Raw genomic sequence first — 69,110 nt, 5'->3', positions numbered from 1 at the left:
TCTCGCCTCTGCCCATCCATCCAGCCCAATGTCTTGATGCTGGTGAAAGAGAAGCCACCTGGCATGGTGCCCTGCAGAGAGCTGAGGCTGCTCTTACAGCTGAGCAGTGATTTGTAATCGCAGCAGAGAGAACTTGCATGTCCCTCTCCTGTGTTTCACATTTAGGACACCTTCTGTCATAGTATTCAGAAAATCTAGAGGCAGAAATAAAGCTGAAGTAAGTAATTACACAGCAGTAGCTTATTGTTAAATGCATCTGCATTTGCTTAGCTTTTCAAAGTTCCTGCTTTTGTCAATTGCTTGCTGGTGAGTTCAGTGGCTGGTCTGAAACACATTACAGAGCATCTTGATCCCCCGTAGACTGTGTGTGGAATGAACTTGTAGACTCAGTGAGGTAAGTGATGTGAACTCCACACCACTTGCAAACATACCCAGGTAAATGCCAGTTCTTAAAGAGCATCTTCAGATACTTCTTAAATTTTTCCCCCATGAAGAAGTAGATGACTGGATTGAGGCAACAGTGAAAAAGGCCAAGGATTTCTGTTACCTGGAAAGCATAGTCCAGATTCGTGCTCACTTGACAGTCTCTAACGACTCCCGTAGTTTCCAGCAGTTGTAAAAAAATAATGATGTTGTAAGGGGTCCAAAAACAGAAAAACACAATCATGACAGCAAAGATCATCTTCACAGCCTTATTCTTTTTCTCATTTCTACAGTGAACTAATGTTTTAATGATCATGGAGTAGCAAAATGTCATAACTATAAAAGGGATTAGGAGCCCTAAAATGTTGATTTCCAAAGTGGAAAAAAGTTTCCATGTTGTGAAATTGCCTGGATATCTCAGCTTGCAGGTAGTATAATTATGTTCATTAAAAGACTCTCTAAATACAAGCTCAGGAACAGAGGCCAAAAAAGCTACGAGCCATATGACAAGGCTAGTAATCAAGCCATGGAAGGCAGTCCTTGCTTTCAAGGAAAACACTGCACGAACAATTGCCAGGTATCTGTCTATGCTCATAAGCATAATAAAAAATATACCACTGTAAAACCCGACCAGGTAGATCCACGAAATGATTTTACACCAGGGAGTTCCAAAAACCCATTGGTCTAGCATGAAATAAGACCAGAACGGCAAGGATAAAACAAAGAGCAAATCTGAGATGGCGAGGTTTAGCAGGTACACATCAGTCATGCTCTTCAGCCTCTTGTATTTGAAGAGGACCACAACGACCAGAATGTTTCCAGTGAGCCCGACCAGGAATACTAGGCTATACAGAACCGGTAGGAAGGAGGCTGAAAACCTCCTGACGCTTTCCTTACTGCATGGCTTTGGAGCATCGTTATAGTTATCATAATATTCATAGAAGGTTGAGAGATCAGGGGACTCTGTACTTGCAGAACTCATGCTTTTTCCCCAGTTCCTGAGAAGGAAAGAATATGAAAATGTCAGTGACTTTCAGTGCGTCAAGACTGTATGGTTACTCCACAGCCCTGAATCATGAGCAGTGACTGACTTACAGTTCCCATGCATGTCTCATTACAGGTTCTCAGACATTATGTAAGCATTATGGGATGCATGTGCATGCTTGCAGAATGTACTGTCCTCGACATGCATGTGCTTAGTCCTTGCGGCACTGTGCAACTTGGATGTCAAGCACACAACGCGACACTGGATGAGAGGAAAGCAAATGGGAATGAAAGACCACAGATATCAAATCAGAGAGGGTTTAAGTCCTATGTGGAGTAAAGTAAAAAGCAAAGCCACTGTTGATAGCAGTTCAGGATTTCACCCACCTTTCCCACGAGGCAAACATCACCGTAAGAAGAAAGTAATAAAAATGCATCAGACTTTTCCAATGAAATTATACTTACTGAAAGCTGAAATGAGTTTTGTGCTGTCTTCAGTAGCTAAATGACTAACAGGAATTTGTCATATGTATGCACTTTTCTAATAGGCGGATACAGAGTTTTAAGTGATGTTACTTTGAGGTAACTTGCACACCATACGAATTTATTGTTGATGTATCACTGTGTGTGTTATTCACATCACAGCAAGTGTCATTCTTTTAGCCTGACATATGAGAACTCTAAGCCTGAGCTATGTTCTTCCCCTTTGTCCTTATTTTTATGAATAGAAAGCAGAAGAAAAGTGAGTTTCACTGCTTTACTTGTCTTTACTTTGTACATTGCTGCAACATAACAGCAAACATTGACTATCCTTAACCTGACCCATCCTGTGTAGTCCCAAGCATGACAACTTTGCAGCCTACAACTCTGTTCTATTATACACAGTAAGAACTGAATCTGACTTAAAAGGACAAAATCATTTGACACCAATGGTCTAGAGATGACAGCTTTGCAACAACTGTTCCCAGACATACCTGAATCTAATCTAGGTTCAGTATAATATACTCAAATATTTAAAACTGAAAAACCTATGATCACAGAATTCACATATACCCACTTCTGATGATGCAAGAATTCTTAAAAGTGCTTTAAAAATTACCCGAGCAGCTAAAAAAGGTAAATGAAAAAGCATTACATTCACACACATCATGAGTGTACATGATACACAACTGTTTCAAAATTGCATTTTATGAATTTTACCTTTTCTCCTCCTTTCTTCTCAGATTATGTAAAGAAGCTTCTTTGCTGTAAGGGTGCAGAATCACTTGCTTCTCACCAGGTAGCTCTGCCAGGGAGGTGTTACCCACACAGCAATATCCAGCAGCTGCAAAAAGCAGATGTCACTAGGTAGCTGTGTCTCATAGCGGAAGCTTCCGACTTCCTTACAGATTGTATCACAAGTGCTTCTTTCCTCAGTGCTCATCAGAGATAGTCCCTTTAAGTCAGAAAGAGAATTAAACACATAATGTTTAAGAAAATGCAGATTCCAGCGAGGGCCTGATTACTGAGTTAAAACAGCTTCATCTTATCCAATAATCATTAAAATAGATGTCACTAAAAGCAGCTCTCATTTAACAGAAACCTTGTTCTTTCTTACGGGTTGTAAAGTGCATCTTAGAAAAAAATAATCAAAGGATCGTTTGTAGTGAGCAGAGGGGAGGCAGGCACTTGGTGGGTGTGTGGGAGGTGTGTTTCTAGTTCTTCTCTGACAGATAACTAATTTTGCAAGTTGCACTATGTAATTGTATAAGAAAAAAGCTGTATAGATACAGTGTAGGGAAGGCTCCTTTTAATCACTGTTGTTTGATCTTCCTAACCCCTACTTATCTTACTAAGAAAAGAAACAAAGGCATGTTAATTCATGCTGCCTTTTTGCTTGATGTTTCCTGTAGTGGGTTTTATATACAGCAAATCTGCCTCCTACCACTGACCTGTACACACTGTAGCAGCAGTCAGAATATCAGATAAGAAGTAGGATGTGCGCATGCGCACGTGTGGTCTGAGGGCAGAGGGTGCTGAGGTTTACTGTGGTTCTTTGTCACAGCAGAAAGCTCAGCAGCTTCTATGAATTTCTGCTGAGAGTGTGGTGGGCCCTTATTTGTCTTTTGGGGGATCCTGGGAAGGGAGAAGAGACCACAGAGAACATGTGTTAGTCAAACGGGATGGTTTTGAGTTCTGCCAGCAGACCAGCTGTGCTAGTAGCTGGCAGGTGCTGTTCTGCTCTGTATCCCAGAAAAGGCCAGCCAAGCAGAAGTGTAAGCCATTTCTCAACAGGGGAGCCTGCTTTCTTTTTAGCAGGAGAAACTGAAGACACACAATGAGAAATAGAAACACGAAAGCTACAGGAGGTAGTTGGGAGGGTAGGAAGAATCAGAGAGAGATCTCAGTCCAGAAGAGACTACATGTTTTCTAGTTCATTCTCTGGTGTTATTCCAGATACAGGTATAGCTTTTGCTCAGTTATGCTATTTGCTGCTACCTCATATACCTCTGACACTGCTACTCTGCCCAACAACTTACATTTGGCTGAAGAGTTTCTTCCAGAAAAGCTTGCTGTGAAGACAGCATGTGATGTGAAGACAGCATGTCATCTACTAGTTTCACATTTTGCCAGAATAAAACAATTGTATGGGAAGGAGCTTCTCAATCATCTTTCAAAATTTCCGTATGTGGAGATTTTTAAATTGGTCTCTGAGAGACGTTCCTCCAGTGCAGGTTATTGCTCTGCAGATCGTGTACGTTTTCTCTTCAGTTTACTAGCAGTCCTTTAAATATGTGGACATCAGATAAGCAGGCAACATGGTGGTACCAGTTTCATCAGCTCTCCTCACAGAAACTAGAAGCCGTTCCTCTTGCTGCTCTTTTGTCTGCGTAAGGACCTAATTAATCTCTTGTTGCACTAGGGCCACAAGTTCAGCTCTTCACCCACAATAACAATGACATAAAATCTTTCTTTAAGCACCTGCTTTTCAGGAACAAAACCACCTCTTGCTCTGTAGGCATTGTTCTTTTCTAGTTTTGGCTGTAGTGTTTTTGCCTCAATAAACCACCATGCATGAGCATGCTTATCTTGTCCCACTCATTGTTTTCAACTCTATCAAACTAGGTATCTTCTTTGAATTTCATCAGTGGTAATTTTTCTTGATTTCCAGATAAAGTAGTGAATAGAACTGAATTCAGATATAATCTCTCTTCAACCTTGTAAGAACCCTGCTTGGTTAAGGAAATATTTCCCAGCATCAACAACCTTTTGAGATCTGTTGACCTGTCCTTAGCATTCAAACCACACTTCAGATGTGCTCCTTATCTTCCAGTCGCACCGTTAGCTGGGAACAAGTCTGCAGCCTTATGAATGCCAGTTTAGTATGATCCATATGGCACTGGCCTGAAGAAAGTACCTTCCTGCCATGTTGCCTTTTGACCAGCCCTTTGGAAGACTTTCAAGTCTTTCAAGCAAGTACTTCCTAAGCAGCTTTTTGTATCCACTTGCCACCTGAGGTGCAAGGTTGGGCTGATACGACCAGAGCATCAGGGCAGCAAAGATTCCTTGTCAGGGTGTGTTTGTGTGACTGTGGTGGGATGGAGGGGAATGGCTGGACCACAGTGTCTTGTAAAGCAGCTGTTATGTTGCAGACACCAGTGCATTTCATGCTGCATCAGCAAATGGGAAAGTCTGTCTCTGTAAGGAGACTGAGCAAAAGCATCTCTGCAGAAAGAGGAATGCTCGGCCACAAAAAGAGATTAATAGTTGCAGCTACAGATGATGAAAATCTGTGAACTCCAGAAAATGAAGATTAAAAAAAATGTCAGTTCACGAAAATCAAGAGGATAAGAATGAATCTGGAAACATCTTCTGATGCCCTACCCATGAAAAGAGTCCCTGGGAGACCCTGCAAGGAAAACTGCAGAGAAGACAGAAAAAATTAAAAGAAATGTCTGAGCAAATGAGACTGCAGAAAATAGAGGAAAGGTGTTGTGAGTGCAGGTCCTGCAATGGCTTGGAGAGAAAGAAGAGTGAAAGGGACTGAATATAACTATAGTTTCTAGCAGGGGAGCTCTGAGGTCCCCTTCTAACATGGCAGCCTGTCTTTTCCAGGTCCTTCATGGAGAACCTGGCGAAGACTAACAGAAAGAGAATGGCAGGAGATGGCAAGAGTAAGAGGAAAGGAGGAAGGGTTCTCAGTGATGCTGCTGTAAAACTAACATGTCTGCAGGGGAAAGGGAGAAGTAAGTTGTCTTACCTCTTTACTAGATGGTGTCAGGTATGTGGCACTGACCAAATAAATAACAAGAGTGCAGAGAGGTGAACCAAACCTGATTAGCCTGACTGGGAGGAGATTAACCTTTCATATGGGTTGGTGAGGTGGGGGGTGGGGGGCACCATTAAATCCAACAGGAAGGAACTTAATAAAAGCAAAATGCAGAACCACCCACACCATGAAAACATTGCTTCTCATCCAAAGATTATTTCAGTCATTCCCATCATTTGTGGGAACTCTTATCATTAATTTGCCATTTTACAGGACACATAAGATTCTTTCCCAAGGAGGGACTGGAGATAGACATTTATCTAACCCACTAGCTAGGCTGTGAGATACTCACCACTGATATAAAAGTGCACTACCCATTCCCTCTGATCTCAGTGTTGGCCATGGATAGACAATTTAGAGTGTGTTTATTTGACAAGCCCTCATTCAGAAGGGGCTGCCCCAGAAGAGAAGCAGATGACAGTAAACAAAGACAGATGACTGTTGCAAAATCAGTATTTTGACTGCTTGTGTGGATCAGTGCAGGATCCAGGCTGCCAGTCACAGATGGACAATTATTACCTTTCTCAAAAAACCATCCTCTCCATCAGGTGGCCAACTCCTTAGTGTGTGGTCAGGCCCTGTGCAGTTCTTTTGCAATTCAAGTGATTTTGGATCACAGTTTGCACATCTGTGTCTCCCATCCTTGCTTGTTAGCAAAACGTTTGTGCCACCTGTTCCTTGTACAGTTTGTTTCCTTGTAATTTTCAATGTATTCCAGATTTCCTATTCATGAATAAAACTGCAGCACTCTTGACAGAGGACTAAAAAAGGGAGGCAAATAAATTTCCTAGTCTTAGAGACAACCACTGTGTACACTGGTTCCCAGGTGATTCACTCATAAACAGTCTGAATGCATGAATCCCCTTTGGCTAAGATAGCTGTTTGCGCTGACAAGCAAAAGATTTAAGTTCCAAACATCTTTTCCTTGCTCAAAACGAAGCTGCAATTTTCCTAATCTTTTTTTCTTTCAGTGGTGCAGTCCTGTGCATTCTTCTGTTTGTATCCACTGGTGATTCTCTGAATGGTATCAGCCATCCTTTTCCTCAGCCTAATTTGCTTTCTTTCCATATGCTGTGCTTGCAAAGCTGCTAGATTCAGAACCCTTCATTAAAAAAAAGAACTGAAACTTCTTACCTCAAACATGACAGAAACAGTAATTTGTATGCTGAGTTTTACTTAAAATAACAATCACTGATAAAAAAAACATGAATTGTATTCCTCCTAAATGTGAAATGGCACAGGGAGGAGCTTTCTTTGTCTTGTTCAGTGATCTGTCAAATGTTCCCAAGCTGTTTTGGCTGTTTTGACTCTGAGGAGCTGTTGATATTTGAGATTTAATTTTTCTTTTTTTTTTTTTTTTTTTTTTTTTTTAAATGTCCCAGCCATCACCTAACCATCACTATAAGTCCCCACTAAAGTCTGGTCTTTCCAAAGAAAAAAAGGCAGTGGTGAATAGCAGAGATGTTCTCAGGCCAGTTTGTTTGATGTTTATTGTGATAAGTTTAGATACAAGGGAATGATGACTTTCTGGCGTAAAGGCTTTGTTTTCTGTGTGCTCTGTGCTAGTGCCCCCAAGTCTCATGCATTTCAGTTTCTGGTAGTCTTAATAAAAGCTGATTAAATGACTGACCTTATCCTACACATCTACACAACAAATATTTTCGAAGTCTCTTCTGCCATGTTCCTCAGGTGGCAGTTGTAACATAAGGAATCTAGTTAGAAAAACCAAAATATTTGCAGAGGATCAAGACTGAGAAAAAACTAATACTTGCTCTTACTCATTACTAGTCTTTTTATCTTTGCTAAGACCCAGGCACTCTGCCATCACATGGAAAGGCTGTTTCACTGCAAGTCTTCAAGACAAGCTGTACAGCCAACTTACGTTAATATTCAGTTCACTTTTAGTAGCAGGGAAAACCAGTCAGGGCACCAAAATAAAGCTGTGACAGCAATAATAATAGGTTTTCATTGGAACATCTCGTTCTTCTTTGTGATTCGCAGGATATTCTGTTGTGTTTTGTGAATTGTTGGTGAAACTGCTCGTAATTAATTTAACATCCACGGGCTTTCATTTGTTCAATAGCAAGCGAATAAAGAAAACCTAAAAAAAAAATTATGTTTCTTCCAGCAGCAGAATGTAGTTTTGTCTTATTTTTATATTTTTTGCACTTGGTACTTGTTCATCAGTGACTCCACTTTGCTAGACTGAGGTGTCCTCCTTTACCATGAATGACTTTTAAGTCCAATAGAGTTTAATAATGCCACCCTCTGGTGGAAAGGCAAAGAAAGCATTGACACTAAAGATGGGCAGAAGGCTCAGTGGAGTAAGCTTAGGACAGGGGGTCCTACATGAGCAAAGGTTAATGCAGGGATAGTGAATTGGTATGGTGACCCTGGAAATACTTGGCTTCAGGTGCTGTCAGACTTGTGTAAAAAGACATATGCCACTGTCTGCAGCTGCCCTTTCGGAATCTGACTTGATCTGTAAACCCTGGCCCATGCATTCTGTGTTGCCTTTATGATAACATGTATTTTGTCCATTCCTTGCACTGTAGCCTCCTGGAACCTGAGCTATTAGGAGGATTCGGAGAGTAAGGATCAGCAATGGGACCAAGAGAAAGTAAAGGAACAAGAGATCAAGTGATGGGGAGCCTAAATGATTCAAATGAAGGCTCCCTTGGGGAAAACAAACAAACAAACAAACAAAAACAACCCACCAAAACTGATCACAGTATGAGGATACCTATTTCCTAAGATAGGACCAATCCCAAGGGGAAGACAGGCTACAATAAAGCCAAGACTCCTTGGAGAGGGGCTCTGAAGCCACTTGGGGGTCATGATCTAGGAAATTTTAGTCAGCTCTAATACTGCTATTCACAAAACAGGCAGATCCAGCTTTGAACCTCTTTATACATCTTCCTTCCAGGGCAAAGAAAATATCCTGTTGAAGGTCCTTCGTCCCTACCAGGAGGTCTAGCATGATGTCCCTAGGAAGTGCTGAAAAAGCAATTCCTGTGCCTGCTTATCCATTCCCCATCCCTGAGTAGTTATAGGCCATTAACACTGTTGGTTGAGGCCCTTTGAGTGGGAAATTCTCCCCATTGCTGTGTGCTCCTGCTATGGTCAAGTTGGGGTCTGTGTTATCAGCAATTGCCAGGGGCAAAAGGGAGTGCAACGACCTGCTCTAGGTGCCTCACAGACCATTTCATTCTAGTTTGCTCCTACCTGGTTGAAGATGCGAAAAATAATTGAAGCTGCAGCTCAGGGTTTCAAGCAGTTCTTAAATGTAAGGAAGCGTCCTGGTACAGCGCATAGGAAATTACACATAGAAATAGGAGATCCCGTCTGTCACTAGGGGGAACTGTCTCGTCAGCAGATGCACGAAGCCATCGGCTGCTCTGCTTCCTTAGCTTCGTTGGTGTCCTCCAATGTGCCCTGCAAGTCTTGGCCATTGCAATTTGTGCTGCCGTTTCTTTGTCTCTCGGTGCTGCTGGCTCTAGTTTTAATGTAGCAAATGTAGCATTTATGGGCTAAATGCAAACTTCTCATGGGAGAAATGCAGCTTCTCAGTTGCCTGTATTATCCTGGCATATGAACCTGTATGTAGTGGGACTGTTGCGCTGCAGCTGAATGTGGAGCAGTGACAAATCCACACAATTAATTGAGACTTAAATTCTGAGTGGGGTGGAAAAAAACAGACTGTTCCAGTGATAGCTGCAGTTGGAAAGGACATAATAACTGCTGAAAAGTGAAACAGCTGTCCCAGTCCTTGCTTGCATTCTCTATCCCACTGATGCCTTAAGCCCCTAATGTTTTTTTTATTTTTCTAATATTGGTAAGCCTTATAAGTTTTATAAGTAGATTTTAAAAGCAGCAACCCCCCCCTCCTTTGTCCCTTGTCCCTTTCCCTTTCCCTCTAGCACCCTTGTTTACACATTTCTTAACCCTCTTACCCCATTCTATGCTCCCTATATCACTCATAACCCCTGAATACAGCAGAAACGTTTAGTCTTTTGTCAAGGCAAGGCCTAGATTGTTGGCAGAACAGCATATCAGAGCCTAAACCACAGAACACGGTCAAAAACTGGGTAACTATGTACCCTTTGTGCTCTGAGGGAGAGGAAGATGGGATGAACAGGGGGTCCCGAAATGCACCCCAGACCCATTTTCAGGGGGTGGACCCGGGGCGGGCCAGAGTAAAGGCCACAGGGTGGACACATCTGGGATTGGATGGATGGTGTTATAAAATGTAACCTCTCGGGCACAGGCCCGCGTCTTGTAACATCTTTGCCTTGGCAAAATAAACCTTTTCTTATCTCACCCCTAATTAACTGCTCTGGAGACTTTTTTTCAGCACCAAAATTCCACGGCAACACCATTCACTAACCTCTGCCTTCAGTGATATATAGTTAATGTGCTGCTTCCTGCCGACTACATGTCATGGTTGGAAATTTGGTAAATGCAAACTGTTCTAAACAAGCAAACTGGTTTCCCCATGTCCAGTCAGAGCTATTTTACAGTGTTTCTTTAGGAAGAGAAATGACAAATGTAATATATTAACATTTGTCTCTTGAATATTAGTGTAACAAACAATATCACACAGGAACAGCTGGTGGATTTTTTTTCCACGTTGAGAACAATGTGTTTACCCTGGCACTACAAAACCCCAGTCTTGAGGTTTGGGTGTGTATATGTTGAAAACCAAGCTTTTACAGTAGCTACCGTGTAAATTAGGAAGTTCTGATTAACAGTGGTAGCAGAATTATTAACAACTTCAGCAGAAGCTGTATGTATGTGTTAAGCGTCAGAAACCAACCTTTGGTAGTTACACATTTTTCTCAATTTTTGCTTTGATTACCGAACTTGAATTTCAAAATAATAACTCTAGATGACACAGGTTTTCATTAGAGTTCCAGGTGTCTTTAGGGTTAAGAAACTGAAGTGCAAACAGCAGATCTTTGAGCGAGACTAGGTAAGGCCTTAATACAGAAAATATTTCATTCAATGGCTCCTTTAGAAGTGATGCGTCAATGGCCTTTGATGAAGCACCACATCACGCTTGGGTAATAACACAGAGGAAAGATGTTACCGCCAGGAGCTGCAAAAGCAATAGTGGGCAGATACAGTGCAACTTCTGGAATTCACATTTGGAAAGAATAAAGCTGGTAACTGAGATTTTCTTTGAAAAATTCTCATTTGTTTTTTAGTGATAGCAGGACTTGGGACTTGCATGGATCAGACTTGTCCCCTCATTGCCAACAAAGTTGACCCTTGTCCTGCTAGGAGAAGGGTTTTGTATTACCCACAAAATCTGAGTGAGGGACTTCACAAAGGTTATAGAGACAAAATGGAAATGACAGAACTTAACCCATAACCCGTTAATTTATAACTAGTTTATCTGTGAAATACATTAAAACTTCAGACTACTCTCGACCAGGACTTCAGATCCACTCCCAGCAAGTGCAGAATCCAAAGGAAATATGTGGGTAGTGGCTGGCTCCTTCTGATGCCAGTGTTGAAAATGACCGCTCTCACTGCTGAGCAATTTCCTAAGCCAATGCGATGATCTGGCAGCATTTTTAAGTTTTTTGTACAAGTTAAAACCCCCAAGAATTCAGAGTGCCCATGGTCAGCTTAAAAATTAAGAAACATAAATCCTATTATTTTGGAACTGTGATGAAATATTTGACTAAGAGGGATTCACAGTGGCACCTAAAAATAATACTGATGTCCATGTATCTCATTGCAAGCAGTTTGGCTGAATATGTATCTTGTTCATTCTATTTTTAAGTAGAACATGAAATATAGTCTTGAACCTGCTGAGGAAATTTGGATTCGGGTTTTCTTAGTTCCTCAAACTGCAATTTATGTTAAGTGTCAATGTGATTCTCAAACAGGAAAAAAGTTGATCATGATGAACAAATAAGATGCAAAGGTAGCTCACCACCCCTCAAAACCTCAAAGCCCAACACCCCTCCCCACAAACCCAGAGACTTCCTGACCTCGTTTTTTGCACAACCAAAAACACAAGAAGTGTGTGTGTTTCTGTGTGTAAATTGTGACTTGCTAAATCAGTCCTTAGTTTATGGCAGATGGAAAAGTTTTATCCTATATTGAGAGACTGGTTTACTTTCTCATGATTAGTGGGTAGGGACTGGATGGTTGCTGGTCCTCAGGGATGTGTTGATCCTGCCTAAGGATACATGCATAATTAGTGCTCTACATAGAAAAGCTTTACATGTTGTAAACTAGCCAGGCAGTGAGAAAAACACGTTTCCTGCTGCAGAGGTTTTGAAAGAGAAGTTGTATTTTTAAATAAAGGCTTCAATTAACTGAAAGTCCAATTCTTAAAGAGACATGAGTGGGCTTTCAGTCAGGCTTGAATTGTGCAAAGAATACCCCAAGGAGTGTAATATGTAAAATTAGTAGAAATCCAGGAAACTACACAATATTAGCTGTCACAAATCACAAAAGAGGCATAGTGTGGGCAGGAGCTGCGAGACTCTGGCTCCCCATGCCTGCTGCCATGGTGCAGTGCAGTGAAGGGCAGCAATGCCCAACCCTGTCCTGGTAAAGTTTGCCACTTGTGGCTCTCAGAGCAGTGGTATGTTTCATGGAGTCTGAAGCTTTTTAAAGAACAATTACAAGAATACTCTTCCGAGTAATACAAACAAAATGAAAATGTTGATTTTGGTTTTCACTTGGGTTTTCAAAGATTTACCACTTCTGCTGTGAGGAGGAATCTGCATAACTAGATGTTTGTGGCAGAGCCCAGCAGGGGTCAAAAACTAAGCGATCCCAGTATGGGGTATATATAAACTGGAATACTTTATTGAACACACACTTCGCAATGTAAGGGTCTTGGGGCAGGGCATGTTAATGAGGAGGATGAGCTATGTTAATTAGGGAATTACACAAATTTTACAGCAGTTTACCCAATAGGTTAATATTTCCCTCAACCAGGATTACGTAAGGGGAAAGGGATTAAAGGGTTTAGACATGGTCTGATACAATTATCTCAAGCGTCCTTTCTTAATTCTGCTGGAGCCAGGTTTAATCCATAAAGTTGAACTTTTACAGGTTTTGTGAGAAGGGTTCAGCTCTTCGGATCACGGGATTCTTGTCAGCCTCTGTTGCCCAAGGCCCTCTGCATTGACTCATTAAACTCCGTTCTGCAGATATTATATTTTTGGGGTCCTGCAGAGCCCAATGCCTAGAAACTCTCCTGAAGCTTTTAATCTCATACAAATGCTCAAATATTGATCAATAAGACCATGCATGTAAAATGGAAAATTCTATATAATAACTTGCAAATACGTAGCATAAAACTTGACAATGTTACACTGACAATCCTTGGAAGTCTTCCATTGCATGGTATGGCAAAGAAGACAGAAGAAGTGCAGGTTGTCAGAAGGGGCTCTTGACTTGGAAGTGAAGGATTTTTGCAGATGCAGCTTCACACGTTGTAGCTTGCAGAGGACTCAGGTCTGACGAGGCAGTTTGACTCTCAGTAGCAAGTCTGCCCTACCAAGAGGATGATCCATATGGCAGGAATATGATGCATTGTGCTGGTGATGGGTAGGATTGCTGGGAAAGAAACCACTGGAGCGAAGCAGGAAAAGGCTCTCCTTTCCTAGGAAGCTAGCAGAAAGCCCTGGGTTTTCACCTTTCACTGTAGAGACTGCATGTGGATCATATTTAAAGGTGCCTTTTACTCTTCCCACTCAGTAACTCACCATTGTCTGAAAAATCAAAGTAAAGTTAAATAAACCAAGCAAGATTGCATTGCTCAGCTTGGCAATCCACCCTCTTCAGGCTGATTTCATGCAGATGACTTCTTGTTTAGTCTCTGAGCACCTTCCTCTTTCTTTCTGCACATCTTAGCATTTCTTTAAAAAAACATTGTAAAAATACCATATCTTAAAAATAACACTTTCTTGAGGGTAGGAACAGACAGACTTGTTTTCTACCACTTGATTAGGCAGATTGAATTTTGAAAAGTAATTTGATTTCAAGTGACACTCATGCTACACATTCTTGGACAGTAAGTCTGGAGTCTGGAAGTCCATTTATAGCTGAAAACTACAAAATTGAGCATATATTACATATTTACACCTAATATAAAGAATTTTATGAAAAGGCATCTTTTTTTTTTTTACAGCAGAGCAGGATGAATATTCAGTAACAAAAAAATGGATTATTTAATATTTGTGGAATTATTGTATATGGAAAATTGCTCAATGGACACATTCTCCTCCAAGCTTTCTAAGAAACAAGGTGATACTAAGGTCCTCAAAGAAATAGCCTACTCCTCACACTGATACTCTAAAACAACTCATTTGTGTTATTTGAAAAGTGAGAGCGCTTCTTCAGTTCCATCAGTGTATAGAAATGGGACCCCACTGTTACAGACTTGTTTTGTAAGATTGGTCCTTGATTTTTCCTTTTAAGCTGATTTCAACTTCATTATTGGCAACAATCCTTTTTCCATTTACCTAGCTCTAGTCACCATTGCCAATAAACATCTCCTTTGCCCTTGCAGCAGATGATGGCTGTAGTTTCCCAAGGAGGTCACTGGCAAAGGGGTCTCAGTTGTCCGATTGACATTTTCCACCCCCAATGCACTGTTATTGCAAGAGTAAAAAGGATATTTGGCTGCTGTGGAGTACACATGGGAAATGTGTCCTCTGAGATGCATTAAGTCTGGGTATACCTGCAGTTTTCCCTGGGGAAATCAGTTGTGGTGGGGAGGTCCCAAAGGTTGAGGGAGATTGTAGTAAGGAGCATGAGCAAGTGGTTCTTTTGTCCCAAAAGCTGTTGTCTATGGCAGTACAGACACAATTGCTGTTTACAACATGGAGTAAGCAGAGCACGGGTGTGAAGCATGTACTTACCATGCTCAGCTTGATCATGCTATATTTGGACCAAGCACAGTGATACCCAAACCCATACCTCTAGTTCCCCTTGTCCCAGCAGGTGCTGGCCAAGCTGGCAGCCCCTGGCTCAGCAGAGGGCTTGGGGATGTGCCAAGTGAAGGACTCCACTGAGCTCTGGCCTTTGGCTCAGGCCAAGCCCATGGTACTTGGGAGATAAGTCTACTGGTGATCCTTAAGGACAGTCCTTTCTCTATTATTGCATGCTATAAACAGGAAGTGCACTGTTGGCTCCAAAAGCATGTTAATAAATAACTCTTTTTTTTTTCAACAGTTGGATTTTATTAGGGTTGAAAGCACAGGTAAAAAACATTTGTTGCATTCAATAGCCCCCAAATCACTTCCATATAGATATATAGCATCAGGAAAATATACCCCTTTACTATAAAAAATATCCTCCTAACAGCTACCATTCATTAAAGAGATCTCTCTTCCCTTAAAAAATGAGTTTAGGTCTATGTACATTAGTATCACACGTACATACACTGACACATGCACATTTCCATGATGAAACTGTTCAAAAGGTTTCTTATCCTTAAATTCTTCTCCATCCCCTTTTCTAAGCACAGAGCACTCTTTTCATTTCTACTTTCCCCTTCTTTCTCTTGATTCCATTCCATGTTTATCACTGACATATTGTACTGCTTTTGTTTTTAGAATCTTTACTGGTTTAGAATATTTAATGCTTAACAAGAGGCATGTCAGTAATTCAGTGCAGCTGTCGTCTCTTCATATGGGTAACAGCAATCCCTCAGTGCTTGCTAGCCCTGCAAAAGACATATACAGACATTTCTCCTTCCCAGAGCCTTTCAGACAAAGACAGAGCCATCCTGGTCGCTGGTGTTCAGGGTTATGTTGCTGTTTGCAACACTTTCTGCATAACTAACTGAATGGGTGACCTGGTAGTGACTGCAGGGGCCACAGAAACACAGGAATGGACAGTACTTCAAGCAGACTTGATAAAGGTATTTCCTGAATTTTTCCCCAGCAAAGGCATAGATAAGAGGATTGAGACAACAGTGACTGAATGCAATGGTTTCGGTCAGGTGCATTGCGTAGTCCAACGATTTAATTTGGTTGCAACTTGAGAATAACTCATACTGCTTTAAAGTCTCTAGAAAAATCAGTACATTGTAAGGAGACCAAAACAGAAAAAACACAACCACCACAACCAAGATCAGTTTTATGGCTCGTGCTTTTTTCTGATTTTTGCAGGACATCAGGGTTTTGATGATCCCACAATAGCAATAGCATATGATACAGACTGGGATGAAAAAGCCAATGGTGTTCAGCTCCATATTGCAGAACACTGGCCAGATGTTCTCCAGCTTCTGTGGGAAGACAGCAATGCAGTCATTTTCTACCAGCTGGGAGAACACAAAATGTGGCACTGACACTAAAACCGCTATTGCCCATACTCCAAAGGTTACAAGAAAGCCCTGTCTCACTGTTCTGGATTTCAGAGAATATGTTGCTCGAACAATGGCCAAGTACCTGTCGACACTGATAACAGTGATAAAGAACATGCCCCCAAAGAAACCAATGTAATACAGCGAGGAAACAGCTGTACATGAAATAGTCCCAAGGGTCCATCCACGCACTGTGTTGGAAGCCCAGAACGGAAGGGAGATCACAAAGAGAAGGTCTGAGATAGCCAAGTTCAGGAGATAGATGTCAGTGATGCTTTTTTTACTGCCTTTCACAATGGCAAAAAACACCATTAGATTCCCTGTGAGGCCAAGAGCAAACACCACAATGTAAAATATCGGCAGAAATATTTTCCCAAATTCTTGGATGTCAGCCTTATTGCAGGACAAAGCACGTTCATCGTACGTGTATTCAGCTGTCGTTTCTGCATATGCGTCCGTCATGCTGAATTTGCTGGCTAGAGGCAAAATTGGAAGAATAAAGAAAATAATGTTAGAGGAAGTTATCCAGTATCTGCTGTGGTAAAATATTGAGAGACTGTACCAACAAGCACACTTTGGGATTTTGTCACTGTTTGGCTTAGTGATAGTTGTGTTACTGTGGGGGTGATGGTAGTCACTAACCGAAGCACAGACTCTGCCATTACATGTACTTCACTGAAAATTAACTCTTTAGGATAAGAAAAACTAAATGAGAATTTCAAGGACTGTCGCATAAGCCCCTACTTATTGGAAGTGCAGCAGGGGAGGCAGCAAACCAAGATCTGACTAAGTGATGTGGTGCATTGCAGCACTGTGAGAAACGCAGGCCCTCTGCCAGTCTGTTGGACAGTGCTTGGCAGGAAATGGTACAATAGCTGCTGATCAGCATGCAGTGCCTGTCAACACCACCAGCAGTCTCACCCCACATGTTAACCCTGGGGTGGAAGTGTGGTAATACACCCAGTTTAGCCAGGCCTTAACTGATGCTTTCTGATGTGGGAGGAGCAAAGTCTGCAATGGGACATCGTTTGGCAGCAATCATATCTTTGATGAAGCTCTTTTAAAAATCATCATATAATCAAAAGAAGAGAAACTATATAGACCCTTTTCCTCAAGCAACAAAGCATCTCATGACTGCTCCTGCTTTGGCTGTGAGGTTGGAGCCAGGGCTTGTTAGCTTGGCTGAACCCAAAGAGAGTATGGGGTGAAGGTGTGCAACCTCTGGGCTCACTGATCTGCACATCCAAAAACTCAGAGCACAAGTCAATTCCTCTGCAGTCCCTTGGGATGTGGTGTTCAAGTCTCCTCAAAGATTTCTGTTTGCAGGAAACCAAAAATCCTAGAGGGGTCCAGATGTTACTGTATTCAGTTTGCTCCCTCGTTGGCGTAAAGAGCTTGTAAGTATCCACTACTTGCTCTCACTGTAGGAAATGAAGGAAATGAAGGGGTGCTCTACACATGACAAGATGGCCAAAACAGCCTATTAAAGCTGAGACAGAAAGGAAAGGCCAGTGATAACAAAACTGCAACTAATAACTATCCCTTGGTCACCGTGTTGCCAGCTTCTTACAGGAACCCCCGCTGACTGTAAAGAAGGGACCATAGGCTGTCTCTATTATAGATGTTTACATCTCCTGTTAGTGGGACATGTAGTCAATACAGCCAATAAAGAGCAGTGTATCTGATCTAATGCAGCCAAATCTGCTTTAAGACAAGACAGACTGCTTTCCAGACTCTGCTGATTACATTGGTGAAAGTTCTTTTCCCAAGAGAGCATGGCTGTATTATTCAGCAGTAGACACTGACGGTGTATAACTACTCCCACTCCTGATGCTTAGAGCTAATTAATAATTAGCAGGTTGGAATCCCAGCCTACACGAACATGTTTCACTGATAACAATAGCTTTTATACCCTCTGTTTAAAATAAGCCTTGCAAAACCAAGCACAAAATAAAGATGTCCTGGAGTGTGAGATAGTCCTTTGCCCAAGAAGTTTCCTATGACCTGGTGGCAACTGCAACAATCTTCCCCGTGAGTGGCTACTGTGACCATATCAACATCTTCTCCCAATGTCTCATTGCCAGACTGCCGTTTGTGGTGTTGGCCATAAAGTTTTGGCCTCTTATTTTGTAGTAATATCTCAAAGAAGTTTTTTTTTTGGTGCTAGTTGAAAATGCAGGCTCTCTGTTTTAAATTATCTTCTTATTCTGAAAGTTCAAAGCCTAATCATCTCTGAAACATTTAAATGAGAAGTGCCCATAGTCACTTAAAAACAATCTTTGTGGTTTTGCACAGGAAAAGTGGGCTAGAAGAAGGGCTGTCTCAGCACTGGTAGCTTTGGGGCATGGGCACAGCATGGGGAAAGCTGTTTGCAGCAGGCAGGCACACCCATGGGCTGTGCAGCTCCTTCAGTGTCTTTCACCTTGAACTGGAAGCTGAGTCTATCCAGCCCCTACTTGCAGCCCAGTTCAGTTCTTCAGCTTTCGGAGGTGAGGTATCTGACACCAGTGGAATTAAAGGGATACAAATAAGAAATCTTTAGGTGCTGGGGTAGAAGCTGACAGCAATTGCAAAGAAGATACTTATTTTCTAGTGGTGAGAAAACTAATTAGAGTTGCCTACAAAGATACTGTCAACTCTTTATCTGCCCTGTTGAGGGATACAGACACGGGCAGGAGACTTCATATGTAATCTCAATAACCCATCATTTTCTGCCTTTCCATCCTAATTTCTTTCTTCTTTTCTGAGACTAAATATATGCAGCAGGTGCCTTTAAAATACAAATAAGTGCCAGGGTACACCAAGTCTCTTGTACCAAATATGAGTCACTGTGTCAGCCCACCCAGCTCCTTTGCACCCATCTGCACAAGCACCAGAACCTCTATCTTACTCTGTGAGCTGCTGTGCCCCACAGCTGGAGCACTTGTTCTATGAAAAGACACAGAGAACTGGGTTTGATCAGTCTCAAAAAGAGACGTCTCAAGTGGGATCTAGCAAGAAGGTGTAAAGGTGAAGCAGACAATTTTCCTCAGGACAATAAGAAGCAATAACCATGGGAAATTGTTACTCAGTGTATGGAAAAAGTTTTTGGCCGTGATGGTAGTCCAACACCTAGACTCCAGGGCTCCAGGGAGGTTGTGGGATATAATTGCTGAAGATACTTGAATCTCAGCTGGCCCTGCTCTGAGCATGGGTTTGGACAAGAAACCTCCAGAAGTCCTGTCCTAATCTCATGATTCTGCAAAAAAGGCAGACAGAGGTCATGACATTTCTGTAAAGTTTTCCAGCTTCTTCTCTGCTGTGTAAGCTTCTGTTTCAGACATGACTTTCCTGGTGCCACAGCGAGTGTCTCATCATGCACAGAGTTAAAAACTGATTGATACGTGCTTGTATCCCATTAGCATCTCTGCTAACTGTGCCGGCATCCAGAGGGGGGGCTGTTCAGTGGGGCTTGCCTAGACTGTGCTGTGTGAAATCCCTGATCTGGGAGAGAGGCAGTGCACGCTGGTTTACTCTCTGCTCTGAGAACCTCTAGCTGTGCTGGTTTTTCACATGCTTGCTCTCCTAATTCATATCTAGAACAGCAGCTTGTTGCTCTGGAGATTTTCCATATGTGTTCATACAAGTTGCTGTGCTCTGTCAGAGGATTTCACACATGTAAGGAAATGCAGCTCCACAGGTTAGCCCTCGGGTCTAGCAGACTTCTGCACAGGCTGAGCCCACTGGCATTGCCTGGAGAGAAAGCTGGGTTCAGGAATGGCCACCTTCTTCACTGGAGAACATTTACACAGAGGTGCAGGATAAACTCCTGGCCAGTTTTCTCTCTCATGCTTACAATAAACGTTCACCTCAGGGACAAAGTGAATTGAAGAGCGTAGAGGACACAGGAGGACCTCACAGGGCTGTGAGGTTCCTCCACCAGACTTTTTCCCTTGCTGAGTACAGGAAATAGTAGATTCACTTCTGCTTCTCATGGAACTGCTCAACCACTTTTGCTCTGTCTCCAGATTTCCCCAGAGGCTTTGCACCCTACTCTACACAAACACTTCTGCTCTTAATCACGTTTATAGCTATCTCAAAGACCATAGTCTGCTAGACCAATACCCCTGTTTCTCAACCCAGCTATTCCCAACGACCATATGTGCCCTAAGTAATACACAGGGAAGTGAAATTGTGAGAGGTCCACAAACTCCTCTAAGGAACAGAAGTTGCCTTTCAGCCTTCAAACAACACTGGCATCAGGCTGGAGGACATAAGATCTAAATCCTGCTTATACATCTGGTCTTTCCAGTTATCACCCCTAGCACTTCAACCAAGTGCCAAGAAGAGGGGGTCTACAAGCACTTGCCTCTCTGTGATGCCTTTCCAGTCATCCAGTTAAAAGAAGTTAAAAAAAATAACCAAATCCAGACCTCTGACAGAGAGCCACACTTCAGATTTGCACAATATGCTAATAAAAGTATTTAAACCTCAGAAAGATTTTCGCACCTTAGTCAGCATTTCTGAGTGAGGCTCACTTACATGCTTTTCTTGTACAGGCAAAGCATACTTTCAGTGCACACTGAACAGGCTGATGATTCAGCTGGCCCTGGGAAACTGTAGGCTTTGTGGGAACCCCTGTGAAAGGGTGCATATTCCTTTCTCACCCTTAGATCTGAGTTGCCATCCCCCTACCCAAATATAAATGCCATTGCTTTTTTGCATTTGCAACTACACCCATCTGCTTCTTGCCAGCTGGTGATTCTCAGCAAGACCACAGGGATGACCTCAGGTACTTTCAAATGAAATCTTGTAGCTATGGTGGCACTTCTAACACATAACAGAAAGAGATTTAAGGGAAGTACCCAAAACTGGGTGGAAACTATCGGGAGAGATGCAAGTCTTAATAGCACTCTAGGTGAAACTCTTAACCAGCCTGGTGCCAAGCAGCTACCACGCAATCACCAGACTGCCATGGACACCTCTAAGCATGGTTTAGATGATACACAACCCAAAACTTAGACTTATGGGCAAAACATTAGGCAGAGATAGGGCCCAGTTTCTACTTCTACACCCAACTGGTTCCTATAACTCAGTTTATTATTCAGAGAAGGTCATTCCATTCATAGGGGATGGTTTCTGGAGTTGCTTGGGATCATGTTAGATAGCCAGGGTCAAAATCAAGCCCAGCCCAGCATTTGCAGTTACTTTCACTCTTCAGTCTTTTATTCAGTCCTGAAGTGGGGAGATGTTCTCCCTGTTCCACCTCTTCAGGTGCTGGAAGCAGCTGACACAATGCTGACCTCCAAAAGCAGAAAGCAAGGTGAAACAGCTAGTGTAACCTAATCTTTAACTGGCAAAATGAAATTTAAACAGTTAAGAGGGAGAGTGTAGCTAAGGCTTTTTAGAAGAGGAACTTTTGGATATCTGATGACACTGCAAGGTTGATAAGGTGACTGTGCAGGAGAGTTTGATATCTGACCTCCGCTGCATGCTTATTTGGTTGACACATATCTCCAGCTTAAAGCAACACAAGTCCAAAAAAGCACTGCAATGGGATTTGGACTGGTTAGCCATCAGATCTCAAAAGACAGACATCTGTGGAGGAAGCCTTACTGAACTAGGAATATTGTTTGTAAAATGTTTGTGGAAATAGCAAGTTGAAAGCCAAAAACTGTTCAGTATTTTCATCATTGGTTTGATAGTAGATCGGGAATCAGAGCTAGCAGGGGGACATGATAAAAGAGTTAGAGAATTGGACAGTGATTCAGACAGTCTGAGTAATCTGGGGCTCCTCAGATGATTCACTTTATCTCTAATCTAGCCAAAGTGACATGCTTGGGAGTTAAACAACGTGGGCCATGTCTCAAGAGTGGGGGCAGTTCTCAAGGAAACTTGACTGCAGGAAAAGCTGATGCAACCCTCAGGTGTTTAAAGAGCCACTAAATGGGAAGGAACAAAAGAGGGTGGGCTGCCATTGCAGACCTCGATACTGGGGGTGGAGGCGTAATTTGTTAACACTTAATTTCACCTTTGCTTGTGTTAATAATCTTGTTAATTGTTCTAATGGGATTAGCCATACCTTAAAGTGATACATGGAACTTCAAACCAGAAACATGCAAGATAGGAATAAGATACACATTTTTAACATGGAAAGGCTTAATGACTGAAGAGCCTTCAGGTAGGAGAAGGACTTGGGTATCTGAGGGTCTCCATGTCAAGAGAAGATATTGGTCTGGGAACCATGTTTAGGCCAGACATAGTGGAGATCAGCAGGAGGGTACTGGGTAAAACCCTACAGTCCCTGATAGGCAGGGAGGCAGACCATATTGGGGCACACTTCTCTTAACAACTGTGACTCTCTTGGTAATAAATGACTGAAAAAGCCAAACTATCCTCTCCCCAGGTACTTCAACTGCATTAGCTAGCCCAAATCCTGGGATGGGACCCCCTGAAAGGAAGTGGGCTCCTGTGAAGAGCACGGAACAGCTGCTGGGGTTGGCTTAGTGCTGAAGCTCTATGATGGCTGTGGAAAGAAAGCAGCACAGTTTGGGGATGTTGTTATCAAACAGCCAGTGTGTACTGCAGCTGTTAAATCCTGAGTGTTTTCCCTCCTAGCCAGTTCTTTTATCATTCCTCAAAAACTTGGGAGTGAATGTGGTGTAATTCCAGATGTGTCCTTGCTTCCTGCCCCCCCCCCCCCCCCCCCCCCCCCCCAGTTCTTCCCTGATGACTTTAAGGTAAGGAAATTCCTTTCTTTGGTGTTTCTTCTTTCTTCTGTGATTTATTATCAGATCAGCTGGACAATTTCTGTGGCCCATCAGAGTTCTGCAAACCTAATAATTGCTTGTCGATTTAGGTGATTTAATTTATAGAAGCTCCTCCCAAGACTTCAAGGATGAGTCATTTAGAAGCAAGTAGTGATCTGGGCTGCTTTGTTACTGGATTTTCCGATTTAAGGTGAAGTTGAAGGTGCAGAAACATGATGCAGAGGCTTTCAAAAAATTAGGGCATTTAAGGTGTCTTAAGTAAACGACCCAGAAATGGAAGCTGATTAGACCACTGCTGATTAAGATAAATATAAGGCTGAATATTGGTCCTTTATAAATGCATTTAGGTCAAAGAGATTTAAAAAATGCCGTCTCTGCCAGTGGCAAGGTCTTCACCACCTATCTTTCAGAGCAACCACAGAGGTACTATTTTGAATGAGATTTTGCTCTTGCTCCACCAGTTCATGGTCCAACTGGCCGGGCCAGTGGCCTCACTCAGGCTTGTTGTGCTTCCATCAGAGCAAAGCAGGCACAGGGGACTGAACACAGGTGCCCTGGGTGCATCCTGACCCCAGCAACGTCTCTCTACTTCTTGGGGTTTTTGTCCTGCCAGGAAGACTTGCTGTGAGCCATCCAGGAGGTACAGCTACACCACAGCAGTGCTGGGGCCATGCCAAACCCTGCCAAACCCCTGGCAGCTCACCCTTGTGGTTACTGGTGTATTTATAGCAAAAGGCGAAGCTTTCAGTGGTTTCAGCTCTTTCCCTTGGCTCTGGGGAGAACAAAGCCCCTCTGAGGCTGACAGGGTGGACATGCAGGTGCCTTGGTGCCTGCACACTTAATGGAGCAGGGAATATAGATTCAAGTTTTGGGGTATGATCAGATCCCTTGAGCAAGTGAAGCTGCACAGAGTCACGTCAAGGCATTTTCCTGGCGTGCCATCGTTGATTCAAATCATTCTTCTGAATGGGAACTAAGCACTGGGGAGCTTCTGAAAAATCCCATAAGGTGCTTGGTCAAAGCACCTTTAGAAATCTGGCCCTAAGGAAGTCAGAGCCTTAAATATCTGTTTCAGAAATTACTTATGCATTTAGGAAAGATGACCTGGCAGTGTGATTCAGACTCCTGCATCTCCCCTGGATCTTAAAACTGAGGTTCTAAAATCACTGAAATGGTTCTGAAATTTTCATCTGTGACTCTCAGGGTCATGATTTTGCGGTCTTGATTTTATGACCAGAACCAAGGGTCCTCTTCAAAGCCTCTACAGTCTGAGATGATTTCCAGGCAGTGTCCTGTTCCCAGGGACCAGCCGGGGAATGGGAAATTAGGCAAATGGTGTGAGAATTGTTGTAGAGCAGTATTTATTTTTGCCCTGGGAGGCACTTTAACTGAGCTGCTGGGAATATAGTGGCAGAGCTGAGGAGGGACTAGCTGCCCTCCCAAGAGCTGCCTATGGGGAACTGGGTGTTTGGGGTTGTCATCTGATTGGATGGTGACTGCCAGGATCAGGATTTTCTTGGAAAATTTATTTTACAGGTATTTCATCTAGCCTGTTAATTCCCCTAATTGCCCTTTCTGCTTGCACAGTTGCTCATGACACTCTGTATCTTTTTTTATATTTATAGTTGAGTATTTTGGCAGTGTTTTCTCTTACCTCCTCTTCCTCAGTATTTTTTTATCCCAGGCCTTCCCTTCTTAAGCAGCATTCAAATTTCTTCTGTATTTTCTGTAAAAATCTGTAAAAACAGGTGTTTTTTTTTTTTTAGCTATGAGCACTGTTTGTACTTGTTTTTGGTTACCATTTACTCCATCCTCTTGCTGCCTTTATTGTGATGCCTATTTACTTCCTGCTCCCCACCCCCCTTTTTGTGATTAATAACATCACATTGCTTTAGCATCCTTGAGAAATCTGAGACGGCTCTCTAGAAATGGGAGATCTCTTAAATCATCTTCTCCATTATTTAGAGAGCAGCACACATTACCCCTTATTGACTGTGTATGGATGAGATTTAAGTTCTGGAGCTGCCAGCTCCTTCTGGGGAAGATCACATTTACTATGGATTTACTCTCAATTTATTATGTGTTGCCCTTTGTCAAACTTTAGCCTTTTCTTCTCCCTTTTGCACTTTTTCTGTGCTTCCCAATCCCTTGTGATTCATTGCAGTTGCTGTCTTTCATCCTGTCACTCTGTTCGCTGCCTCCAAACAGGGTTTGCCTCAACAGACCAGATTTTGGGAATGACTGTTCTGGATCTACGTTTATATCACACAAGTAGTTAACAGGTTGGCGCCACTGTATTACCCAAATGTCTCACCCAAACCAGCAGATATCTTTGTGCAACATCCTTCCTGTGGAAAGCTGAGTCACAAAGAAAATAAGTAATGTGTCATTCAGAAAGGTGGGTTTTTAAATTTTTTGAATTTCTATTGCTTTCTTGCTGGTATGTCTACATCAGACACTTTCTATTGAGTCTACCAGATTTTCTGCTTTGGACTGTCTTTCAGTTCAGTGTTGTTTGGGATGTTGGTTCCCTGACCAAAACTAGAAACAAGCATTGCTGGGGAGTTGTGAAATCCCTGCAGACATCTAACAAAAAACATCTAATGAAGTAGAAGGGCTGTGTCTTCTTGGTCTGTTCTTCTGGACTAGTGTTGCACACTAGTCATCTATCAGCATTTTGTTAACCTTGAGGATTTCTATCCAGGGTGAATATTTCTCTTACACAAGATGCTACAAATAATTAGTTGACCAAGTAAAATTCCTCCACCCTGGTTCACTTTGGTTAATAAAAGTGTTCCCCTCTCTACTTTCTCAATTTGTAAACATTCCCCACATGATCTTTAACCAAATTAAATATAATTTAGATTCCAAGCATTAAGCAGTGAAGACTTTCCTTTAAGTTCACAAAACACCATTTCGTCTCAATCCTGCTTTGTCAAATTATAGGTAAAATATAATTGTCTCTTACCTTAATTCATAGCTGCATTGAAAATCAATGTTTCCTTCAAGCTGAGCTGTTTGGGTTTAAATGTATATTTCCTCTTCTCTAATGCTGGTGCCTACCCTATGAAACATGTGAACTTTGGCAGGGCAGCTTCCTGGGCTGTGCTAAAGTTGAGCTGATAAAGTATTAATGTGCTCTGCTTGGGTCCTGCTGGCTCTGTGTGAAATTGCAAAGTAGGATGCGGTCACTCGGAGGGACAGAAATGCTTACAGAGGACAGGACTTGCACAGAAGACAGAAATGCCCAAGGTGCTTCATACTCGGTGTGTCAAAGCTGTCACCCCCTTGGTTCCCCCTGTCCTATGCAGAAAGATGTTTTTGACTCAGACACAATTGTACAGTGTATAGAAATACAAGTTTGCAACAATAGCAGGGGCCTTGAGCAGTGGCGACGCAGGATGCAGCACAGAGGAGTGCAGGTATGGGATGGTAAAAGACGGAGCACAGGATGGCACTGGGGAGCCCCACAGATACACACCACTCACTTATGGTCAGTTAAAAAAATGCAGACCTGGAGCTGGCAAAACTGGGTTTAGTGGTAACAGGCAGAACAAAAATAATATCTAGCATACATAATGGGCACCACATTATGTGTGCATAGACCAGCAAAGACAGAGGAAGGTATAGAAAAATGTTAGAAAACATAAAAACAATGCAAACCAGATCTAGAAAGAAGCAGAAGAAAAATTAGGATGAACATTGCTTTTATCCCAGGGAAGGACTGGAAATGCTGACAGCTTGCTCTAGCACTGCCAGTGAAACCACCAGCCTTAGGACCCAAAGGAGCAGGGGAAGAGAAAGTGGATAGAAACTATGTGTGTGCAAAAAAGTTTAAACTGCAATAGTGTACTTGTTCCTCTGCAACAAGCAGATCTAAACTGATAACAGTTGGAGCCTTCAGATTGCCATTAAACTAACAAAAAATTCTTAGCTTTATGTATACATATATTGTGTCTCCTCTTTGCCTGTAGACAAGATTTTAAACATAAAATTTCTCTGCAGCCCAGGACCAGCAGAGTCTGAGGGTCTAAAGCACTGGGATGTCCATTAATTAAGGAGTCTTCTGGAGCATCATGCTCAGGGTTGCATTACGAGTGCACCGCAATTGGAATGCTGCATAGCACATTGCAAGACACCACTGGGGCACGAAAAGCTGTTCATCTGGGGTGAAACCAGGCAGGAGGCTGTGCACTGGGGTGCGTTATGAGAAAGAGACACAGTGTCTGGTTGGGGGGTGCACCAATACCAAAGTCCTCAAGCACACACAGGAATACAGTCCTGGAAACAACCAGGACTGTAACAACAACCAGGTACTGCCCCTGCCTCAAATGTCAAAAGAGGTTAAAATGCCTTCTCCCCAAAGGCAGAGTTGTGCTGCCTTCAGGCAGGCTGAGCTGGGTTGGATTTTGGGGGTGGAAAGCATCTTCCAGGTTGTCTGAGCTGTTGCTCGTTGATTGGTGTAGCAAGTTGCCAGGCAAATACTTTTGTATGAGTTTCATTCTGGTATTTTTGCCAATTACATGGCTTTTTTCATTGCGTTATGCTTTATCTTGCAAAGGTTACATCCCCAACAGCTACATAGCAATGGCCAAAGTGTGAGCCTACAACATCCGTCAAATTATGCAAGTGACGTGAGCCAGGTGCACCAGGACAAGCGCCCATGGAAATAATCAGGGAGCAGATTCCTGGATAGGTGTTGGGCAGAAAAAGCAAAGACACACTGCTGAAAATAAAGTTTAAAAGTCAGGGAATTCTAAAAGCCAGAGCAGCAGATTTGCAAAACTCACTTTTTCCTCTGACAAGTGCCAGCAGCTCCATTACCCGTTCTTTAAAAATAAACATAAAGGACTCTGGACCCTTTTCAGAACAACATCAAAAAGCTAATGGCTGGTTACTCCCCACACACTGAAAGTAGGATCTATGACTGCCAAAATTACAAGCTTTCGACTTTCAGAAAGATAATTTCTGGTAGATGGTACTAAGGAAATGCTCTCATTGTGTGAGAACCCTAAGATTCAGAAAGATGAACGAAGGCTTCCCTTACGCCACTGATAGCCTGATATGATCCCTGCCCCCCTTTCAGGGGGCCCTGTAGAAGATGTTCTGTGGTTTAGAGGACACCAAAATCTAAACCTGTCTCCCATGTCCTTGTGGGGATGGTGAAAGGTTGTGTCTCCCCCAGCCCCCACTTCCCTCAGCCCTATAAAGAAAATGTACAGATAGTCCAGTAGGAGCTTCCCCACTGGGGACCTGCACATGCCAAGCTGGTTTGCTGCTGACTTGTAAAATGGGGATTGCCAGAACCCTGGCAGACACTCATCCTGGTGGGCACCCACTCCTGGGTTGCCAACTCAGCACAGTACCTCTGGTGTTGTTCTTTGCAGGCAAAACCCTTGTGAATAAGGGTCAGGACCTCCCATATGTAACAGCAGGAGAGGCTGTCCCCAGCCACTGCTAACAATCTCCTAAGAACAGGATTTCCCTGAAGGCAGTCACCAACCCCTTTCCTCCTGTGCTGCCCAGTTTAACTGGAACTGAACACAGAGCAGGCTGTTACCTCAAGAAGAAATGAGGTTTGCCCAAAGGAATATCCAAACAGTCTTTATCTGGAGGACTTGAATGAAAGAGAAACCAAGTCAGGCTGACTCAAGACATCCTCAGCAGGTCTTCTCAGGAGACAGAAAAGGCTTCCCTGTTGTATTCTGTTGTGAGTGATAACCCTAGATAAGAGTGCTGCTCATTATCAGGGCGTGCACTTGTAGTGCAACAAAGACAGGTATAAAATCAACACCAGCTGAAAGACAACTGCCACATCAACAAATGCTCTCCATCTTCAACCTCTGTTCACCCTCACAGCTCAGGAATAAGAAAGTCTGAGGAAGCTGCTGAAAAGACTCATTCTGGTCCGTACATGATGGAGAAAAGCATCTTTTGTTTCTTCAAGCTGAAAAGAGAAAGACATTGCATCCCTTGTAACCAGAGACTTTTCCTAGGAAGAGCTAGGTAGAGTGTGCTGTCTTCCCAACTGTGAAGCACACAATAGTTTTAGAGAAAGAAATCAAGAGTGGATGTGAAGAAATCAAGGGATGTGCTGTGCAGGGACACAGTGGGTAAAGAGGGGCAATCCCCCTTTTTATGCCATCTCCCTCCGAGTTGCCTTCTGAATTTGAAAACTCATTTCTCTCAACATCTGGGGAGACCAGCGGTACTTCCACAAAAGTGGTGTCTCCTCCTGCTCTATGGTCAGGCTGTCAGGTCAGTTTGGGGAGGCAGGGTTTTACACAGCAGCACTGGCAAGTTCAAGCTTTGTGGACTAAAGCACTTGGCAAAGAAATGTCTGGCCTGAAGGATCAAAATGCTGCTCTCCCTAGCTCACTCTGCTTTCACTGCCATGTGGGAAAGCCTGATGGTGGTGGTTTTCTACAAAAAGGGGCTATCTTGGCTCTCAAGAATTTCATTGGAGTCCCTCTGCAGGGCTGATGGGCATCAGTACTGGCCTGGGAGTAACTGCTCCGTCTTTCCAGGATAGAGCCCCGAGTCCCACAGGAGCTCTGTGATGCAGAGCTGCCCCGCCCCGCATGGCTCAGCAACACAACGTGTACCATAGCTGTGACTGCACTGAACCCTGCTGGACACTTTTAATTTCTCCAAAACTCTTGTGGAGGTGCATCCCTTCCACAGCAGCGTCCTGTTCCTCCCATGCTGTCTTGCAGCAGAGCCCAGCTGGCAGCTTTTGATGTAGCTGTGGGCACCAGCTGCTCACACACACATACAGCTCTTCACAGAAAGCATTTCTGTGCCTGGCTTCTGAGAGAAAACCCAGCAGAGGGAGCCTCATCTCTTCATGCCACTGTTCTGGAGAGATGCAAGGAGATAATGGAGCTCTGGCACTATTCCAGACACCAGTGGGAGATGCATTTATTCTTCACTGAAAATATGGGGAGGAAAAACTTACTCAGAGAGAGGAAAAGAGAAGATATGTCTAGGGATGAAAGTGTTTCAGCCCGAGGGCTGCTGAAGATAAGATCCATAGAAAGATGAAGGTTTGCACACCTTCTACAAACAGTAGGGGTGTGGCCCAGAAAGACATTGAAAGTTAAGAGAAACATTTATTCCCACATTAGAAATGACATGGAAGGGATAAGGACACTGGAACAGTTTAGTGCTTAGGCTCACTCGTGCCTTGGTGACCACATCTGTATTCCTGAGCCGTTTGTTTGCCTTCCCTCACTCCAGCTGTCTCAGAGAGGTGGTACTCTCCTGCCCTGGAGAGGTGACAAAGGCCTAGCCAGGTCTCCTGGAAAGGTGTCCTCCTCCCTTGGGATGGGCGATGTGCACACCAGCTGCTCAGATCCGCCTGTTTCAGTGTGTACCTGAATTACACCAATCTCTCAGAGCACATTGCTGAGGCTGCGCTGCTTTCGAGGTTGGCTCCAACAAAAACAATGAGATCCAAGAAAGAGGGGAGGAAGCCAGTGGTGGGGCAATCACATTCATTTCCTCCTGGGCTCACCCAGGCAAGAGGAATGGCTGCTGTTCAAAATGATGAATAAAGAAATGCCTTTTCTCCCTCCTTCCCTGCTTTCTGTCCTCTCTCTCTCTCGTGCTGCTTATGAGAGCTGAAGCTCTTGGGTACATTTGCACCAGCACCACCCCTCTCTCTGTATTGGGGCAGTGTGGTGTTGGGGACGCCAAGATGTGTGAGGATGGTGCAAGAGGTGTGCAGGTACAGAGACACAGAGGAAGACATGGTGAGTGAGGGGAGTGGAAATGTTGCCTGCCTTTCAGTGAGCGTGGACAAAAGACCAAAGGAAACCACCCAGCATTGCTCTTTGCTCTCAGCCCAGTTGAATACCTGAGCATTAGGGAACAAAACCCATTTCCTTCACTCCTTGTTGTGTAGGAAAGGCATTGCCTTCTGACGGCTGGTTTCCAAACATTTCTTGACTCATAGGTCTCTTTACCTTGCTGAGTGCTGCAGTCAAGGCTGAAGCTGAGTCAAACACAAGAGACAATCAATACTTTTGCAGTGTCCTGGTGGTCTGTGTTCAGTCATGGCTGTGTCCTTCCTTTCTGTCCATCACTGTACTCATCCTCACATGCTGCACATGCATTCACACCTTCTCTAAACTCAAGTATGTGGAGGATTACAGAGACTGAATATTCTCCAAGGGTGCCAAGTGAATTAAGGGATAATTGTCTTGCTGATCCAGAGGCACATGCACATGTTGCACACTCATTAATATTACTGGGAAGGCTGCCTGGATATTGGAGTATGGCGAGGAAAAATGGTGTTTTCTGGAGTAACACAGCAGACATTGCTGTTTGCTTGGTGGTAGGCTCCTCTTGCATATAGCTCATCCTATATGGTAAGCGTGACCCAGCTGCTCACCTGGCATTGAACTTGCTGCACTGGCTTCTGGAAAGCACAGCAGACCCACACACACAGTCCTGGCAGCCACAAGATGATCACGGCATTGGATCAGACAAGGTCCCAGCAGACACACTCGTCAGCAGTGGCTGAGGAAACCCAAATCACGCTACTGCTCTTCTGAGGTGGGGATTTCTGTGACAGGTCTCTGTACATTTTGGTGTGTCAGCTGAGGCAGCAGAAACACGGATTTATCTAGAAGTGCACAGGCATGCAGGAGCGCACTGCTCAGAGGCTGTGTGTCAAAACTGACGTATGACAGCAGCAACTTTGCTTTGCCCATCACTACTTGCTGCCTTTAAGGGACATTAACCTTTAATGTACATTAACCAGAAACACATGTCAGCCCACACATTACAGTCAAATATGACATATTCAGACGAAGGTTATAATTACCTTTCAATTTCCCAAACTATTTTTACATCCAGAGAGAATACCTGAAGTCATCTTTATTTTTTTTCTGTCATGGTTCTTTCTGAATCCTCTACTGGCACAGTTATTAATTTCTATGGTGCTTCATTACTGGAATACATATATAATATGCATATATATATATATATAAATACACATACTGGTGTTTTCAAGAGGCTGAAAATAAAATAGGATTATCCTCGACATGATACAATTAACAGGGCTTTTGGGAGTTTTGTGCATGCTAATGCAGGCACATCGAGGCACAGGGGTATCTTTCAGCTAGGAGAAGCATGAGACACAGATACCCTTCATTAACCTTTCTTTTTTCCCTTGTTAAAGTTTTGACTGGTTCTGACCTCCAGGTGTAGCTGGATGGTACCACAGCAGAAAGAGGCAGAGTTGTGCTGCTGGCTGGGAGGACTCCTCCAGAAAGGATCAAGTCAGAAGCTCCCATCCTCATCCCTAGACTGTGTGCAATGGCCTGAACAAGTGACTTGAAAGCCAGAAGCTCTGCCAAGGATTTAATTAGTGTTGTCTCCACGCTGCCTTAGGAAGGAGGCTTGAGTATAATGCCAGAAAAGGCCAGATATGGACAAGTTTCTTACTCCAGGATGCTGTTTTGGAACAAGAAACTAAGACTATCATTCCCTGTGCTAAAAGCGGCAGTCCTGCAGCTCAGAGCTGAGATGGGGAACAATCTGCTAGGCCCCACTTCACACTATTTTCCAAGGGATCTAGCAACACCATAAGCTAACATGTCCTCATACATCCCACTTTTTGCTGGTACAGTTCAACAGCATGGTCCCTAAACATACCCTTTTGTTCTCTACAACTGCAGCACAGGTTTGCAGAGTGTGTTAAGTGACCATCAGGCAAGATGAGCCCCCCTGATGCCACTGCAGTGCTCCAGCCTGTTAAGGCCTTTCCATCCACACATGCAGAGCATCATGAGTGGCATCAGACAAAGATTCCGTCCTTCTAAACAGAGACCGTCTGTAGAAGGGATCCTCTGTGCTAGTAACACCAATAAATTGAAAAAAAATGGTACGTATTTTAGGTTTAAGCTTGAATATAGGTAATAGTTATGCTGGTCTCTGTTTTAAGAACAAGACTATATCTGACTATTTGATGTGCCAACATCATCCTGAATCCTTTTTAACCTGCATCATCTCAGCAAAAAGAAAAAACAAGATCAGGATATGAAAGTAAGTAGCAGATATGAGCAGGACCAATACAACAACTGTGGTGGGTATTTTTTACACAGTAGGTAAAAAGGCACCAGGGCTATGCAGGATGGTCTGGTCTATCCTCAGCTTCTTGTGCTCCCAGCTCTTGGGAAGACCCTAAAATTTCCATTACCCTCAAGCTGCCCATCAGCTTGCACAAATGCAGGAAGATGTCTTCTGCTCTCTATGCCCTCACAGGCACTGGCAGGGCAGCAGACTGCTCTCAGGTTTGTCCCTTCAGAAAGAAGACGAGCTCTGTAATCTGCAGGGATGTTCCTGCCCACTCACAGCTACACAGGGCAGGTCCTGCCAGCCAAGCACCCTCCGGATGTGGGTCTCACCTTCATCCTTTTCACAGGAAGGCAGCGATAGCAGCTTAAAGCAGCTGGGCCAGGAGGAGAAGTTGAGGTCAGGTCCAACTCAGAGCTCCTGGTGTTGCTGCGGCAGTAGAGGAAGGCAGCTGCCTCTGGCAGAAAATCTACTGAGCTGCAGAAAGGTTCTCGCGCTTCTGCACTAGGAGGGTTTGCAAGCGGTATTGAGGCAGCAGGAGGAGAGGATGTCCTCCAGTGACAGCTAGAGAAGTGAAAGACTTTGCAAAGAAGGCTCTGCATGTTTATGCTACCCTCACACCACCAGGTTACAGCCCTTGTGGGGAAGCCCTGGGTCACAGCCTCACTCCAACAGCAATCAATGAAAGCTACACAACAGCAATCAATGAAAGGATTCCTCTGAAAGGAAGGAGATATCCCCTAGCAGAGATGCTCAGTAACACCAGGGAAAGGCCATTGTCTTGCAAGCTTGGGCAAATGGGTTCCAGCACCTGTCCTAAAGTACTCACACAAGAGATGCACGACAAAGCTGTGAGGCTGCAAAAATCATTCCCACCTCTTGTGCTTCAGCTGAGCGAGTTCTGATCTAGAGGGTTCATACTGTGAATATGCAGAGGAGATAGCTGGTGCTGTCCTCTAAGCCTACGACCCTTTGGCTTTGTCCTGAATTTTTATTACTCACCTTCTAGAGCACCTGACTGTTTGCATACCCAAAAAAAATAGCCTGGCTGCCCGAGGGTGGTAGGGCACTGAGAGGCAGGGACTGTACTGCTGCACCTGGTTGCAATCCTTCTGCTGGGACCTAGGCAGCAGCTGAACCTTTTCCTCTGGCCACGGTCTTTGCTTTACAATTTGGGAAACGTGTGTCATGGCCTGCATGAGGCAGATGTATTTCTCACACACCTTTCATTACTGGCCCACTTGTGCAAAAGATTTCACCTTGCAGATTGCAAATGGGAGCACACATTAAAACTGTAAATGCCATCTGAAGAAGATTAGTGGTTTAAAAGGATTTTATTTTTGTTATGTTCTGCTTATTCGAGGGAGTAAGCCCAAGGGTGCTCAGTAGGTATGGAAACACTACAGAGGCAGACGCTTACAGAAATTAAATTTCTAAAATAAAAGATAATCTACTTTCTGCTTCTTCCCAGCTAAGGAGGAATAGGAAGGGAAAGAGTAGAGGGAGAGAAGAGGCAGCCGAAGGGATTGTCAGTTTTGAAGAACTGTCCAGGCCATAATAAATGCACAAGTTGAAAGAAATAAAGAAGAAACAGGTTCTTTGGGTGTAAGAATTGTGCAATTACACTGCATGCAGTATCTTTATTAGAAAACTTAAAATATGGTGATATCTTGTAGAGAGAAACAGATCAGAGATAGAAGTTTCAGAAAACCATTCCATTTATCTATCAATATTTCTATATATAAAAAAGATATTTCTAGATATACACACATGTATACATGTGTGTTTATTTGGGTATGTTTGTGTTTATTTGTGTGTACGTGCTATCAAGTTGGTACAGTAACTAGGAGGCCAACCCAGTTGTACTCTCAAGAGCAGTGACCACACTGGCACATCAGTTGCTTAAAGTGTTCAAAAAGTTCCCTCATGAGGACATGTGACTGCCATCTGTGTTTTTTAGGGGCCTCTGGCCACACAAAACCAGCCAGTGCTGTTTGCTTTAGATATCACCTGAGTTGCAGGATGCTTGAGGTATTACCCCTATTTTTGTCTCTCTCTGTCCTGTTCCAGGCATCTGCGGAACAGCCAGCTCCTCAGCCAGCAGGTCAGGGCTCTGCTGAGAGCAGACACCACCCTGGCCTGTGGCTTACCAGTCAGCAGGTCCACAGAAAGCTTTGACATAGCACTCTTACCACTCTCTCAGCTCACACTCATTAGTTTTTCCACTCTTCAGCCTTTTTCCTGGTAACTATTCCTCCGCCCGTTCCTACAGGTCTCATTCATTCCTGTAAGTGTTGTTTTTTGACACCCACAGCATTATTTATAGGGCTACAGCTTCCAAACCCTTCCAGCCAAGAAGCTGCAGGCCCTGGTAAAAGATGGGGTGTCAAGATCATACTTAGATATTAATTCACATTGATTTCACAAAAACATGTGGACGGTATTTATTTCTTTGTTGCTTATCCAATTATTCACCAGGCTCTTTTGGGGCTGAAAGCCTCATTCAGACATGTCAACTGGGAGCCAGTCCCTGCCATGACACCTTAAACTTGGATACCATTTCCCACCAAAGAGCAGGTTCCCACTCCTGCAGTGAGCCCTATCCCTGCTCACAAAGCCAATTCAGTCTGCTGAGACCAGGGAAGGAGCAGCCAAGTGTCCAGAGTTTGGAAACATAAACAGTTCCTTTCAGTACTGAATCTGAGAGGTGGAAGATATGTTTCTAAGGCACCTCTCCATGCTGCTCAGGCAATGTGGGAATCTGCTGGTAATTTCCACCACCTTTTTATGAAGCAGGCAGGGCAGGATGTGCTAGGGGAAAAGGAGGAAGATGCTAAAAAAGACTCTAAAAAGTAACAACACTAAAAGCGAAATCAAGCAGCTGCTTCCACTTTTTCTGTCATAAAATGTTTCACAAATAGTCCATCTCTGTGGATTCCCTTCTGGGAGGATTTCCCAGCTTTAGGACACCTGCCCAGGATGATAGTTTTTGACTTGTAGTTCTACAGGACTGTACCAATAGAAGACGACTGTGAGGACCTTGTGTGCAGAGAGGAGTTCTTGTCCAGGCTGCGTCCACTGAAAGCTCTGTAGTCTTTGCAGATCAAGAGAAAACATGGAGATTTTCTGAAAGCTTCACAGAGATGCTTCTTGAACTTCTCACCCACAAAGGCATAGATAACTGGGTTGAGGCAGCAGTGGACGAAGGAGAGAGCCTCAGCCAGCTCCACAGCTAGGTCTAGCCTTTGGCTTGTCTGGCAGTCATCAATGATGTACATGTTCCTTAGAGAGTCCAAAAAAAGCACAATGTTGATGGGAGTCCAGAAGAGGAAGAACACAATTACAACAATAAAAACCAGTTTTATTGCTTTGTACTTGTTCTGGGTATGGCACTTCTGCAGGTTTTTCAAGATGCTGTGGTAGCAGAAAATGAGGACACCAACAGGGATCAACCACCCCAGGATGTTGACTTCAAAATTACTGAAAGTCTTCCAGCCATTGTTGCCACCAGGATAATGAGGGATGCATTTAATCTGGTTATTGTCATTTACTTCCTGGTAAAAAATTAAGTCTGGCATTGATGCTAAAATGGCAATTACCCAAAGGACCAGGCTGGTGATAGCCCCATGGGCAGCTGTTCGAATCTTCAGAGCATAGACAGACTGGACTATGGCCAAGTACCTGTCAATGCTCATGATGGTTATGAAGAAGACGCTGCTGTAGAAACCAATGAAATAAGCTGAGCTGATGATCTTACACATAGCATTTCCAAAAGTCCATTGACTCATAACGGAGTACCGAACCAAGAAGGGGAGGGAGAAAACAAAGAGAAGGTCAGAGATGGCGAGGTTCAGCAGATACACGTCAGTCATGGTCTTGATTTTCTTGAAAACTGTTAGAACCCAAATCACCAAAGCATTTCCCACAAGGCCTACCACAAACAGTAGGGAGTACAGCACTGGAAAAAAGGTAGATGAAAATGCTGGAATATTTTCAGCATTACAGATGATGCCCAGGTCTGGGTAGTAAAAGGCGGATTCATAGGCTGCAGGGGAGTTAGATGTTGGCAATGTGTAACCCACCTGTTCAAGAAAAAAGAAGTTCATAAGACCCAAATCCCATATTACCCTCTTAGTAAATATACTAGGCACGAGTCAGCTCATGCTAAGCCACATGAGGACAAAGCAGCTGTGCCGCAGCTGTGGTACAGGTTGCAAACAAGGAATGAACATGAGAGACTGGTCCTCCCCTGCAAGATCTGGGATGAGGTTCTTGCACCAGAGGGGCAGAGGAGATCAGAATGCAGCTGACTCCCCTGACTCCTTGTGGAGGCATGCCCCATTCCTGAGGTGGGACATTGGGGCCAGAGACAGGGAGCATCCCCAAACCAGCAATGAAATAAGCATGGCCAGGGGGCTGAGAGCCCCTGATATGGATGTTGGGGTCCTATTTCATGTTTCCTTCTGAAAGGCGAAAGGGAGCAGGGCTCAGAGAGAAATTGACATGTAAACATTCATCTCCTAAAAGCTTCACTTCCAGTTAGTTGAGTGCCAAAAATAGCCCTCCATGGGACAAGTTACTTTTGCCTAGGATTCCTACACAATTCAAGCAGTTTTCAGCTGTAAAGGTGCCAGCACTTACAGGTCACTTCACCAGTGAGTGCTCCACATCACCACTTCACTCACTTCACCAGTGAGTGCTGCACATCACACTTTCTCGCCACCCCAGGCGAGATCAACAGTAGCAGCTCTGGCCCATGGGGTGACTTCCCAAAGAGCAGATGGGGCTTTCTGCCTCTTCCTCCCTCCTTCCCAGCTTTGCCTTCTCTGCAACCACCACATGCCTGGGCAGTACCTGTGACAGCAAAGAGCTAAAGAAGATGGATGGCAGCACATACCCCAGTCAGGATATCCTCCATAGGACTCTCCTAGCACTACCTCTGCCCTCAAGGACAGCCTTTTCCCACAACACAATCTCATCAGCCAAAGATACTTTCACTCAGTGGGTTTTTTTAACAATGACACTGATTTCTTCTAAATCCTCATCATCTCTTTCAGCACTATATGTCCCCATAGGCAAAACTGGACCTCTAAGATGTGCTACTGGCCTCAGCTTGCAGGGGAGCATCCTGGTGGAGAGTGACTCACCGACATGTCCTCAGAGCCGCCTCTGCCCAGCTGGTATGTCAAGTTCCTCTCCATAATCCAACACTGTGTTTAAAGAGTGCAAAAAAATTGTCTTTATATGACATATTTTTAAGAAGCAGGCATACCTTCATTTATTATATAGGCTGGCAGTATTTACCTGAGCTTACTCTGCAATGCCAAGCCACAGGCAAGGTCCTCACTGATGCGGTGCACAGTCCTAAAATATCTTTTCCTCTTTGTGACATGTGTTACAGCCTCTGTACTTGACACTTAGAGAAACGGAAACATTTCAGGTTTATCTCTGAATAATCAGTATGCCTTTTACTTTGGGCGTTTATATGAACGTCAGTGGAAGAGATTTGCAATTTCCCCCACATGTCTTTGAAGTGTCCCCGTCTTTCACCTGGGTGCCCCCGTCCCACCTGCTGCCCCTGTTCTGCAGTTTCTCTGGCTAGGAGAGAAAAAGTAGCACTGCCTCTCCTCTGCTCCAAGAACTTTTGGTGAAGATGTCTGAGGGGAATGGTCCAATGCTGCCAATAGCCAGCAATGGTAAAGGGCACCATGTTTGCTTAAACATTTCTCCTTGGAAGGCACCTTCCCACCACAATCACCCAAGCACAGAAAGAAATACCAAAGGGAAATGATCACAGAATCATACTCATTTAGGTTGGAAAAGATGTTTAAGATCATCAAGTCCAAGTGTAATCTGAACGCTGCCAAGTCCATATCACCCAAAACATGCACACTTCAGAATGGTCTCACTGACAATAAAGCCCTGAACAGCACTGAATTTCCACTAACTCTACCAAGTACCTACTGCCACCATATCCTGACCCAACACGGCTTCCATCCCATAGCTGTGTCTGATTTTCCCAACAACACAAGATACATGGGAAAGAGCAGCGCTGCTGAGCAACAGGTAACATCTGAAGTGTGTGTTATCTCCTTAAATACTGCTGCTCCTCACTATAGCTTGGTGCCATTACTGAAATTCAGGCAAATCTCATAACTTTTTTGTTTGTTTTGAACAAACAGTACCTCACTGGGCATCAGTCCACAGATGTGCCACTAAAGATCCCCATTTGGAATGGTCTCTTATCTCTCCCAAACTCTTTCAATGTCCACCTGCATTCACCATTGCTCCAAAGGCAGAGGGGTAAATATCTGTGAACTAAGAATATCTGCAACTATTGCACATGTGGTGGTGATGTTTGGCTTTCTTTGTCCGTGGTGGGCAGAGTGATATTGGTCAAAGTTCTGTACATGAGTCAAGCCATGACAACCAAGCTCTGCTGGGTATTAACTCTTAAAATACCTGAAACTAGAAATCAAAACCAGGAACAAATTACTTTGTCACAGGAGTTACTGACAGTGTTGAAGCTGAATCTCCACTATCCATATGCAGGTTTAAAATAGCACTCACAAATTTATTAGTGTTGGTGGCAGAGAATATACCTAGGAATCATTCAATGTGGAAAAAGATGTGTTCACCAAATGGGAATTTGGCAGTTCTGTGCCTCCTAAATAGACATGACAGGCTGCCTGAGCACAAGGAACAAGCCCCAGCAACTCTGAGACTGCTAGGGAGCTGTGAAGTGTCCAGGCATCTCCCAATGAAGTAGGAACAGAGGCTCACAAGCCACCCCATGTAATAGCTGGGACTGAGGGTGACACCTCGGACGTTCATACCACACATGTTGTGCTTGGGGGAGGTGTTTCACTGAGCCTGAGTGGGAGAGGAGCAAGCTGCCTGTGACATTTGCACAGAGCCTGTGACAGGACATCCTCTGGTGCCTGCAATGGTCAGCACAGTCACAGCAGCACAAAACACCCCCAGCCAGAGATGCCAAAGTGACCTCTGCTTGCAGCTTGCCAAGCTCCACCCCAGGGTCTTCCTATGGGGAAAGCACTGGCTAGAGGAGACAGGATGTCAACATGCATCAGTGGTAGCAGTGGCGCAGGCCACTGGCACCTCATTCACAGAGGAAAGACATGGCCCAAAGCCCCTCTCTGGGAGACCTTTGCTGTGTCTGCATGGCAGTGGGAAGCCCTGTCTGAAGGAAGCCCAGGAATAAGGAAAATTTGCCACCAACCCCATCAGAAAGGTCATCAGTGCCTTGCTCCTTTCAAAGAGTGGTGCCAGCAAGAAAGGAGAAAGACGATGAGCAGGAGGAGGACGAAGAGGCAGGTGCCCACGAGAAACAGAGAGGGGTACAGTTGCAGTTGTCCCTGGGTAGCCACCCTGTGAGCAGGACAGTGCCTGAGTGCTGGTGCTGCTCCCACTGGCATCATGTCTCAGCCTTGGATGGGATGCCCTGCTTTCACCTGCCCACTCCTTGGCTTCACAGGGGCAGTTACAGTATTATAGCACATGGAAAATGAATAGTGGCATGAGAGAAACTTAACCTGTTTCTTCTGAACATACCCTCAGCAGAAAACATCCTACAGGCACTGCAGAGCCAAACCCTCCCAGCTGCAGCATGGCAATCCAGGTTCACCTAGGAATCATTTTGGCTTGAAAAAGCTTGAAAACACCTTTTGTAACTCGTAACCCGAAATTTGGCACCTTAAGCACCTGGTGCTTGGCTGCAGCAGTGCAGAGAGAAGGGTGGTGCTGGTGGCCACAGTGACCTGCAGATCCCTGTAAAGCCCTGTGGGATCCTCCTGTGGAAGATGTCCTCACAGCACAACGTATGCAGGGAATGTATTCCACCTCCCTGGTCACAGCCAGGTGGATTGCATCAGTGTCACCTCAGAGGTGATATTTGTCAGACTGCCATTTGGACCATCTGAGAGGTCTTCATTCACTCCATGGCCCCAGCCCTGTTGGCTCTAACATGGCAATGGGCTTATTGACCAGTGCTGTCACTGTAAATGTTTTGGGGTGTGGGAGGGAAGCATCTCTCCTTCACTGGAAGTGCCTCAAAGTAGTTTTTGGCTCTACAAAGAAGTTTGTCTCCTTCAGCAGAGTCAGTAACACTTTGGCTCAGGAACAGGGATATTTGGGACCATGATGAGACCATAGTGTGAGACAAGTGAGCAGAAGAGACCAGGGATTCAGAGTCATCCTATACCTAAATCCAACAGTGCCTGGGCACCCCAGCTGTACCCACCCCTGAGCAGGGACCAGTCCGGACCCAGCTCACTTTTGCCTCCCCACTGCTTTACTGAAGAATGAACATGCCCCCCACTGGAGGCTGGAAAGCCACCACAGCTGAGTTGTCTCATTGCACCTCTCCAGGACAGCAACATGAAGGGATGCGGCTCCCTCTGCTGGGCTTTCCTGCAGAAGTGAGGCACATCCCTGCAGAGAGATGTGTGTGATCAGCGGCACTGCTCCACCTCCTTATTCATCATGAGGCTTATTTTAAGGAAGAAAACTCTTCCAGGTCCACAGCAAGACAAAACATGGACAGTGCTGTTACTGCCACGGTTTCGTGCTGGATGAGCTCTTTCTTTGGATGCATACCATTTGGCCACTGTTGTTGCAACCCCTTTTTGCTTAGAAAACCACAAAAAAGTCCATTGTTGCTCCACCCAAATGCATGGATGGATAGGATCCAACCACACCAGCTCTATAAAGAAACATTTCAAATGCATCACTTGAGTTTGGCAGCTTTATTAGAGTTGTTAAGCTTACTCCTCTAAACAATCTACCTAGGCAGTCTCACCCCAGCACAGCCAGAAACATGTCAAAAGCAGCTTTTCCAAAATGACACATATTCCCAGCCAGCTTCCTTATATAATCAGTTATATAATCAATGATGATGCACTGGGTTTACATGGCAAGGTTTTCGTACTAAGGGGGGTGCAGGGGTCCCTTATGTAAGAAGCCACCAGAATCTGCTCCCCTGTTGGTAGTACCCAGTTCCAGCCAACTCCAAGATGGCTCTGCTGCTGGCCAAAACTGAGCCCATTAGTGATATTGGCAATGCCTCTATGATTCAGAAACACTGTGCAACAGCAGCTGTGAGAGAGTGAGGATATGTGAGAGAAAAAGCCTTGCAGACTCCCCAGTCAGTGAAGATAGAGGGGAAGGAGGTGCTCCAGGTTCTGGAGCAGAGATTCCCTTGCAGCCTGTGGAGAAGACCATAGTGACACATGTTGTCCCTGTGGAAGTCCACAGTGGAGCAGGATGTGAGGTAGGGAAATGTCCTAATTAGAGCAGCCGGGACCAGTTCATCACTGTGTGGGTGTAACCCAAACTGTGTATTCTACACCCTCTATGTCATTTCCCAGGAACTGTTAACAATAGACCATTTGCAGCAGCTGCCCAGAGCACACCTGACCCCTCAGGCTATGAGCAGCGTGTTAAGAAGCCTGTGAGATAGGAGGATGTTCCTATCCTCACACTAATGACTCAGGTGTAATAACTCCCAGGAGGAGAGTCATTAGCACCTCCACACCCAACCTAAGGGGTCATGTCTGTTAATGGGCCATCGAGGATTCCAGACTCACAATCACCCACTGTGGAACTTTCCGCCCTGGGGGAGGTACTGGGCATTCCCACTCAAACCTTGTATATAATCTTGGGGTCTTGTGATTTCTGGACTCACTTGTCAGATCCAGAGGAGGACTAGAACCACTAGAACCCTGACTGGACTGCAACCATCACCCTTGACCAGACTGTGACCAGCACTCTCACAAGTTTTCCTCTCCTTTAACTTTGGACTCAGGGGGACCATGTGGGGCTCAGCACAGGGGCCAATGAACACCATTCTGTTCATGCCCCAGGGTGCTGGGTTATACATCTGGGTTTTGTGGGTTAAAACCAATTGTTTGCCCATATAATTGTATTTATTCTATTATTTTTACTAAATTGTGACTCTGACTTATAATCTCTTTTGAGTTGAGTTCATTTCTCCTGCTGGTTTACCTTTAAACCAGCACAGGAAAGAGGTACCAGGATGGATGGGGGTGAGCTGATCCTCTTTTCCATGAGTTAGCAGGCAAAGTCAGTTAATGAAATATAAGGCAGTTACTCCCCTGAGGAGAGAACTGCATAACAAGAGAGGAGCTTGCAAAAGGGAAGAGAGCATCTAATGAAGTGCTTTTACCAGCCTGTGTGCTACATTTTCTCAGAGAAGTATATTCTCTCTTTCTTCAGGGGCTGCCATGTGGCAAAACGAGCACATGACAGAAAGCGGTTTGTGCATGTGGCTACTGCTGTGCCCAGGGAATTCTTTCTAGGAACAACTCAACTAGCTGGAGCATGACGTTCTGGATATGCTGTTCCTTACTTGCCCAGGGCTCGGCAAGCTGGTAGGCCAGATTCTCAGAAAAGCAGCTTGCCAAAGCCATTGCATGCTCCTCCCAGCCTCCTCCGGCTTCGTTGATAAGCAATGTCTGATTCTGCAGGCACAGCGAAGCTGCACGGTCTCAGGGCTGGCACAGGTCTAATATTGAAAAGCTTCTGTTTCTGTGCCTTATTTCTCCAATGCTCTGGAAACCCAGCCCTCCTCTGCTCCAGGCCCAGGATGTGGAAGACCAAGTGGAAACACTACCAGCAGCGGTAAGGAAGCGTTAGGAAGTAGCTCAGGCTTCTGAATGACACAATCTCCACAAGAAGCTGGTTTTGTGGGGAAGTGAGGGAGTGTGAACTGAAGGAAGACATGGAAGCTGCTGGTTATGAACCAGTGCTTCCCACTGCCCGTGTCTGAGAAAGCGCTTTGGGGTTCAGTTGCTGGATACAGTGTACAGTTCTGGAACACAGCATACAGTTGCTGGAACTGAGTACAGTTCTGCTGTTCCCAACATAAGAAAGACATGGAACTGTTGCAGCAAGTCCAGAGGAGGGCCCCAAAGTTGATGAGGACTGGAGCACCTCCCCTGCAAGGACAGGGTGAGAAAGCTGGGGCTGTTCAGCCTGGAGAAGGTTGTGTGGAAACCTCACAGCAACCTTCCAGAATCTGAAGGGGACTACAGGGAAGCCAGAGGGGGACTCCTTGTCAGGAACTCTACTGATAGGACAAGGATTAATGGGGACAAATTGAAAGAGGAGAAATTTATGCTAGATACTAGGAAAAAATTCATTACTGTGAGGGTGGTGAGACACTGGAACAGGTTGCCTGGGAGTTTGTGGATGCCCCAACTCTTCCAGTGTTCAAAGCCACATCGGATAAGGCAACCTGGTCTAGTGGGAGGTGTCCCTGCCCATGGCAGCGGGGCTTGGGCCTGGATGATCTTTTAAGGTCCATTCCGACCCCTTAACATTCTATGATTCTGCGGTTCTACGATTCTATACTGAATGGAGGAGAGAACTGACGAAAGCGCGACTCCGAGGCAGAAGCGGCTGGGGAGAGCCGGCTAGGGCCGGGCGGCCGCCGCTCGCTCCCGGGACCGTGCCCGGGTGTCCCGGCGGAGAGACGGCGCGGCGAGCGAAGGGTTACAGGCCCCGCATGCGCCGGGCGGGAGCGGGGCCGGCCCGGGGTCGGCGGCGCTGGATGGGCGTCACCGCTGCCCGCCGCGCTCACTGGCTGCGGGCGGCGCGGGGATGCCGGGCCGGGACGCTGAGGTACGGCTGGGCCGGACCGGGCCGCTGCCCCGGGACCTCCTCGCCCGCTCTGCCCAGGAGAGCCCCGAGGCAGCGCCCGGGTGGGAGGCGGCGGGGGACTCACTGCCTCTCCCCTCCTCCATCGCGGTCCGCGGCCGCCCGGCTCTTGTTCCGCGGCCCCGGGGCAGCGGGGGGCACAGGAGGGGAGGGACGCGCGGGCCCAGCCCCGTAGCGGTGGGTCCGGGCGGTGGGGGGTGGTCGGGCCTCGGGGGGTCCATTGCTGCCTTTGAATGTGCCTTTCTGGACACCGCCGTGCAGTTTCTGGTCTGTCCGTGTTTCCTCATCTGCTGTGCCAAGGGGCACAGAAACTCGTTGTCCATTAAAAAAAAAACAGTTATATGTTTATATAAAACCAAACAAAACCCAAAAAAATCTTCACCCGGCCGTGTGGTTTGTATCTCCTGCCTTATCGTTACCCGAGAAGCGCCGTCAGGCGGCAGCCGATGTGGGTAAGGAAAGGCGGGAGGCACAGCTCAGCCGAGCAGGCCGTGCTGTGCTTTGGGTACTTTTGGGCCAGGTTTGGGTCGAGGGCAGTCTTAAGGAAGAGGCCCACTGGTGCCTGTGGCAGTGCGGGACCTTGGTGTGCAGAGTGGGGAGGAAGGGTAGGAGGTTCTGCCAGCAGAGGTGGATGGGACTGGGGCAAAGGTACGGGTAGGTAGTGGGAGGGGGGCACCCATTTCTTTTGACATGGCAAATGGTAACCAAATGGCTGCTAATACATTCGATGTTCAGAAAACTCTTTCCAACCACCGAACTGCAAGGAGATTCTGGAACAATCTCCCCAAAAGAGCAAAGGGACCAAAACCCACAAATAAAACATAATCAGCCTCAGAAAAGGTCTGGCAAAATTTTCTGTGCCCTAAAAACAGTCCTTAGCATCTGGGGTCAGCTTGTCTTCCTTTCCTGTAATGTGCGACATACCAGCTGCAATATTTCTTTTTGTTCCAGTCTTAATTAAAGGGCCATTTAAATTTCTATTCTTCCTTTTCCAGATGCATCCAGTCCTAAAGGCCTTTGTGTGTGGCTCCATCAGTGGCACTTGTTCTACACTCCTCTTCCAACCCCTTGACTTGCTGAAAACCCGCCTGCAAACTCTGCAGCCTGCCGTGAATGGGTGAGAGGGTGGGGATGTGAATGCGTGGGGGGCGTGGGGGTACTCCTCCATAGGCTTCTGCTTTATTTGCTGGCTGGGGTTTGGAGTTCAGGTTTGTAATTCAGGAGGTCGGAGTCTTCTTGAAAGAGGAGGTATGTTTTTATATCATGGAGAAGGATTGATATTTTACTGCAGAAGAGGGAAACTGTCTGCGGTTGTGAGCGCTACTTTAAGATATTTAATAATTAATATTACATATGCTGTAATAATGTGTAACCTCAGCATTTGTTTGTTCTCATCTGAGAGACTGGTTTGCTGGAGTGGCTGCTGTGCCGTTTCATGGGGTGTCCTCTGCCTGAAATATCTGGTGCGGTTATCATAACTTTTCCATGCAGGCAGATGCTCCCATTTGCTTCGTGTATGCCTATATCTGCTGCTGCTAACAAAGGGAATGATCAGCTAGAAATGCTAATGAGAGTGGGCTCTAGTGTGTGTTACAAGTGGTGAGGAACAGGAGGTGACTGAGAAGCCCTGGAAAGAGAGACCAAGAAAAGCAGGCTGAGTTGAGAAAGAGCACCTCAGAGTAATGCACTGAGATAAGCATGAAAGGGGGGGGCCATGGAGTACATCTGCCAGGTAGCAGGAGCAGGTCATCTCTGCAGTTCCTGTCTTTCTTTCAGGTCTGGTCGTGCTGGGATGGTAAGGCTGCTCTTTAGGGTTGTTCGTACTGAGAGTATTCTGGGGCTCTGGAAAGGTGTCTCTCCAGTAAGTGGCTGTTTTAACCCTGACTTCTGAAAATAAATAGATAAATAAATTTACTGTTTATTACTACGTCTGCCTGGATTTAAATAGCCAACTCTTGTACAATTATGAATGAAACCACATGATTTAGAGTATATCCAATTTTAAGGAGTTACTGTTGTGAATTCCACTGATTTGGTTATGGCACTCCCTGTGGTTTTGCAGTCCTGACCAGCTGAACACTTGAATACTTTTGCAAATATGGGAGGGCAACTGCACAAACTTCCTTTGGATTTGGAATATCTTTTTCCTAGAAAACTGCCATTGAGGAATGCATTAAATCCTGGTATCATTTGAATCATTTGTCTGTCAGTGCCATAAATAATTTTTACCTTATCTTCTTTCCTTGGCATGTTAGCTTTAGTGATTTCTTTGTTTTCTACAAAGCCTTCTGTCAAGTTTAACAGTCTCAGAAATGTTCTGTAGTACATTTTGTCTTACGTTAGCTTTTTCTTTCTTCGTCTGCTTCTGTTTCTTCTGAAGTCCTTTGCAAGATGTATTCCTGGGGTTGGGATTTACTTCAGCACTTTGTACATGATGAAGCAAAAGTTCCTAGTGGACCGTTCACCCACAGCCCTGGAGTCTGTCTTTCTGGGTGCCACTGCACGTGCAGTTTCTGGGATTTGCATGTTGCCAGTGACTGTAGTGAAGACCCGATATGAGGTATGCCTTTCCAATTAGTTCCCTGTTAGTGGTGTCACACACGTTCCATGTGATGAAAAATAAGTTCTTCTGTCTGGAGAAGGTTACTGCCACTGGGGTACAGGCAGGGATGTAGACCTGTTTTCATCCTGGTTCACACACTGTGCAGGACATGCCACGCACTGATACTTAGGCAAGAAGTGTAAGATGACACAAAATTCACCCTGAGATTTTTAAGTTTCAGTTGTATAGGATGTATGCGTAGCATCTTTCATGTTTTACCTTCCTGAAAGATTGTTTTAAAGGCTGAGGCAGGTGAAACCCAGTTTTTGTCTTGGGCTGTCCTCTGTGCTGTCATCTTGGGCATCACACTGAGTGCATACTGCCATTTCTTTGGATGGCCTCAGGGTGTGTATAGGGCTCCTTGACCTGTGCCTGGCACATGGATTACTGACCTTCGTGTACTCTTGCAGAGTGGAAGATTTGGCTATGGGAGTGTATATGGAGCTCTGAAGAATATCTATCAGACGGAAGGGGCTCGTGGCATGTTCAGTGGGCTCACGGCGACACTGCTGCGGGATGCCCCCTTCTCTGGCATATACCTGATGTTCTACACACAGACCAAAAAACTCACACTTCAGGGTAAGGATGATTGTTGGAGGCTGGGATGGAAAATATTTCTCTTCTTGGATCTTGCCCTGCAGCTGACAGCCTGCACGCTCTGCTTATTGCCCTCCGCCTCAGGAGTTAAATTAGTCTCTTGCAGGGCCTTAGGTGAGACATCCACATTTTCCTGTGGAGAACTGTAGACCTATAGCTGAGGTCAGTGCAGAAATGGCCCTAAATTGATTGATGTCTTAATGAAGACTGATGCAATAAGGTGAGTTAGGGAACAGTTGAAAGAGAGCACATCTTCAGCATTGCTTGCTACTTCTGCTTGTCTTGCATACTGCTCTGTTTCCACTGAACTGGGGCTTCTCTGATGCCCCAGAACTGACTGGGGCAACATTTCTACAGTCTTGTCTTTTCTGAGTTTCTGTCAAATTCAGTTCCCCAGCAAGTGAGGCTTTTTAGTAGTGCTAACTTTTGACTAAGTAAAGTTAGTACTACTAATACTAATAGTAGCTGTATTTCCCTTTGAAAGGTTTCTTTACCTGCAAGGATTTTACAGTGTTGATTTAATCATTCAGTAGCTTTCTCTTTGTCACACAGCATGAATGTTCCTGGCCTGTTTTCTATCTGAGTGCATTCCCTTTGCTCTGTTGCAGACCAGCTGGATCCAGTGCTCATGCCCTTGCTGAATTTTGGCTGTGGGATCTTTGCGGGAATCTTGGCCTCGCTGGCAACGCAGCCTGCTGATGTCATCAAAACACACATGCAGCTGACCCCCCAAAAGTACCACAGGACAAGCCAGGCCATTGCCTTCATCTACAAGGTGAGGTGAATCCCTTCTAATACATGCAATCACAACCTCATTTCTGATCCCCTTGCTTGAAGCACAGCTATTCTGGGAAGTTTTTGCCTTTAAAAGGAGGTGAACAAGTGTCAGTGCTTGATATGCTCTTGCAGTCGGGCTAATCAGTGTCAGCATTTTCGGATGCTGAAGGGGGTCATGCTGTGGGAAACCAAGACTATAGTATGTAGTCTGAAATGATGGTTTCAGATACAAACCAGATACAAAATAATTCTTTGTCCTTTGGACACTAAATGCCCAGATCTGTATCCTAGGAATAGGATGGAGATGTACTCAAAGCCCACCTTTCCCTTCCTGCTCTCAGAAGGGCAGATCTTGACAGGTTTGCTTTATTTCCATATTGAACTCTATTCCTAAACAGGAGTTTGTTTACTTTTGTATGTATTTTTATGTAACTCTTTTCTCATATCAGAAGATTTTTTTACTTCAGTAATTACAAATCTGTTTTTACAGAACAGCTAAGTGATTTTTGTAAATATGAAGCTCTAAAACCAAGACAAGTAATTTTCCTGAAGTGTCTTGAAACCATTACCATGCCTTCTCTTTGCTGGACTTCCCCAACTATTGTCTCCATCTTGTCATTGCATTCTCCACTCACTGCTCTTCCTGCTTTCTTGGGTAGCCTTGCAATTGTGCAGTGCTACAGGTTCTTTCTAAACATTAAATGCTATTTAAGGCTGGATCTTGCAGAAACTGATCTGGGTCTGAGCTGAAATACATCCTGTGCTCTTCCATATAATAAATGATGAGAAATTGAAATGCTAGAGGCAGACTGATGACTTGCTTTTTGTGTATCTCCTGTTGCAGGACTTTGGGTTGGTTGGCTTCTTCCGAGGTGGTGTGCCCCGTGCCCTCAGGCGCACTCTGATGGCAGCAATGGCATGGACGGTGTATGAACAGATGATGGAAAAAATGGGCTTGAAGTCTTGACCGAGTTGCACGAGAAATGACCAGCTTCACTCCTTCTCCTGCTTGCTGTGATCAACTGGCACTAGGAAGTTCCCAGTTCCACAGAGGAATAAGCCTTGCTCAGCCAGGAGGAAGAAAGCCCTTCTGAGACAGGGGATTAGGCCTTTTGGCAAGTAGAGGAACGGAAAGACTGGACCTTTGCATTGTTTGATCAATGTATTCCAGAAGGACTGCACTTGCGGACTGCCACGAGAAATGGCAGAGTTTCAGCTATTTTTAAAAATAGCTCTGTGCTCACCACCTTTACGCAGTGAGACATTCCTAGAGCAAAAGTGTTTGAGGAGAAAACCTGCCAGCCTGTTCCTTGCTCATGTGGCCAGTAAGGCCACAGTGAGCCACTGTCTGATATAGAACCTCCTTCCTCATATGCTTTGTTCTCACAGAGGAACATTGCAGGCCCCAGTGGGGGACTGGATGTGTCTCTTAATGCTTATATTGCAGGAGTGGCTGGAAGAGAAATGAAGTGCTGAAGGAAAGCTAGAAACATGGTTTCTGACATCACTTTCGTACTGTGCGTGATAGCAGAGAGAGTAACTGGAACCTCCTTGCTGTGTTTTGTGTTATTATGTGATTGAGCATCTTCACACTCTTGAAGTGTGCTTCTGCCTCTACAGCAGTGTTTGCACTGGAATTAAGAAGCATAAGGCACTTTAGAATTGATTGTTACCAAAGTTCTACTTGTTCTCTGAAAAAAAATTCCTGCTGGTTTAACATTAGCAGGAATGCTCAAGTGGGTTTTGTTGTGCGTTTCTTTTTATCCAGTTGTCGTAGAGATTTACTTGCTTCCCACTACTCATTTGTTAATCCCTGATCAACATCCTCAGTGCGAACTGCTCCTTCAATGGAGCTTTGAGGGTCATGGCTCATAATGCATAAAGGTATGATGGAAACAGATACAGATAGTGGCACTTCAGGTTTCCCAAAGCCGCTGCTGATTGCATGTGGAGTATGTTTGGGTTTGGAAAGAAAAGGCTGCTCTTTCTGTAAGATTTCTCCAAAGTTTGAGCCCTGTGAGTGTTTGGTAGGGAACTTTACTTCTCCTTGGGCTCCACAGAGACCCTCACATTTCCTGGCTGATCATTTTCTCTTTTCAGGTAGTCCATATTTGAGTATCCCTCAGTTTAGGCTTAGAGAGAAATACACATTTTCCATCCACTGTGCCTTCTTACTCTTTCCTACTGTGTTACACAGACCTCACAGTGTTTGCTGTCCAAACCTGGGTACAGCCTGCTCCACTCTTCACTTGTGCCTCTGTAGTGGGTTGGATCTCTTGCAGCTCTGTTAGCATAGCCATGAAGCTGACATGGAAGTGTGCATCCTGTTCTGTAGTGTGCCTTGTAGAAAACTTAGCTTTGGCTTTTATTTTCTTAAACATTTAGGGATATTACAATTAACTTAAAAACCAGAGCATCCGTTTCTAAAGACGAAGGTGTGACACTGTAGCTGTATGAACAATCAGTGCTACCTACCTGTTCTTCATAAATTTCAGAGTGTAATTTGGACAATCACTGCCTGCCCTGGCAACCTCCTCAGCACAAGAGTAGAGGGGATGTGGATTGTTAAAGGTGTTCTTTACCAGATTTCAACTCCAAAAAGGTTTGATAACTGGTGTGAAAGTTGAGTAAAGTGTAAGGGGACAGGCTGGAGGCTTGCAAGGTGTTGCCTGTTTTCAGTCTCAGCCCACCTGTGAGGGGACACTGACGCTACACAGTGCAGGAGTCTCCAATAATGGTGGTGGAGGGTCCCGTGTGCACATGTCTATGTGTTGATAATAGAGCACTGCATCAAATCATTCCACGTTGTGATTGACAAGCAGTCAGATTCCCTCTGCTGCTTCTCACTGTCAGGCATCTGGCACATTATTTACCGTATCCTTTCTTTTGCTGTCCTTCCTACCCTTAGTGACCTGAACTTGTGAGAGCACATGAAACCATGCTAACTGCTCATCCTGCTTGTTTGTTATCCTGGGCACTACGGGCACAAAGAGCTGGGGAACCAAGGCAAGGGTTGCTGACCTGGCAGAATAAGGTGGCAATTACACAAGTTACCTCATTTGTCTTTTATTCCCCTGTACATAGGATCAAACTAACATTGTACTGGAAGCCTGAATTTATTTGGGGCTTTCTAAATCTGGTGTGTGAGTTGGATCTGTTGATCTCCTGGGCAGTGGTCGTCAGGGGGGTGTGTGGGGTCGCCTTCAAGGTGCTTCACACGTATTTTAGTTCCTGATTTAGCGATGGCAAAGCAGTGTGCAGCTTGTGCAGACAGAAACATGAGGCAAGTGAGCCAAGGAATGCCAGGTGATAAATCTGGAACTAGGTAACATCCTCATCAGAAACCTGAAATTCAAGAATGTTTTGGTGGCTTTTATGCCCTGTACTCCTGCCTGGTCAAATAACAAAGAACTAGAGAATTTACTCCCACGCACCATGTTTTAAAGTCTACTGTTTGTCTTAAATCTTGATTCAGTGTTTGCTTTTTCTTTGGGAAAGTTCTTCCATTCCCCTTTGTAGAGAATGAGGTGATGCTTTGATGTTGGAGTAGAGTGAAAAACTATGTGCTTTAGACCTGTAAATTAGCCTGAGCTCCTTGGAGTATAATAAACAGTGAATCTAAACTGCACTGTGTTTCATTTACCGTTGGTGCTGCAAATCCAAAACTTACCTACCTGTGAGCTGGGGAGAATGAATTCTGCGGTGCAAGTTTGTTGTTTGTTTTTCTGTATTATATTTTTGTCAAGTCTCTTATGGGGCAAGGGAAAGCTTGAAGTTCTGCTTCACTCTTTTTTTGAAAGCTTTATCACATAGGCAAGCACAAGACTACTTCTCGACTTTGGTCCTTATTATCCTTCACCCTTTTCCCTTCTTCCCTTTCTGTTTCTAAAGTGATTTATTGAAGTTACTTTTTGATAGCTACAGCAAGTCAAGGCAAAAAAAAGAGTGCAGAATTCAAGTTTAGATATATTGCCCTTGGAGTTTAGTGCTTCTAATTAACAACAAATGGTCACTTTACACCCTATATGCAATGTAAATGAAATAAAAGATCTGGGCACAGGTGCTTAATCACCTACCTGCATGGTGCCAGCAATTCAACACTAACAATCCTATCGGATAATCAAAGCCATCTTAGCTTGGGTTCCAGAGACAGTGGTGTGATCCCTTCTATGTATGGCAGGATCCCAGCTGGATCCCTCTTGGATGACCTCTGATGCTGGCAATACACTCTTAGTGAATGTGCATTGTCTCTGCTTGCCCCTGCAGCTGTGGCATAAGAACACAACTGGCTAGCGAGTTGAGACAGGCTGTATTTAAGTGAGTTGTAAGGACACAAGAGGAATAGTCTGTATATGCTTTAGAAACTTCATGTTTCCATTCTTCCTGTGTGATGATTTTTTTTTCCCTTGCACTGTTTTAAACAGAACTGGAACCTTGGAACATTGCATGGCTTTAAGTATTGTGAGTGCTTATGTGTCTATATAAAATATTTATGTGAGAAGGTGTATTATATGTTTTATTAAAAACCACTTGCCAAAATGAATGAAACTCCTCTTCAGTGTTTCTTTAAAAAAAAAACCCAAAAAACAAAATGAAAACCAAGCCACAAACCAATCAAATGCACAAGGGATAGGATGGAAGAGAGGCTGAAGAAGGCAAAAGGAGTTTCCCAAGAGAACAGAACTGTTGCATGTCTGCAGGGCCCATACAAGGCAGTGGATATTCTTCTGTGGTGTATAATATGCACAGGCTGTGCTAGTACAACCTAAATCAGCTTTACTTAAATGGAAAAAACACATAGCAATGGGGAATCTTGTCTTTTGCACAGCTTCCTTTGCCTGCCTGCTGTGTGTAAAGACAGATGGAAGTTGAATTTCCTGGTGAAATACCTGCCTTTAGGACAGTGGGGTTTTAATCTTTGTGGGGAGAGACTGTTTTCAATCTCCAACCAACCAGGTCTTTGCTACTCAGACAGTCTGATCTCAGCAGGGGACCAGAAATTGTCTCCTGCAAGGCATAATGCATGGTGATGATGGATTGCTGGGATGTCCTCTTGCTGTCACGTTATGGTCCTGGGATTCAGTAGCAGGCATGTTGTGCTCACCAAAACATTGATGTTGTTGATACTGAGATGTACATCTTCTGCATGGGAAGATCCCAAACTTCTTCTCTTTTCAGATGTTAAGATACATTCTCACATGGAACAATTTTTGTGGAGAGTTATCTGTGTGTAACAGACTTGTGAGACAGTTCTGTGTCCCCTTGTGTCAACTGGATCTGAACTACTTGTGCAGGTACCTGATAACAATTCAAGTATGGGCTGGGACAGTGCCTGCTCTTAAACACAGGGCTCCCCAGAGCTCTCCTGCTGTCTTGGAGAACCACCTTTTCATGCTGCTGACAGCTGCCCCAGCTGTGAGAAGAGATAGCAGACAAGCTCCCTAACCCTCTTGGGGCGGTAGAGGGTGGGAAAGACTCAAAGTTTAAAGGCACTGTCATTGTAGCCAAACACTGAGTTACGGATCTCCCTTTCACATAAAAAATAGGCGAACACTTTGCTAGCTTTTTAAATTTTTAATGTATTATGTGCCCTGCATAATCACTGACACCAGAACTAAACAGAAGGTATTCCTCATCTCACACACACACACACACACAGGTATATATGTGTACTTCTACAAACTCCATGCACTCTTGAATATGCTTATCCCTTCTGGCTTTGCTTCTTGTTTCAAAATAGTATTTCTTTGTAGAACTAGAAATAAGGGAATAGATTTGCCAAAGTATGTTTTCCCAAAACATGTAAGAAGTAATAACAAACCTTTGAAACAAGCCAAGATGGAGTTGGCAGGGAAGCATGGTAATGTGCAGTTTCACCAGAAGTGGGTTGATCTTCGCAGTTCTCCTTTGTCTTCTGGAGAGTCCAGCTCCAGGGGTGCCACACCATCTCTTGGGTGAGGGCATGTTTGGTAGGGAAGATACTGCTGAAAGAGCTTTCTGCCTGAGACTCTTCCCAAGACACAGGATTCAACCCATTCACTGCAGGACCTGTTCTGGTAGCACAGAATGCCCTCATTACAGCCCTAATGGGGGTAATGGGGGCAATCCCATTACCCCCAAATGGGGGCAATCCCAAATCCCCCCACCGCTGGGGCATCCTGTTACAGCCCACTACTCACAGGCTTCTGGTAAGGGCTGCTGCTCTCTCCTGCAAGCCTGGGCTGGCTGTCAGAGAGATGCTGTTTCTGGGGCTTTGTGACTACCCCAGGAACCTGCTCAAGGTTCTCGAGGCATCATCCAAAGGCTGGTAGTAACTCCATGATGCTTCTCTCTGTACCTGTAGGTCCCAAGTCTCCTTGGCACTGCAGGAGGACCAGTGGCTAAAAGCCCCTTTCTATGGGGCCCTTTGCACGCTACAAGTCCCTGTTCCCACAAACTGCCCTCAGCCTTCCCTTGAGCATTCCGGGCTCCATCCTGGAGACCCTATGCACGGCATGCTCCAGGGTGTCACTGCCTTGCTGGTCCTGACTGTAGAGTCAAAATCAGCCAAACGGGAACAGCCGCAGCTATGGCCATGTCCACAGATTGCACAGAAGAAGTAGAAACATATCTGTTCTTCATATTCAAGGTGCTCATGTTTAATATCAGCTTCAATATCTCAGTGATCAGATGAGGTGATTAAACCGTTTCCTCAGATAAGGAATATCTTGAATCCAACTTAGCTTATAAAAAGCAATGTCTGCCAGGCTCTGTATGTAATTCCGTAATAGATTTCTGTGTGACCTTTAGACCAGAGATACCAGGTCTAAAACACATGGTAAGATAGATACACTTCTACCTGAGGGGCATGTCCATTTGTAACAGAGATTTATTTTAAAAAGTCTCAGCACACAGTGGAAAAACAGAGCAAGTTTTCAGGTTACTTAAGGAAATAATTAGAAATACTTTACTGTCAAGCTTTATCATGACTCTTCCAAGCCCTCTCATGGGCTGTGGGGCTCATGGTCTACCAGACAGTCTCCAAAGTGTAACAGGAAGAAATAAATTAAGTATTAGAGATGCCAGAGGAGTCTGGAATGCTTACCAGTGGCACTCTTTTGATAACATTGTATTTACTGCAATATTTATTACTTAACTTCCAATCATTATCTTGAAATACACTTTTAATTCAGTTGGATTTCGAATGTGCAGAAGAACTCTCCAGACTAAATTCATCACACACACCATGGTAACATCACCACCACCTCCCTCTTCCCCCCAGGCTAATATTCACACTGTGCTCCATGTTGTACATAGCCCATCAGGTCAGCTGTCACTGTCCCCAGTGCACTTGTCAAAGTGCCACAGATGTCTATAACCTGTCAATAATAGTTCATGCTCCTGACAAGAGCTCACTAGTGAGTTGCTGAGTTTCATTTTACCTACTTTGTCACCACCATGTGACAAATGTCTGAATTACTCTTTTAAAAAATATCCTAAACCTGATCTGGTAATCTTGCTAATTGACATCATCTATCAAGCATGCCAGCTCCTGACTTGCAAGGTGAAGTTTTGTGGAAATGTTGGAAAGTGGCTGGCAGTGGCCCCTCACCAAAACACGACAAGGTCCCATTTTCTAGGAGGTGAAGAGCATACATGAGATGGCATTCTAACCTGCTACTTAAACAATCTTCTCCAGAGCAACTCAGTGTGCAGACATCACAAACAGGCTCTCAAGAGAATCCATGTCCAGTCACACTGCTGAGGTTAAACTAGGTTAAAACAGAGGAGAGAAAACTGTTATTAAACGATGTGAAGATGAATTACTACTAGCAGAAGGCACTGGCAATAGTGTTTGCATGGTCCAGAAACTTGTCCAGAAATGTATCTGGATCTGGACAATAGCAAGCATAACAAAGTAAATATCGCTACTTTTCTTTTTTCCACTGTCAGGCCTGTGCCTGCTTCCAGAATAGGACAAAGAAGAGGAGAAAGATGATGAAGATCCTTAAGTCTCATCCCTTTCTGTTGCTTCTTAAAAGCAAACAAACAAACAAAACCCCAACAAACCAAAAACCAACGAAAAACCCCAGGAGGGCAAGTACCACACGAATGTCCACTGCAGAACAGGATGTGTAAGTTCAGTGCCAATTTAACCTCTTTTTATGGACAGTTTTGGCAGAACAAGCTCGCGGAGCAGTGCCCCAGCAGGGAGGGAAACTGTGGGTGCAGGGAAGATGCTATGGCCCCTTAGAAGCTTCCCCCCACAGCAGGCAGTTTAGAAGCTAGATGTAATTAATAAAATAACCATCAGCCCCAGAAAACAAGAACATATATTTCACTTTCAGCAGGAAAACAGAACTGTAAAGTGTTTAAAATAAATCTTTGCTCTCTCTTCACTTCAAAGACTCAAAAACAGCCTTGAGTTTGTTTGGAGCACAAGCTCTGAAGCAGTTACTCCTGTCCAGAATCATGGAAACACAGAATCAATCAGGTGGGAAAAGACCTCCCATCAAGTCTAACCTTTGACCGAACACCATGTCAACTAGACCATGGCATGAAGTGCCACATCCAGTCCTTTCTTAAACACCTCCAGAGGCAATGACTCCACCACCTCCCTGGGCAGCCCATTCCAGTGTCTAATCACCCTTTCTGTGACATTCATCATAATGTCCAACCTAAACCTCCCTTGGTGCAGCTTGAGGCTGCATCCTCTTATCCTGTAGTTGCCTGGGAGAAGAGGCCGACCCCCACCTGGCTACAACCTCCTTTCAGGTAGTTGTAGAGAGCGATAATGTCACCCCTGAGCCTCCTCTTCTCCAGGCTAAACACCCCCAGCTCCCTCAGATGCTCCTCATAGGACTTGTGCTCCAGACCCTTCACTAGCTTCGCTGCCCTTCTCTGGATCCGTAATCCCACAGCTTTCAGCCCCGCCCGCAGACCATGCCCGGGCAGGGCCCTGGAAGGGCCGCCCTGAGCCGTCCGCTCCGCCATCGCTCCCGCCGGCACCGATCCCGCCCTGCCGGGCCGGACACGCCCCCGCCGCCGCGGAGCCCCGCCTCCCGCGCGCCCCATTGGCTGGCGAGGCTATATAAGGCCTCAGGCAGACGCAGGCTTCCTTTCGGCTCCGCGCCACCCGGGTCTCCACACGGCGTTGTCAGCGTGAGTCGGGGCCGCCGCGCGGGGCGCGGGGGCGGCGCGGGGCGCGTCGTCCCCCCGAGGCGGTAACGCCAGGGTTCTCTTCGCGCCCCTCCGCGGGGCCGACGGCCGGGCCGGGCCTGGCCGAGCCTCGGGGAAGGCCGAGGCCTGCTGGGGGGGGGGGGGGGGGGGGGAGGCGGCCCAAGATGGCGGCGCGTGCGGCTGGTCCTCGTGGCGCGTCCCCGCCGCGCTCAGCCGGGTCCCTCTGCCCGCAGGTTCCCTGTCGTTGCTTCCAAAGGGAAACCCCACAATGTCCGGAGGCCTCGATGTACTGCAGATGAAGGAGGAGGATGTCCTCAAATTCCTCGCTGCCGGGACCCACCTGGGAGGCACTAACCTCGACTTCCAGATGGAGCAGTACATCTACAAAAGGAAGAGCGATGGTAAACCCACGGGGTGGGCAGCTGGGATCTTGTGGGCATGACACAGGAAAGTGCTAGTGTTTGAGCTCTCTAGCATGGTTTCTCCATAGCTTGAAAGGAACAGACGTTTTTGCTGATCAAACCATACTAACTCAGAGAAGTAGAATAAAATACGGATTTTGGAGCTACTAGTTCTTGACTATCTTCATTTTGGAACTTGGTGAATCAATCACAGCTGGATTGGAGCAGTTTTGCTAGTTCTTGGCTATATTAACAAAATGGTTTTACTATCTCAGTAGCGATTTCTCTTGTTTGCATTGTTCTTCAATCTGAGCTGCCGTCTGTGAAAAGATTAAAGCTCATACCAGGCCTAGGTTCTTGCTGATAGGTGCTATGTGCTGAAATTGTGTTACACTAAACCCATAGGGGAGCTATTGAGCTATTCCTGGGAATAGGTTTAATTAGAATTAGACTAGAATGCTCTCACTTTAAAAAGAACATTAAGGTGCTGGAGCATGTCCAGTAAAGGGTAACATCATGAAAGGACTAGAGAACGTATTTGAAGAGGAATGGTTGAGGGAACTGGTTTCTAAAAGAGGAAGCTCAGGGGTAACCTAATTGCTCTCTACAGCTACCTGAAAGGAGGTTGTAGGCAGGTGGGGGCCAGTCTCTTCTACCATGCCAGCAGTGAGAGGACTACGGAAAATGGCTTTGAACTGAGACAGGGGAGATTCAGATTTCACTAGGGTGAAAATTAGGGTGCTCAGGCATTGGAATAGGTGGATGTATCACTGTCCCTAGAGGTGTTAAAGGTGTTTGGATCTGGTGCTGGGTGATGTGGTAGTGCTGGGTTGATGGTTGGACTGGATGATCCTAAAGGTCTCTTCCAGCCTTGATGATTCTATGATTCCATGAATTTTGGAATAACCATAGCTATGTGACAGGTTAATTGGCAGAAGAGTGCTGTCCTATTTTAGGATCTTGTACTTGCTGGTTGCTCTAAAGCATTCTGTCACCAATAGGTATTTACATCATCAATCTGAAGAGAACCTGGGAAAAGCTCCTCCTGGCAGCTCGTGCCATTGTTGCCATTGAGAACCCAGCTGATGTGAGCGTCATTTCCTCTAGGAATACTGGACAGGTATGGGCATTTGTTAATCATGAGGCCTGCAATCTCAGTAGCAAGACAGTCTTGTTATGCATCATTGCCTGCCAGCGGCAGCTTGGTGATAAAAGGCAGTAACACCAATTTTAACTTTAGGAACACTTTGGGAAACGTGTTTCTTGTGTTACATTTGCAGCTTAAAACAGATCAGTTGAAACCCACTCCCCATTTCTGTAGTTTCAGAGTGTTTGGTAACTTATTTGTCTTCTACGTCCTCCTTTGGGACCTGATAGAAGAGTTTTCAAAGAAATAATTTTCTCTGTTATTGAGCAAGATACAGTAACTGGTATATTTGTAATTTTTGTCTGTAGCGTTATAGCAAGAAATGTTTCTTGTAGAAGATAACAACAGCCTTTAAATAAAACTTATTAATCACTGGAGTTTGTGAGATTAGTTTCTTTGGGCTAACGCAGTTGGGGCCACAAACAGGGAGATTGTGAGTGGCACAGGGTGGATTTATGAAGGAAAAGCCTGGGTTCCTGGGGGTTGACTTGCACACTGTTAAAGCTTGATGCTGAGGTCAGTTTCTGGCCGGTGAGCTCTCAAGTGTCGGAGGTGTGCGACAGCAATGGATGGCAGGGTTTTTGCTAATGCCAGGAGAGGGCTCCCTCTAGGGTTGGAGTTCGATGGTAGGGCCCTGCCACATGCCTGAGAAGTTGAAAACTGTTGCAAGTGGATAAGAACTGCCAGCTGGAATTTTAGTGGACACATCCACAGTTTGCGTGTATTTACTGTTAAGTTCTTCCTGTAGTTCCTGAAGTCATGCTACTGGATAATGAAAGGATGTAGAGATAACACAAGAAAATTGTCTTGCTTTTGTAATAAGCTGTTTATTTTATCCCCCTTTCATGATTTGATTATGAGAATTCAGAGTAGAGCTTGCAAATTACTTTAGGGGAAGAGAAGGGTGTTTTCTGTATCCTGACTTCCTGCTTTACTGGTGGATATGACATTTTAAACTCATGGTGTAGCTATTTTCAGAAGCATTTTTGTCTCCTTCTGAGATGATGAGCCCTGATTTCACAAGTACTGAAACAAGTAGTTCAGTTAAATTCTGTGCGTGTTCACTGACAGTGCCTGGGTGAGTTGGTTGAAATGCGGTTTTCCAGCTTCACCGTTGCTGTGGTCCATTTTGCAGCGTGCTGTTCTGAAGTTTGCTGCTGCCACGGGGGCTACTCCTATTGCCGGACGTTTCACCCCCGGTACCTTCACCAATCAGATCCAAGCGGCTTTCCGTGAGCCACGACTCCTGGTTGTCACGGACCCCCGGGCTGACCATCAGCCCCTGACAGAGGCGTCTTATGTCAACATCCCCACCATCGCGCTGTGCAACACCGACTCCCCGCTGCGCTATGTGGATATTGCTATTCCCTGCAATAACAAGGTAATGGCTTTGTTGTAACATTCCAAGCAGCTTCTTCCGTAGCATGCCCCGTGTTTGCAAGATGGATGCTTTCTGCAAGGGAGAGCTGGCTTGTATCTTGTGTGTCTCCCAGGGGAACAAGCTAATAATTGTCTCTTCCAAACTGGCAGGCGGGTGGGGAGGAGGAAATAAACTGCACACAGTTGGAGCTTGGAGCTGAGGCTGATTTCTGGCCAAGGAACTCTCAAGTGTAGGACGTGTGCTATAGTAACCTGGCAAGATATTTCACTGATGCCATGAGGGTCTTTGTGGCCCAGTGAGTGGGGTTTGATAGTTTTTCTTGCCACAGATTATGAATATGAATGAAAGATAAAGTGAACTGATGAAGGAACTGCTCTGAAACATTACCTTGTCAGAAATCACCTGAAAGGTAAAGTCTAGGAAAATGAGAAGCTTCTTTAAACTCTTATCTAGATGTCAGTCACCAAAACTAATGTAAGCTACATCTGAGCATGTGTGTAAGCTTTGCTTATTTCATCAAGTTTTCAGTTTCTTCATTCTAGCATATGTGATGAGCATAATCCCTGTCTTTTTGACGAGATTCACGTGGGATAGTGACTAGTATGAAACTCCATAGCAAGAGATTTACCTTGGGCTATGTTGTATAAAACAGACTCACATGTTGGTGACTGACATGCACTGGAATTGCTGCTGAGACCTGAAAGTGTCACTGGGAATGTGAAAAGTTGCCTTTTTTTTGTGTCTAAGTATACAAGTCTGGGTATGGGCAAGTAATGTCTTTCTTTTGCCACACAAGAACCTTGGATTGGGTACAAATAAGTCTTTTGCTCTTTCTTCAAAGGTTTAGCTTTACAGAAACTCTCACCTACTTTCTTCTGTTCCAGGGAGCCCACTCAGTGGGTCTGATGTGGTGGATGCTGGCTCGGGAGGTCCTGCGCATGCGTGGCACCATCTCCCGTGAGCACCCATGGGAAGTCATGCCTGATTTGTACTTCTACAGAGATCCTGAGGAGGTAGGAGCCCCATGGCAGGAAGTGTGTCTCTGAGATGTTTTGCTTGTGCTCCAACCCCGTTGTCCCGTGTGCTGGCTGTTGAGGATGGCTTTTGCCAAAATAATAACTGCACTTCACACTTCAATGTGGTGGTTGGTTAATTGTATTGCCTGTTAGTGCCTGCTGTCTGGTGTGTGATAGTAGGTGTGGTGATGTGTTCCTGGGAGACTCAGGCTGGGCTCTTCCATTGCAGATTGAAAAGGAGGAGCAAGCTGCTGCCGAGAAAGCAGTCACGAAGGAGGAGTTCCAGACCGAATGGACGGCCCCAGCACCTGAATTCACTGCTCCTCCTCAGCCTGAGGTTGCAGACTGGTCTGAGGGAGTGCAAGTCCCGTCTGTGCCCATCCAGCAGTTCCCCACAGGTCAGTTTGAGGGGTGTCTGTGGGAAGGGGGGGATGTTTTGTGAGTGGGAAGAGCTGGGGTGCATTTAAGTGGTGTTGTCTTTGTGGTTACAGAGGACTGGAGCGCCCAGCCTGCCACTGAAGATTGGTCAGCAGCTCCCACGGCCCAGGCTACTGAGTGGGTTGGCACTGCCACAGAGTGGTCTTAACTTCAGTCCCACTGTACTGTGAGAGAAATAAAGCCTGGTTTACTATACACTGTGCCTGGTACTGCTTTTGTAAACTTGCTGTCTTGTGATATGTGTGGGTAGTGTGGGGCACAGTCCTCAGCCAAGGGTAGGGTGTCTGTTGCATCCTGTTCAGTGGAGCTGGGGGTTGTGGGTTCTGTCTGCCTGCAGCAGTGGGCTGGGCTGCCCCCTCCTGCCTGCTTGCCTGACAAAACACAGCACCAGGGCTGGGGCGGGTTTCACATTTCCCACCTTGCCTGGCTCCATGCCCCCAGTGATGAGGCAGCTCCCTATTGGCCAGCAGGAGTCCAGCTAGGGTGGCTTTGCATGTGGGACCGGAGAGGAGGTGACAAGGGGTGGACCTGGTTCTTCCACCACTCCCTGCACCCCGGGGAGGTGACAAGGGGTGGACCTGGTTCTTCCACCACTCCCTGCACCCCGGGTGGGTGAGGCTGGAATCCACCCAAGCGGAGTGTTTTCGTTGTTCTACCTGAGGTTTCACAAGTTCGCAGAGCAAAGAAGGTTCTGGTGACTGGGTGCGGGAGGTCTGACTGCACAGTGTGGAGAGGAGAGCCCTTGAGTGGGAGCTGCTCCCTTGCTGAAACCCCAGCTTATAGCATCAGTATTGCCAGTTCCTTCCTCAAAAATACTGCAGTAATCTTCAGGAAAAAACCTCCACATTCTCTTGTCTGCTTTAACTCTTTTGAGGATTATATTGCTGTGATTAATAGCAGTAGTGGGAGGTAGACCCTTCACCAAGTGAAATGGGGGTTTTTGTTGGAGATCAAATTGGATCCTTTTTTCCATGTTGCTGTGGTCTCGGATTCTCTTTTTTGTACCTCCAGCACTGCCAATTAACCTGTAAAGAATGTTTGCTCTTAGCACATGTGCTCATTTGATTTTACTGTAATAGTGCATAGTAGCAGTAGAAAAACCTAAAGCAAGTTATGTATATTATTGCACAGCACGTATCCAAAGGAGGATGATGTTTTTTCCTGTTGTCTTTACCTAGTACATGCAAGATGACTAAATAGTTAATAACAAAAAGCTTTTAGCCAAGAGGCATATAAGCACTTCACCATTTGGCCCTGAAAGGGACCTGTTCTGTTTGTGCACTATGTTCTTCAGATGTGTGTTTGTGACACATCCTCAGGTACTTCACTTTCCAGCACCCAGCAGTGAGAGGCTCCTTCCTGTCACCTGAGCTCTGTCACCGGTGTGTTGGGGTGGGTTGAGACCTGGTCGCTTTGGGACTCTGGGTGGGCTTTGTACCTGGATTGGGGACAGCCTGTACAGCACCTGCTGATTCTCTCTCCAGATCTCAGATTGCCCCAAATAACTTTTTGCTCTTGACTTTCTTTTCACTCTTCTGCATTAACATTTCAAAACTCAGAGCATAGTCTTACCCCTCTGTACAGCGAATCGCTTCTATTACTGTTTCACCATTGTCCCTTTTCTTTATCTGTTGTAACCTCCTTCATAAGCGTAAATGTTCAAGTTAATGAGTATGTAGCAGTCATCAGACAGCTCCTGTGTGGGTGAAGGTGCTGTTTTAAATAACTGAGAGCTGCATCTGAGTACTTGTTACTGTAATATTTCTGGTATGTTAGTGAAATGTGGTTGTTTTCATTTAAGGATTTGCTGATGTATCCCCTTGGCTTTTATGACTGTGATTCTTCTTAGAACCAAGGACTGTCAGTGAAGTGGATCTACACATCATGGGAAAAGAGGGTCAGGAGACCTCTGCAGTGGAAGAGCTCATTTGCCTGGAGCTCTGCAGAGGGGATGAATAGCAAGCCTTTTAGAAAAAAAGGCAGCCTTGGCTGCAGCAGCAGAGGGCACATTGCAGGAAGGCTGTGTTCCTCAGCATACCGGAGGCACAGGGAAGGAGAATTCTCGGCACAGGAGTGCAGGCAGCAGCAGAGATGTAGCAAAAGATCCTACATCTGCCAGAGCTTTCCCTGTGACAAACACCTGGCAGATGTGATCTATTGAGGCAGTGTAGAGGAACAGGAAGAGGAGGTAGGAGCAATCCTAGAGATAGTGTCTTGTTTATTATTGCAGGTTTTTTCCAGCAATTGCATTGTTGATGTTGAAAAAGGACAGCAGAGAACTTAAAACTCTGTTCTAGATTGATCCGATTTGACTCAAAATGGTTTAGGCAGAGGTCTCCATGTAGTGAAAACAATTTTTTTCCCTTGAGGGTCATGGTGGTGTTTCCTTTCTCTGTGACCATCTGTCTGTATTTGATTTGGGTTGTTTGAAGTGGGTTTAGTTGGGCTAGATATACTTCTTAGGATACCCTTTTTTCGCATTTGGTCTTGGCAGGAGCCGACTAGTGTTGCTGAGCATTACAGAACCCCCCTGGAGAAATGAGCTGTTGGAGAGTCCCTGCCAATAATGCTACTACGTGATCCATGAATCTCTCATACACATCTGCTTTCTAATTCCCTCCCTAATTTATATGCCACCATTCACAGATGTTCCTTTTCCTCTCCAGTCACTTCTTTGCCCAAATAATCATGATATTTTTAGTATCCAAGTATTGTAGGATTACACCAAGGCTTTTCTTTTGCAGGAAGCAAAGGGTTTTATGCACAGTTGAAGAGACTCATCTCTGTTGACTTAAATTCAATCTGCAAGAATGTTCTGCTCTTTCCATCTGAAGTTTGTCTTGCTTTATGAAGCTGTGAAAATGGCTATAGAATGTTTGATGCTGAATTTTAGGAGTATGGTATGCTATGATATTGTAATAATATTGTATGGTATGCTATGATATTGTAAGCCTGTTTACTAAAATCAGTGCAGCATATTAGTAAGTATGCAAAGGAAACTGAGGTGTGTGTGATTGATGAATTCACCTCACTGCTTCTCTTAGAGGCTTCCTCTGTGCCCAGGACTACGAGCATGCTGTTGAAGTGGATATTGTAATTTAGAGTTCTTTTTTTTCCCTTGGATTAATATGCATGATGCAGATAGACTCTACATGGAGTAAAGATAGTAAATCTGAACTGTCGGGAGTGCAGCACTCTCCAAACCTGTGTATCTTGAACCTTCTCTGGACGGATGAAGCCTGTCATGAATATGTGTGTCCTGGCAGAGGAAGGAAAAATAAAAACATATCAGATTTACCTCATCATTGCTCTAGGACCAAGGTGTTGCTGGAGCATTTTCCCACTGCCCTGCAGCTTCCAAAGAGATATTGGTCAGCATTTCAGGCCAGGTTTCTTTCCTCTAGCCAATGCTTGGCACTATTAGTTCCCAGCCCTTGCAGCCTAGAGCTTGTGAAAACCACAATGCCTCTGAGTTTGTGAAAACCTCATCTCCATCAAGTGTGTATAACATGTAAAGGTAGAACTGTGTGTTACAGCTGTATGTAGCACTGGGAATGAAGAACATTGTTGATTATCAGCCCTACAAAGAGGCAGACTGTGATAACCTTGGGCATGGGCACAGTCTTGCTACGTCACAACAGAGATTTTCTGAATTCCTTGCTTTGTGGGATGCTGATTTCTGAGCCTATTTTTATTTGCTCTTTAAATACTTGTGTTTTTCGGAATGCTCACTGCCATTTTCTACTGTCCAACTGGGAAACCATGTAATTTTTATTTATACACTCAGCAGTCACTGATGAACAAAACTACACAATGAAGATACTCTTTTGATTGTTATCTCAATAGCTGAAATAACATCTCTTTTCTGGGCTGCTGCTTAAACCTCAGTTTATAAAGTGTTAATAAAGCCTGAGTTTAACTAGTGTGTATCTTCTCATGTGACAGAGTCCTAAATATTTCTGTCAGTGTTTATTTCACTGAGTACTAGGTTGTTTTTACTAGTAGTGTTCAAGCATGAATAAAATAAATCCTTAAAGGACATGGCATCATTTGAAATGATGGCTCCCTAACCCTGCTTTGAGGGCCAGAGAAACCTGCTTTTGTGGAAAATCTTTGTCTTCATGCTTAAGTGCCACTGCACCACACCCAGAAGGGTGAGTTGAGTCACACAGCTAATTCTCTTCATTTTAGTACAGAGTCTTGATGGTCACTCTTGGGCAGGACAAGGTACCACAGTGCACCTGTGCCTCTGGCACAGACCACTTTCCAAGGGCATGGTGTGCCCACTACTCTTAGCGTGAGGCTTGGGTTTTTACAGCAGGCAGCTCAGAAGAGGGGAACGGGGCATGCTGTATGGGCCAGAGTTGGGTGTTGAGGACTGAAACAACATTTCAGGTGCTCAAAGAGGCTACATGCCTATGCACTGTATACGTGAGTTTGGGTTAGGTTTAGGGTTATGCAAAGCAGGAAGCTCGGTGTGAGAAACGTGGCACATTGCAAAACTCCGAGCTGGTCTGCCATAAGGACAAGTTGTGACAAAGATGGAGAAGATTTTGCCATAACAGGGCATCTCAGCACTGCTCATTCCTGTGCTGTGGCTGGAAGTGTCAGGGTGCAGCCATACAGTCTGGAAAGCTGCTGTGAAGCCCTAGTTCTTACGTGGAATGCTGAATTTGTTAGCATTGTCCAAGAAACTGGTTCCAGAGGCTGTTTGCCCCTCACCTCTGGAGAGCCGGGGGATGCCGAGAGTGAAGGAGATAGTGTGGATATTTTCTTTTTGGGTCTGAGCTAGTTCGGGGTGACAATCCCAGCCTTTTGCCACTCTCATACGCGGGCACGTTAAGGGAAGCGGCTTTCTAGGAGCAGGCAAACAAACGCGCGAGCATCCCTTCCACCTGGCAGATGTCGGGAGGATGATGGTGGTGGGTTGCCCAGCTGCAAAATAGGAGGGTGTGGATCATTTCCCGGTCTCCAATAGGTGGGGCTGTAATTCCTGGTTTGTCCGCGTTTCGGCTGCTGCTGGCACTGACGCAGGAGAACTGGACAGAGCGGGCACCGGGGAAGGGAAAGTACTGACCTGGCTTTTTTACTTCCCTGCAGCAGAATGATGCCCTCTCAGAGGGGCCATAATACATTTTTTTTAATACCCTGCTGTTTTTCTATATGTGTTTGAGTGTTAAACTTGTTGTCTTCGTGCTCAGCTGCAAACCTTGATCCTGTTTTTCATTTCTCTAAGGGAGCAAGTGTGGAATGCTGCTGGCTGCAAGTGCTCCTAGTCGAAGATATGTTGGAAGCTTTCTAGCTCATTTGTCCTTTTTGGCTTATTACTTCCAGCTTTTTCTAGAGTGACATCTCCCTAGTACTCCCAAAGCTCACAAGTATACACTTTACTACACCTGTTGGCTTTGCTTATATATAAAAAAATCAGGCTGTGTTTTTTTTTATTTTGCTGTTAGAGGCTCCTTTAAGCCACATTCCTGCTCCCAGCTGGATAAGGTTTTACCAGCCCCAATTGCCAGGGGCTGAAGTGTCTCCTACCCTTTGCTTGCAAGAACTGGTGTGGGGTAGGAGTGAGCATGCTGTCGGCTTTTCTTCTTGGTTTTGTGAGGCAAATCCATTTTGTCCAAGTGCTGTAAGCAGCCAGTAGTTCTCCGTCAACTCTTTCAGTAGGGCTGAGAAGTCTAACAACTAGTTTTTCTGATTTCAAGGGTTCGATCCTTTGAAAACTTTTGAGGTAAACTCTAAGTCTTAATTTTGTTTGCCTAAGCATGTCTTGGATTTCTCCTTGATTTGTATGCTGCTCCTGCTCCTGCTCCTTGTTTTAAATTATATTTTCATTCTGTGAAAGGCATGTGTTTGTGTTTATTGTTTCAAAATGAGAACTGGGATTTCTCAAACTGTACCATGAAACAGGACCTTCATGAAGATGTCAAATCTGAGACTTGTGATTTAAAATGCTGCAAGTTATTAATGCTGTGTGGTGCCCAGGTGGGATGAGCGCTCTTTGGAGCCATTCTGTTGTGGTCTGTGCTGGCTCTGCTCCCCTGGCATCTGAGAGATGGAGGTTGCTCTGTTCAGGTAAGTGTCAAGCCTCTGCATTTATTTAATTTTTATTTTAAATCTTCTACCATTGTGAGAATAGTGGATTGACCTTCCCTTCTTGTGTCCCTTTGGTAGGCACTGTGTTAGAACAGAGCATCTTTTAGCTGGCTGGTCTGAGAAAGGCTGTGTGCACGTGTGACCCCATGTTTGTTCTGGGATGTGAGGGCTGCTGAAAGACTCTGCTGTCTTCTGAGACTGTGGCTTTGTAATTGCTTATTTTTGGGGCTCTTCTGCTGTTAAGGTAATTGCAACACAAAGTACAGAGGGGAGCAACGAGTGTGTGCCATGGGGCAATGTAGGCCAGAGGGGAACAGCATGAGCATCTTTGCTTGCCAAGGTGAGGGTGAGTTTAGCAGTTGTGATAGCTGCTCAGGCAATATTTTGCTGGTACTGTAGGTACCCCTGTGGCAAATGTGTGCTTGGTACATATTCCTGGTTAGGTGAGATTTAATGGAGGGTGTCTAGGATGCACTTTGGTGCTGCAGAGCTCCCACATCCTGCCTCTTTGGTGCTGGGTAGCTTTGGGATAAGTGGTTACTGTGGTTACTGCAAATAGTTTTAAACAGATGTTACTTGTGGAGGATTTGCCTTGCATTCTATATTCTTTCCTCTGAATTCGAGGTTTGATTGTGGCAGAAAAGGGGCACCTGCTGTTGGGCATCTTGTGACTGTCAACGCACGCTCCCCTTCACCCAGGAAGATAACAGCCTGAAATGCAATTAGTAAATGAACCTGTTACTAAAGAGCTTGAATCAGCACCACGCTGAGATGTGCGTGGTTTGGTGGTCCGTGGAAGAGACAGGGCTGCCCATCCCTGGGAAGGCTGTGCTGAGGGGGTGGTAGCTGTGGGGTGGGTTGGAAAGAGGAGGGTCAGGTTGTGCTTGTGAAGTCTTGCTGTGTTTC

The 69,110-nt window shown here is 45.1% G+C and overlaps 5 protein-coding genes and 2 non-coding genes across 11 annotated transcripts in view; 4 read left to right on the top strand and 3 right to left on the bottom strand.

Moving 5' to 3' along the window:
• CCR4 (C-C motif chemokine receptor 4) overlaps positions 1-3,254 on the bottom strand; it is a 3,663-nt gene extending 409 nt beyond the window's left edge. The window contains exons 1-2 of the mRNA XM_064671179.1: positions 2,608-3,254; positions 1-1,421 (exon numbers count right to left, since the gene is read on the bottom strand). The exon at positions 1-1,421 is cut by the window's left edge and continues 409 nt beyond it. Of these exons, the coding sequence (XP_064527249.1) occupies positions 335-1,405 (1,071 nt within the window). The 5' untranslated portion in view covers positions 1,406-1,421; positions 2,608-3,254 and the 3' untranslated portion in view covers positions 1-334. The remainder of the gene's footprint in view (positions 1,422-2,607) is intronic.
• An 11,661-nt stretch (positions 3,255-14,915) lies between these two features.
• On the bottom strand, positions 14,916-26,026 carry CX3CR1 (C-X3-C motif chemokine receptor 1). 2 transcript variants are annotated; one of them, XM_064671164.1, is made up of 3 exons: positions 25,776-26,026; positions 24,462-24,543; positions 14,916-16,534 (listed from the first exon to the last, which is right to left on the bottom strand). In XM_064671164.1, the coding sequence occupies exon 3, from the start codon at positions 16,518-16,520 to the stop codon at positions 15,459-15,461; it is 1,062 nt and encodes a 353-aa protein (XP_064527234.1). In that variant the 5' UTR covers positions 16,521-16,534; positions 24,462-24,543; positions 25,776-26,026; the 3' UTR covers positions 14,916-15,458. The 2 variants fall into 2 exon arrangements, with proteins under 2 accessions (XP_064527234.1, XP_064527242.1); XM_064671172.1 differs by having other exon boundaries at positions 24,462-24,533.
• An 8,692-nt stretch (positions 26,027-34,718) lies between these two features.
• On the bottom strand, positions 34,719-41,039 carry CCR8 (C-C motif chemokine receptor 8). The gene is made up of 2 exons (XM_064671154.1): positions 38,038-41,039; positions 34,719-36,972 (listed from the first exon to the last, which is right to left on the bottom strand). The coding sequence occupies exons 1-2, from the start codon at positions 38,089-38,091 to the stop codon at positions 35,893-35,895; spliced, it is 1,134 nt and encodes a 377-aa protein (XP_064527224.1). The 5' UTR covers positions 38,092-41,039; the 3' UTR covers positions 34,719-35,892.
• Positions 41,040-43,411: 2,372 nt separating this feature from the next.
• On the top strand, positions 43,412-52,191 carry SLC25A38 (solute carrier family 25 member 38). 4 transcript variants are annotated; one of them, XM_064671119.1, is made up of 7 exons: positions 43,412-43,549; positions 45,583-45,704; positions 46,364-46,448; positions 46,968-47,147; positions 47,600-47,768; positions 48,395-48,561; positions 49,408-52,191. In XM_064671119.1, exons 1-7 carry the CDS (start codon positions 43,475-43,477, stop codon positions 49,528-49,530), a joined length of 921 nt encoding a protein of 306 aa, XP_064527189.1. In that variant the 5' UTR covers positions 43,412-43,474; the 3' UTR covers positions 49,531-52,191. The 4 variants fall into 4 exon arrangements, with proteins under 4 accessions (XP_064527189.1, XP_064527200.1, XP_064527214.1 ...); XM_064671130.1 differs by lacking the exon at positions 43,412-43,549 and adding an exon at positions 44,326-44,551; XM_064671144.1 differs by lacking the exon at positions 43,412-43,549 and adding an exon at positions 44,682-44,764.
• Positions 52,192-57,589: 5,398 nt separating this feature from the next.
• RPSA (ribosomal protein SA) lies at positions 57,590-62,300 on the top strand. Its single transcript, XM_064671228.1, has 7 exons — positions 57,590-57,704; positions 57,956-58,123; positions 59,125-59,243; positions 60,406-60,651; positions 61,536-61,664; positions 61,897-62,065; positions 62,159-62,300. The coding sequence occupies exons 2-7, from the start codon at positions 57,991-57,993 to the stop codon at positions 62,251-62,253; spliced, it is 891 nt and encodes a 296-aa protein (XP_064527298.1). The 5' UTR covers positions 57,590-57,704; positions 57,956-57,990; the 3' UTR covers positions 62,254-62,300.
• Positions 59,758-59,915, top strand: LOC135406058 (small nucleolar RNA SNORA62/SNORA6 family). Its single transcript, XR_010426125.1, has one exon. It is a non-coding gene; the product is annotated as a small nucleolar RNA SNORA62/SNORA6 family (small nucleolar RNA).
• Positions 60,823-60,981, top strand: LOC135406054 (small nucleolar RNA SNORA62/SNORA6 family). Its single transcript, XR_010426124.1, has one exon. It is a non-coding gene; the product is annotated as a small nucleolar RNA SNORA62/SNORA6 family (small nucleolar RNA).
• Positions 62,301-69,110: the final 6,810 nt, after the last annotated feature.

Source organism: Pseudopipra pipra, chromosome 1 (assembly GCF_036250125.1).
Source record: "Pseudopipra pipra isolate bDixPip1 chromosome 1, bDixPip1.hap1, whole genome shotgun sequence".
Classification (NCBI taxonomy): domain Eukaryota; kingdom Metazoa; phylum Chordata; class Aves; order Passeriformes; family Pipridae; genus Pseudopipra; species Pseudopipra pipra.
This window is presented reverse-complemented; position numbering and strand designations above follow the sequence as displayed.

Excerpts from the sequence above, each read along its gene's own strand:
- CX3CR1 (XM_064671164.1), bottom strand. The coding sequence starts at position 16,520 with ATGACGGACGCATATGCAGAAACGACAGCTGAATACACGTACGATGAA.
- CCR8 (XM_064671154.1), bottom strand. The coding sequence starts at position 38,091 with ATGGAGAGGAACTTGACATACCAGCTGGGCAGAGGCGGCTCTGAGGAC. Across the intron at positions 36,973-38,037 it reads GCGGCTCTGAGGACATGTCG|GTGGGTTACACATTGCCAAC; the intron begins GTGAGTCACTCT and ends TTTCTTGAACAG.
- SLC25A38 (XM_064671119.1), top strand. The coding sequence starts at position 43,475 with ATGCTCTGGAAACCCAGCCCTCCTCTGCTCCAGGCCCAGGATGTGGAA. Across the intron at positions 46,449-46,967 it reads TCTGGAAAGGTGTCTCTCCA|TCCTTTGCAAGATGTATTCC; the intron begins GTAAGTGGCTGT and ends TTTCTTCTGAAG. Across the intron at positions 47,148-47,599 it reads TAGTGAAGACCCGATATGAG|AGTGGAAGATTTGGCTATGG; the intron begins GTATGCCTTTCC and ends GTACTCTTGCAG.
- RPSA (XM_064671228.1), top strand. The coding sequence starts at position 57,991 with ATGTCCGGAGGCCTCGATGTACTGCAGATGAAGGAGGAGGATGTCCTC. Across the intron at positions 60,652-61,535 it reads CTATTCCCTGCAATAACAAG|GGAGCCCACTCAGTGGGTCT; the intron begins GTAATGGCTTTG and ends CTTCTGTTCCAG. Across the intron at positions 61,665-61,896 it reads TCTACAGAGATCCTGAGGAG|ATTGAAAAGGAGGAGCAAGC; the intron begins GTAGGAGCCCCA and ends CTTCCATTGCAG.